The sequence below is a fragment of the Pseudorca crassidens genome, chromosome X (genome assembly GCF_039906515.1).
Source record: "Pseudorca crassidens isolate mPseCra1 chromosome X, mPseCra1.hap1, whole genome shotgun sequence".
NCBI classification, from domain to species: Eukaryota; Metazoa; Chordata; class Mammalia; order Artiodactyla; family Delphinidae; genus Pseudorca; species Pseudorca crassidens.
The window spans coordinates 19,653,998-19,726,086 of NC_090317.1; the positions used below are offsets into that span (position 1 = coordinate 19,653,998).

At 38.3% G+C, this 72,089-nt stretch overlaps 1 pseudogene; it reads right to left on the reverse strand.

The window, feature by feature from the left end:
* Positions 1-15,606: 15,606 nt before the first annotated feature.
* On the reverse strand, positions 15,607-50,331 carry LOC137216569 (olfactory receptor 13H1-like; annotated as a pseudogene).
* Between the last annotated feature and the right edge of the window lie 21,758 nt (positions 50,332-72,089).

Below are 72,089 nucleotides of genomic sequence, written 5' to 3' on the forward strand. Positions count from 1 at the left end.
TTAGGTATTTACCCAAGAGAAAATAAAACATATGTCTTCACAATGAATTGTATGTGAATGTTCATAACAGCTTTGTTGAAAATGGTCAAAACTGGAAACAACCCAAATTTCCATCAACAGCTGAACTGAAAAAATTGTGATATATCTATATAATGGAATCCTACTTAGCAATTCAAAGTAATAAGCTGCTTCTGTAGGCAATAACATGGATGAATCTCAAAAATATTATGTGAAAGAAGATGGACACAAAAGAGTACATAGTATATACTTCTGTTATATGAAACTCCAGAAATGATAAATCTATTCTAGATGATGAAGGCATATTCATGGTTGCCTGCGGCTTGGATTGGGGTGCTAGTTGACTGAGATCAGCACAAGGGAACTTCTGGGGGTAATGAAAATCTTTTATATTTTGGCTATGGTAGTTGTTACTTCCAGGGGGTATATAAACTTGTCAGAACTCTTTATAAAGTATACTCAAATGGGTGAATTTTATTGTATGTAAACTATATCTCAAAAAAATGATTTTTAAAAGAAGCTATGCTTTGCCAAGATGATCTGACAGGTCCTGAATCAATAGGTGTGGTCAGGAGCTTATTGCCATGAGGCTGAGGTAATGCCTGGAAGAGGCAGAACTCTCCATTTTGTATAAGACTAGTACAGGGGTCTGACGTACTTCTCCTATAAGTTATCTGTATATTATTGGAAGGACTTGGCCTTGGGCTTAGAGAAGCTATTCAAGTGCTTGACATAATAGTGGGCCCCAGGTCCCAGATTAATCATATTCACATGTAGTTTTGCCTTCAATTCTGAAAGTGCCTTCTGGTAAGTGGCAGACTTGTCTGGAATCTCAGGCAAGGAAGTGACAGATGGTGTAGGGCCATAGTGGGCAGAGCTAGAGAACTTACGCAGAAGTGCAAAGTAAGATGAAAAACAAAGGTTTTCTTAAGGTCCGAGGCACTTGGATCTCTATCTGTAAAGGCAATAGACCAGGGAATGGGTTATGAGCAATAACACGCTGACAATACTGGGTTTTTTTGCATGTTATCTTATGAGCATGTTAATTCAATTATCTCTATCCCTCCCAACATGGGATATTTAAAAGAGTTTCCATTTAAACTAGGATAACCTTGGATCTTGTCACCAGTGTAAAGGCCAGAGCATACCACCCAGAGTTCTATGTTATGAAATGCCCTTCCCACTGCCCTTGGCAGGTAAGAGTAAACGGTGAACCTTCTACTCTTACCCTGGGACCCTGGTTAGTAGGAGTTTCCAATGGTGGAGATGGTACATATGGGCAAAGTGGTTAGCTCTACTTTGGTACATATTCAGAGATTAGTGTGTCCAGGAGTCCTCTGGCATGGGTTCCTCTATTTCTCTAGTTTTGTGGACACATTTGTATTCATGCCCTGGGGCTTATTATTTTTTTAATTTTAATTGAGGTACAGTTGATTTACAATACTATATTATATTGTATACCTTATATAGTGATTCAGAATTTTTATAAATTGTACTCCATTTAAAGTTATTTTAAAATATTGCTATATTCCCTGTGTTGTACAGTATATCCTTGTAGTTTATTTATTTTATACATAGTAGTTTGTACCTCTTAATCCCCTATCCCTATCTTGCCCCTCCCCTCCCATCCTGAGGCTTATTATTTCTGAAAAAATAATACTATTCTGACTGATCCATCTAGTAGTTTCCCCTGAGATTCTCTGAGAACTCAGAATAAAGGGCCTATTCTTTTTAATCAACCAGTGGCACTATAAGCTGTCTCCTAACTGGTGGGGCTACTGAAAAAAAATTATTGCCTAAGAGAATCGAGCTTGCCAGACTCTTTTCATGTTCTGTCAGAATCGGGTCTCTAGAGTTCTTCCTAACCTGGGGTTGCACGTTGCTGGTGAAATTTCCCCTGAATCAAGAGCAACAGGGCAATGATGCTGGTTGAAAGCAAAGGTTCCCAGCTCTCTTCTCTTTGCCCCTGAATGCACCGTGTGGAACACTGGAGGGCACTCTTGTGCTATTAGAAGTTGAGAGCTGTGGGAATCATTAGATGCCGCAATAACCGTGTGGGATGCAGAGAATTTTGCTCAGCCTCCTGAAGGATTTATCAGAGGGTGCCACCAGGGCCTGGACTGGGTTTGGGGACATAAGGAAAAAGATTAAATACTGATTAGGAATTCAGGCAGTGGTGGCTTAACTTTTTAGGCAGACCTCACTGAGCCACGGGCATGAGAGGAGACATTAAAGAAGTCAATCAAAAGGAATATATACTTTCAACTATCATCTGCATGCAGATTCGCAAATGTATATTTCCAGATTTTTCTTCTACGCTTCATATATATATATATACACACATATATATATATATATATATACACATACACACACACACACACACACATACATACACACACAACATACATACACACAACTGGCTACTTGATATATAGCCAATTGAATATCCATCAGACACCTTAAACTCAAAGTTTCCAAAAGGGAACTAATATTTTCCTTACTCTCCTTGCCATCGACTCTCCTCACATTTTCATCCCACGTCAAAACCCCTTCTTTGCCTCCCAGACTTAATCATTTCCCAGTATTCCCCATCTCATTAAACAGCACCACCTTGTTCAAGTCATCAAACTGGTGGTATCATCTCTGACACATTCTTCCTTCTATCTTCTTTTTCATTCAGTTACCTCTTCCTGTTCATTCTATTTCCTAAATATCTCTTGAACTTACACAATTTTCCACATTCCTCATTCCGGGCTACCATCTCCTCTCACTTGGATTACTGCAGCGACCTTATAGACACTCTGCCCGCATCCTGTGTTGATTCCTCCCATTTATTCTCCACCCAGCAACCAGACTCTATCTAAAATCTAAATCTAACCATGGTACTTCTCTGCTTGAAAACATTTAATGGCTGTTCTTAGCCTTCAGGATGATGTGTAAATGCTTTAGCATAGGACTCCTTCATGTTTCTTTTGGACAATCTGTTCTGTGCTATGTACTATGTACTATGTTGGAGACATTGGGGATGAATTCATAAATGAAACGTATACGGTCTCTTCTTTCATGAAGCTTAATTATTAAAGTCATAATGTATTTGGAGCTTACAGTATAGTGCCACAGAAGACCATGCATGATCTGGTTCCTGCTCCAGCCTCTCATCTTGCCATTCCATCCTCTGCCCTATCTTGCCATCTCTTCCCTACCCCTTCAAACCCTATAGTGCAGCCAGGCAGGGCTACTTCCGGCTTGCCCATGCTTCTGTTTAATGCTTTCACTCCTCTGAACAGGCTGTTTTCGTTCTATGTGGAATACGTGCCACAACTTCTTCATCCAATAAAATCCTGTTCATCCCTCAAAGCTCATTTCAGATGTCATATCTTACAGGCAGCCCTCCCTGGTACCTTTATCCTCTAAGCCTGTGTTAGGTGTCACTATAATCCCATAGAATCTTGTGGTTATCTCCTTTACAGCATTTTACATACTGTATTATAATTGTTTGCTTCTTTGTCTCTCCCTTTTTGGTGAGAATCCATTTCACAGAAACCTTACCCCGGAGTAAAGTAGAGGGCCACATTAAGTTGCTTATGTTTGCCATCTCTCAATTTCTCTGTTGCCGGCTAGTGCTGACTCAAGGGCTTTAGCCCAACTGTAACCTGTGGCTCTTTGTTCAGTGTCTTTCATTTCAGCTATTTCTTCCAGCACTCTTCTTTAGAAGTGCCAGGGATAGACCAATAAAAAGCTGGGGAAGAGGTTCATCTGCCTGCCTTTCAACATTCCATGCTGGGGATACTTTACCCATACACTAGAAATTGAACAATGATGATGCAGGACTGAAAATGGCACTCCCTCATCTGACTTTCTAGACAAGCCCTGGGGCACCCAGTTATTCTCCAATCTGGATTTTCAGGTAGACATACAGTGACTTACTGTACTGAAAAGACTAAAGATGAAAGCAGACTTCACCGTTTCAATTACAGTGTCACACCCTTTGGTTTATGTAGGGTTCCAGTTATGTTTTAATATTTCTTGAACGATGGTCTACATGACCTCCTAGAATTGGGACAAAAGTTATGTTTGAATTATATACGCAAACTCCTGTGGATACCCTCATACCACCTTCTGTTTCAGTTGATTCCATCTAGTTCACCATGAGAGCAACCAATTTTATGTCTGCCATTAGAAGTAAATTGGTGTTTAGATAGTTGTATTTCTGGGGTCCAGCTACTCAAGCCAATGCATTCAGAAAATGCTGGTAAATTTTTGACAATTCTAGAGTGGAAGTGCTATGTAATATCATAGATATTAGTGGTTATTTAACCTCAGTACACAGGAGGGGCACATGATTCAGCCTGGAATGAGGATAGAGAGTCACACTCAGCACTCATTGCTCTAGTTCCTATAGCACACTGCTGTGTTTTTGCTTTTTTGCTTGTTACTTACTGTTTACATACATGCATGTAAACATGCACACACACAAACACACATGTGGATACCAGAAAAGCTAGAAGGGCCCATTTTACAGTGAAACACAACCACGAGGTTGTGTTTACTACTGTGCATAAATGCTTAAAATTCATTATCATGCACAGGTGCTTTGCACTGTACACTAGCAGGAGATGAAGTTAAATAACTCTACTGGAAAAGTGTTAGGCAGTGATAGTCTGGGCCAGATGTGCCTCAAGGGCAATGAAACACTGGGAGTCGGGGGCAAGTGGCATAAACCTTTGTAGGACTAGAGTGGAGATATTCCTTGCTGTAGCTTACCTGTCCCTACCCCTGAAATTAGCCTTGTGGATTGTTTTTTTTTTTTTTTTTTTTTTTCGGTACGCGGGCCTGTCATTGTTGTGGCCTCTCCCGTTGTGGAGCACAGGCTCCGGATGTGCAGGCTCAGTGGCCATGGCTTACGGGCCCAGCCGCTCCGCAGCATGTGGGATCTTCCTGGACCGGGGCACGAACCCGTGTCCCCTGCATCAGCAGGTGGACTCTCAACGACTGCGCCACCAGGGAAGCCCGTGGATTGTTTTTTGAGCTGTTGTTTACAAAAATGTGTTAAAATTATTTAATTAATTAATTATTTAAATACAGTTTACATTAATCTTAAACTCCATAAACATTCAGTCAGCTGCTCTTCAAATAATGAGGTGACTGGGTGCTCTTGTCCTAAATGTCCTTGAAATCCGTAGGCTAACAGAAGGTCTACCTGCTTTTACCTGAAATATATTCCTAATTTGTCGCTACAAACTCCTTGCTCCTTCTATCATAGCCAAGCAGACTCTTCACACTTGTTAAAGGTCTCCACCATGTGGAGAGCAGCCTTGTGAATATTTGAGGGTGAGATGAAGTTGGGACCAGTATTTGATAGACCACTTTTCTCTCTTCCTCTCACAACCCCATTTTGCTACATTCTGGGTAAAGTGGTTCCACACTACAATCAGGAAAACATAAACATGGAGAATGCCATTGAGCCTACTTCTAGCTTCGGCAGCAGAATATTCTAGAATACTTGATTGAAAACACTGTCAAAAGCACCTAATAAGGTCTTATCAGAGGTCTTAATAATTTAGGGCCTTAGGGCTGATGCTGAAGGGAAATTTTGGAAAATCCCTGATAGTTTGGATCTCTTTGCATGCACAAGCTATTTTGTACGCCTAACTCAGGTTATCACTTAAAGTTGAACCCTAGTTCTGGAAAAGTGATCCCTTGGAGCAACAACCTAGTAGATTTCTGAGGAAAGAACCCTAAATGTGTTACTTTGTTAAAGGAACCATATTGGATTTATTTAGAATGAAACAGTAAGCTATTTTGATTCTGTCTATACACCTATAACCCAAGGAAAGCTACTATGTGGCAGGATTTCTGTCATTCACAGGATGTAACTAGAGGCACAACCCCATACCAAAGGTTATTTGTAGGGCAGTCTCTGTGGACAGCCATCCAGTTTGGCAGATATCATTTCAGGGACAGCTGCCCATGATGCAATTAGAGGGGTCTTGGCTGCTATGATTTTGCTTTTGGAGGAGCTCCTTAAGTAATGAGACTCGAGGGGCTTCTTCCAATTCATACTTTTTCAGGTAGCTGATGTGAGGCATGACTGGGACAATATGAATATAACATATTCACATATGACATATAGAATGATATGATATTTATTTGTATATACAATATGGCAGCAACAATTAAACACATGATTTGAGAAGCCATCGTTATATGGTACGGTTTTATCTGCCAGCCAAATACAATCTGATTTCAGGGACAGCCTCTGCTATTGGTGTGAACCAGGTACCAGCTGACTCATTGGTGGACAAGAAGAGGGGAGGGTCCTCCAAACCATGTGACCTGAAGCACGTAGGGTACTTAAAGCACAATGGCTTATTTAGATATATTTGAGGAGTCACCTATCTATAATGTATGAATGTATGTATGTATAATGTATGTATGACTTCAGTGTAAAGAAGGCAGGAGTAGCTTGTGACATATGAAACTAGCCCTGGAGGGGACAGCAGAACCTGGCAAAAGGACTACATGAATATTGAAGCAATAACAAAGATACTAATAATATCAGAAACAATGAAAACAGAACTAGCCACCATTTATTGAACACTTACTATGTACCAGGAAGTATTCAAACCACCTACCTTCTATACATTTTTTCAGTATTTCATTTTAAATATTACAACTTTGGAAAATAGGTATGATCCTCATTTTATACAGTAAGAAACTAAGGCTCAGTGAAGCTAACTGTGCAAAATCATGCAGATATTAAGTGGCAGAGCTAGGTTTAGAGCCCAGGACTGTCTGACTCCAAAGTCCATGCTTTTTTCATTAGACTGCTCAAGTTTCAAGAATACACTATAAGCTTCAGATGCATTTAGTCCTAAGCTTTTTTTTTTCTCTTGGCTTCAGTCAGAGGAAGGATCGCTTATAGCTATCAGCTACAGAGTGGAGTAATGAAGGATCTTTAGGAAGAAATACGATTCAAATAAACTAAAATCCCATTTAGTCACCAAGTTTTCTCAAATCTATCCTCAACCAAATGTCTCTGTAGTTCTCTCTAATCCATTTCCTCCACTCTGTGCCCACTTTGGGTAGGTCCTCTCATCTATATTATTGAAAAAACTCCTTAAATGGCGCCTTTGCCTCCAATATCTCTTCCCAATCCATCCTCCGCAGATATTCCCTAGAGAGGTTTTCAAAACACAAATGTGATCGAATCATTCTCATGCTCAAAACTCTTCAATGGATCTCCATTGCCAAAGGAATGTGAGAACATCAACTCTTAGGTCCCTGATTAACTTTTTCAGCCTCAGTTACTATGCTTTCAGCCATAACAAACTCCTATAGTTTTTCAAGCACAGCATACTCTCTTGGGACATTGGAATTCATCCCTATCTCAATTTCACGTGAATTAATTAAACTCTTTTCCTACACATAGGCCTTATTCAGGCCATCTTTTACTACATGTAGACTGCTAAATATTGCCAAGACAAGATCTCACACCTTTGTGAATTTATGCTTCTACATATTTATGGCTTTTAAGCTCTCATTGACCCTCCATGTCATGATAATGTGATGTTTTCCTAGACTGCTCTCTTCTCCATTTCTCACAGTAGCTTACTGGAACCTCCATGAGCCTCTCCTTATCTTCTCTTTCATCATTTCTATCTTCACTCTCAGTACCTGACTTCTCTAATACTCCAAAAAATAGAAGTCATCAGGTTAGAATTCTTACACTTCCTGTCCCCTCCTCCTACAAACAGGTATATGTTTGATTCATCACTGACTCCTTCCCTCCTGCCTTGGTGGAAAAGAATCCTCATTATGCCTAAGAAAAATTCTTCTACCTGTGCTCTGGATTCCATTTCCTTTTATTTGCTGTAGAATAAAATAATTTACTTTGTTTTGTATTAACACCTCACTTCCCTTTTCTACTGACTCTTTTCCCTTATCCTGTAAGCATGTTCAAGTTTTTTTTTTCCCCACTATGCTATCCCTTCTCTGGCTATCACTTTTTATCACAGTTCAACCTCTTGAAATATGTAGTAATCACTAGCTATAGTCTTCACACGTCAGGAAAGGTCTGTATGAAAAAGAGAGATTCAGGGACTAATATGTGTGGATGATAGGTTTATGTTGAAGGGAGGAATAAAAATGGATGTTGGGAGGGGTAGAGAAAGGAGTAAAGGAAAACAGTAAAATGAAAGTGCAGCAAAAAAAGCTGGGGTAAACTGAAGGAAAAAGACAATGTGGAGTTGCTACATAAAACATCTACAGAGTGGGGAAAGAAGGACCATAGAGACATACACAAGAAAATAAATACCACAGATTTCCTGAAGATGGACTTCAAGACACAGAAGTACAAGGAATAAAGAAATGGGTAATAGAAATTTAGATTGATCAAAGAGGAATAATATCTGTTTGCTCCTTTCTCTCCTTTCAATTTTAACTCTTTCCTATATCCGAAACTATACTTTTTTCTGCCTCTAAGAAAGAAGCTCCCATCTGCCTTCTTGTCAGAGCTAACATATATATGGTTAACTGATTTCACTTCCTCTTGATTTTTCAGGATCTTGCTTTAGTAGTTATCCTCATGTTCCATGCTACCAATTTTACTATATAAATATAAATAAATAAATAAATAAATATATATATATATCTCCCAATTTGTACCAAACTCCATTCCTTATGCTTACAGTCATACAGAGGATTCTCCAATTTTAAGATCACTCATCCCTTAATCCTGCTAAATTCATGAGCTATCTCATTTCTTCCCTTCCCTTTATCACCAAACTTCACTAAAGAGTAGTCTACAATTGCTGCCTCTACTTTCTCACTTCCCCCCCACCGTCTAGCTTCTGCACCATCCTGTCTACTGAAATACCTATTTGAAGGTTTCCGATCACTTCCTAATTGCCAAATCTAATGCTTCTTAGAACACATTTTCATCTGTATCTCTGAAACATTCAGCATTGTTAATCAACCCCTTCCTTTAAATTCTATATTCCTTTGACTTCAGTAATATTTCAGTCTCTGGATTCTTCTTCTAACTCCCATACAATGCTTTTTCTCCTTAACCTCCCATCTTTCTCTTCCTACCCCTGTGGGTATTCTCCATGGAAACTCCTTCTGACCTTTTCTCTGACTTTAGGCATGGTGATTTCACTCACCCCTATAATTTTAACTATTCTTTCTATGTGGTAGAATTTCAATCTTTATGTTCAACAAACCTTCATATCCATGTTTTTGATGAATAACTTGATTTGCATGGCTTTCAAGCACCTTATGTTCACTTATATCCAAAGCTGAGCCCATTTCCCTTTGACCAAAGCCAGCAGCTCCCCTTCCTTCTTTCCTTTGTTAACAGCGTTGCTCTCTTCCTACTCATCCAAATAAAACATTTTGGATTTATCTTTGATTCACTCATTCACTCTTTTGGTAAAGATTTGAGAGTCTACTTTGTTACTCCTTTTTAAACTTCCAATGGCTTACTCTTTCCTATAGAATAAAAGATAAACTTCGTAGGTCAACAATATGCTCTACAGCATATGCCCACCTTACCTTTCCTGATTTATGACTCTTGCAGCCCATCCTTCGGCCAACAGGAACTAGCCATTCTGAAAATACACCCTATGACATGATATGCCCTATTTACACTTGTGTGCATTTTTTCCCTGCCGTTTGGAATATGATCATATCCCATACCATTAAATGCTATCCATGCTTCTAAACCCAGCTCAAATTCTTCAATGTTAAAGAAATATACTACATTTCTTCTTACCCATAGATAATTTATCTATTTACTTTATATCCATAGCATACTGTTGTTTGCTTATAGTACACATCCATTATTCACATGACATGGCTTTGTTTGATGTTCTTGTTATTGAAAAGGAGAAAGAGACTACAACAGAGAGGAAGATTTTTGGTAAAATATCACCATGCAAATGTTTGAAAGATAGGAGATCTGAATTGGAGGGCATGATCAAGGATGTCAATTAAGGAGTAGAAGAGCTTGGATTTGTAAATTAAGGATGTGGTGCCCTTTCTTCATTCTTCATAAAGTAGAGTTGTTTTGGAGTGGAGGGACATTTCAATTACATCTCAGAAAAGGGAAAAGGGCCAGAGATAATTGGAAATTGACCAGTGAAGCTGAATACTTAGAAAATTGTGTACAAAAATGTAACTTGAGAGATTATTTGGAAGCGTATGCTAACACTTTGCAATATGCTTACATAAAAGGGAAGTGATCCAGTAGGGTTGACCGGATTTACATGCAAGAGACAGTAGAGGTCCGACATATAAAATGAAAGATAGCACTTTTTCTGATCGTGCAAAGGTAATAGCCTAAATTAATTTCTTAAAAGCTTGGAAATTTGGCAGAGGTAAATGGAGGATGAGCAAATTCATATAAGTAAGAGAAGGCATTGAAAACGATGAGGAATGGTCAAGGGGAGAGAAGCCCAGCTTTCATTTCAAGCTGTCAGAAAGGATTGATACAGATGAAAAAATAATTTGGAGAATGCTCTCAAGGAAAGAAATGAAGCCAAATGCTTTGAAGAGAAAAATAGGTATTTTGAATTTTAGAACAAATTAATGTAAAGCACAGAAAAAAAAATAAAGAAATTAGAACAGAAATAGGGAAAATCAAAGAGCAAGTGATAAATGTCTGCAATAGACAGAAAGACTGGGTAATACAAGGAAGAAGCAAAGGCAAGCAAGTCTACTGGCATTTTCTCATGTGCATGAAGAGAAGAAGGTTGCCACGTGCTTGAGAGGTTATAGACAGGTAGGTTAAGGTGACTTTAAGTCAGTTATGAGAGTCCTTTATGGATTTATAATGCAGGAAAGGATATAGCCTAATATGGGGGTGTGAAAAAACAAGCAACAAACGAAAGAGTGACTCAGCAACAGACTTCACAGCTCAAGTGTGAGGAGCATCATGAACAAGTTGTTGATGAGAAAACATGAATCTGCTGCCTTATGGATGCAGCACAATGGAAAATCTACAAGCTTTGGGGTTAGAGATGGGTTTTAGTCCTACTTTACCTTAGGCAAATCTTTCCAGCTTCCAGATCCTTGAATTTCTCATCTGTAAAGTGACTTCACACTGTTGTGAAGCTCAAATGAAACAATATTTGTGAACATATCTTGAACAAAATTTAGATATTATTATTCTAGGACTTTTATTTGCATGGGCTGAGCAAGTATTTATTTGTGGGTTTCTTTCTTTCCTCCCCCATCTTTATTGAGATACAACTGACATGTAACCTTGTGTAAGTTTAAGGTGTACAGCATAGTGATTTTATATATGTATATATTACAAAATGATTATATCTGTGGTTTCTGTGGTATATGGGATAAGAAAGAAACAACCAATATGATAAAACAAGGCGGGTTAATGGCATTTGAGCAAAGAAAAAGAAACTGGGAGTCACTGACATTACTAAACACTATTTTTAGAAATCTTTTTATTAAGGCTCATGGTGGCACTGTTCATAATGCATGAGATGCAACACTACGTCTAAACGAGTGGCAGGTGATCAGTGAACTTCAGAGATCATATGAGAAGCCAGAGGATATTTATTATCTTTAAATAAACACATTTTGTTTGAACAAAATGCAATTTTATATGCCTTACAAAGCTATTCTGGGTCAGAGAAAGGGCTGTAATATATGAGTAAAACACACAACTAAGTGACTTTGAACCCTGCTCTCTTCATATTTCTCTGTGCTCACGGAATGTTAGGAAAGAAATGAATGATGTTGTGGATGAGATCACCCAACCCCAAGGCCCCTTATTATATTTGTGCTAAAGATCTTGCTTCTGAGAAAATGAATGTTGAATGTGAATGAAATTGCATGTAAAAACGAAAAAGGAAGGTTTACTCTAATGACCCAAGTTTCTTCCAAATCCGTATTGCTACAGCCTTAGTTTGGGTCTGCATGAGGTCTCAGATTATTGTTAACAGCCTCCTAATTGGCCCTATGTCCAATCTGCTATCTCTTCAATCAATTTTACACATTTGCTGTAAAATTGAGCTTTTAAAAACAATTCTGGGGCTTCCCTGGTGGCGCAGTGGTTGAGAGCCCGCCTGCCGGAGCAGGGGACACGGGTTCGTGCCCCGGTCCAGGAAGATCCCACATGCCGCGGAGCGGCTGGGCCCGTGAGCTGCTGAGCCTGCGCGTCCGGAGCCTGTGCTCCGCAACGGGAGAGGTCACAGCAGTGAGAGGCCTGCGTACCGCAAAACAAACAAACAAAAAACCCACAATTCTGAACATGCTACTGATCTGCCCAAAATTTTCAGTAGTTACCCACCACTTATAGCAGGGCTTAGAAAAATTTTTTCTGTAAAAGGTCAGACAGTAAATGTTTTAGGCTTCACAGGCCACGCACAGTCTTTGTCAATAGTCTTCTTAGTTGTTGTTGTTGTTGTTTTTTTACATCCATTAAAAATTTGAAAACCATTCTTAGCTCATGGGCTATACAAGCCAACAGCTGGCTTTGGCCTTTTAGGCTGTAGTTTGTTAACCTATAGAATAAATAAAGTGCAAGCTCCTTAATATAGCATAGCAATCTTCCCATAATTTGGCCTTCTGCTTTCTTTTCAAGTTTTATATTTTGCTAAAACACTTCCCACACCCTCTGCTGTGGGAATTGAATTGGCAGTACCTGGAAGTACAGCAAACTGGGTTTTATACCTCTGTACCTGTTCACATTGCATCCACTAAAATGGTCCTTCTTTATCCAACTGGCAAACTATTCCTCTCTCAAGACTCTACTAGAAGTGTCATCTCTTCTATTAAATATTTCCTGACTGCCAAGTTAGAACTGGTCTCTGTAACTTGTACAAATACGGATTGCAGTATCTGTAGCACTTCACTATGCTTATTTACTCCCCAACTCAAATGTGAGCCTCTCAAAGGCAAGAAAATGACTTACCTGGATTGTATTCCTAACATACGGTAGCCACTTTTTAAATCTTTATGGAATGAATGACCCCAGGCCTTCTGTTAGCAAGTCATTCAACACCAGCACTAACATAAAAAGCAGTCCTCTGAATTGTGCATGACCCATACATAGAAGCAAGTTACTACATTTTTAGTCTGTAGAAAAGCTCCCTGAGTCTCACTCTTACATCTTGTGGAGATTTCCTCATACACCCAGCAGGTCATGAGAGTGGTTACACAGATCCTCATGGCAGACTTTTTTTTTGATCATTAATGCCATCTTACAGTGCCTGTGCTTTTAGAATCCAAATGGGGACTCAAAACCTATCTTCCAATAAACATACTTTAAAAAATTCTCCTAAGGCCTTTAGTATTATTAGTGATAGAATGATGACCTAAATAGGTGTTGGTGAACTGCCCTTGGAATGTTGCTATCCTGTCTCAGTGGGGAAAACGTGCTCAGAGTTCCAAGCTGATGACTTATGAGTTAACTTTTGGACATAACTCATTCCTAAGTTTGAGGCTGTCTCTACTTAAAATATATCAAGCATAGGTCAGAGGAACTGGAATAGGAGTCAACCAGATTAAGAGTAAAGCCATAAAAGTGAGAGCCAAAGGGAAATATGATATTACTGTGTTTCTAAAATTAGAGAATGGTCTGGTGAGGCTCCTCATTGCACACCCTGGAGAAAATGATGCATAAATGAAATTGATTTTAGGAAACAAAGACTAGGAGTATTTGGAAGCTTTTAGAAAATAGCAATAATATCTACATTTATTGAACGCTTACTATGTGCTAGGAACTGCTCTAAGAACTTTAAATAGACTATCAATTTCATTTTCCAATGGCACAATAAGAAGGGTACTATTATTATCTTTATTTTATGGGTGGGGAACTTTATTTTATCTTTATTTTATGGGTGGGGAACACAGAGCAGTTATTTGCCAAAGATGCCATAGCTAATAAATAGTGGAGCTTAAATTTGAACCAAAGCTTTCTGAATCCATTGCCCACAATCCAAATAGCTTCAATTATATACATGGAACCACCAACAAAGTGCAGTGTGGAATATAATTACATTATATTATACCTTTATAATATATTTTATATAATTTATATATTTACTTTAAATTTATTTTATTTAATTTTTATTAAATATTTAATTTAATTTACTATTAATTAATTTATATAAATAATATATATTTATATATATTACACATAATATATCTAAATATATGTATACATGTATATATATAATTTGTCAGATAATATACCTTCAGAATAATCAACCTTTAGAAAGTGAAGAAAAAGGCTAAGGATAGAAAATATTGTGACCAGATAGTCATCTACCCAAGAGAAGGCTCTGGGAATAAAGGAAATTTTAGAAGCAAGACATAACTACCTTCTGAATGTGCTATGGCAGAAGGTTTCTGGAGTCAACCAACTTAAGATGAGAAAAAGAATCAACAAGTTACCATAATACAAAGTGTAAAATAAATGTTGCTTGACAACGATAGAAACTGCATATGGCATCTTATTAAATTGGGAAAAATGAGAAAAATAATCACAATCTTGGCCATGAACACTTTTGAGTAGAGCAGAAATGCTGAAGCTCGTGAATGTGTATGAGAAGTGGGAGTAGAAATGGCCAGAGGGTCACTAAAGCACACCATGGAAAAGAAGGCAGAGAAATAGAAGAAGGCAAAAGAATAACAATTTCAGTTTAGACATTTTTATAAGAAATTGGGGCTTCCCTGGTGGCGCAGTGGTTGAGAGTCCGCCTGCCAATGCAGGGGACATGGGTTTGTGCCCCGGTCCGGGAAGATCCCACATGCCGCGGAGCGGCTGGGCCCGTGAGCCATGGCCGCTGAGCCTGCGCGTCCGGAGCCTGTGCTCTGCAACGCGAGAGGCCGCAACAGTGAGAGGCCCGCGTACTGCAAAAAAAAAAAAAAAAAAGAAATTGATATGATGGAAATTTAATGTTTTCAGAAACAAATGTTGGTTGAGAAAATATTTATTAATATGTATAATTTGCAAACTATTTTAAAATAAGAAATTATAAGTATAAACTAGAATAATTTATTTAAAAACACTTTTTAAATGATAAAGTGTTTTACAAACAAAAGATATTTCTTGGCATGAGATATTATCACCTAAATGTGGGAAGTGAGAGGTCATTTGTCTATTAGGTTCAAAATTGGGTCAGACATCTATAAAATGTGATGTGAGGAGCAAATGCTATATTATGGTTGCATAACCACTGTCCTATATATGAATTCTATCTATCTTGTGTGGCAAATACAAAGATGTTTGGTTGCAAAAATCTTGTGGTTTATATCCCAGAAGAGAAACTTCTTCCTGATGGGCTACTATGGCTGTAGCAGTCACCTTTGCCTACCTACTACTATTATTCTCTTTGTGAACTATTTTGCACACATTCATGGCTTTAGCTCTTAATATGGCTTGACAAAATGTTAACATTCACGGTAGACTTGATGAGTGCCTAGTGATGACCACGGAAAGAATGCTCGCTAAGATTTTCGTTGTTGTTGTTTGTTTTTAAAAACATAAATTGAAATTTTATGGGCTGAGTTTCCATTTTTATTCTTGCACATTGGAGAGGCTTATAAAGAGAGCCATTAGGATTTTTCATTTCCTTTGGCTAACTTCCTAAGTGCACCGTTTACATCCTTATTTCTCAGAGTATAAATGAGGGCATTTAACATGGGGGTAACTGCTTCATAAAATATTGAGATGACTTTGTCTTCTTCCTGATATTCCTTTGACTGAGGTTTCAGGTACATTTAGATGACTGTCCCATAAAATACAGTGACCACAGTTACATGGGATCCACAAGTGGAGAAGGTGTTAAGTCTGGCCTCCGCAGAACGGATCTTCAGCATGGCAACAACAGTGCAAAAGTAGGAAATGAGGATGAAGGTGAATGGCAGAGGCAGTGTGAACACACTGATAACCAGACCCAGAATTAGACTGACAGGGGTGTCTGAGCAGACAAGCTTCAGCAGGGCCTGAATCTCACAGGTAAAATGGTTGATGATATTATGCCCACAATAACGAGCAGGGATTGCAATGATTGGTGTGACTGCTACTAAGAAGGCACTGGCCCAGGTTTCCAAGGCCAACTGTATGCAAACCCGGTTGTTCATAATGATGGTGTAACGCAGGGGATTGGAGATTGCAACAAACCTGCCATAAGCCATGATAGCAAGGAGACACTGTCATCCCCAGAAAGAGGGATGTGGTCATCTGGGCATAACAGCTGGTATAGGAAATGATGCAGAAGTCCCTGAAGCATTGGGCCAACATATATGGCTCCGAGCTAGTGGAGTAACAGATATCAAGGAAGGATAAATTACTGAGAAGAAAATACGTAGGGGTATGAAGTCGAGAATCCCATCTCACTACAACAACAATAGGTTGTTCCCAAACATTGTGACCAGCTGGAAAAACAGCAGTCCTAAGAAGAAGGCAGCCTGGATTTGAGGCTGTTGGGAAAATCCAACAAGGATGAATTCAGTCCCCTCAGAGGCATTGCCTCTCTTTAGACTGCCCATTTAATTGTCTCAAGTACTAGGAAAGAAGACAAAACATAATGTCACCCACATGAGGAAAATAAGAAGAGTAGCATCTCAATAGCCTGTTAAGAATTCCTGTTCTGCAGCTCTGATTATTGTGTGTCATTTGTTTTACTGGGTTAGACTCAGCTGTTCAAGTATCCAATGGTGGAAATATAGGTTTTCTCTTTGCTTTCCTGTCTTGTAGAACCGTATATCAGGAAAGGCTTATTAAGTTGTTTGGACTGTTAGATACTTATATTTGATTAAGTAAGACAATCATTAACAGTGGGTTAAACAGAATTATTACTCTCATAAAGGGGCGTAGCTAGATGATTGACTTTATTCTTGACCAAAAAAAAAAGAGGCAAATATGCTACATCTCCCCACCTAAAATGCTCGTTTATAGTCGAATTTATTTAAGCTGGTTCATTAATTAGCAAGTAATAATTTTTTTTTACAACTGGATCATTGAGCTTAAACTTGAAAATTATTACTTGGAATATTACTCAGCAAGTAATAAGTTTTAAGTTTAAGCTCAATGATCCAGTTGTGAATGCTTGAAATACTTCAAATACTTCTTTGCTTTTCAACCTTTTTTTTTTTTGGTTGTTGTTCTTATATGTCATATTAAAACCACCTATGCATGTTAAATTAGACAGTGTATATGTAGCTAAAGCTATCAGTCAATTCAATGGAAAAACATCACTAGCCAAAATGACATGAAATAAACCAAGCAACTGGTGGATTTATTGAAATCTCACTCTGTTTAATTGTTCTGACATCCGTTTTCAAATGACAGAAACTTACTATGTGCAGATCCTCCCATCTCCGTATAGTTCCAAACAAGAGCTTAAAGGGTGATGGGAAAATCTTATTAGATAAAAGGATTTCATGAAGACAACAGTTACCAGAAATTGTGAAGAGGGACAAGGCAAATTTTGGAATGCATGTTTCCAGAAGTGTTTAAAAATAAAAGAAAGGAAAAGACAGAGCCCTGTCAGTTTTATATGCTTTCAGTAGGGAGTAAAACAGATGACCCATTGAAGACTCCTTTGGCTTTAAGTGGCATGGACATATATACACTACCAAATATAAAATAGCTAGTGGGAAGCAGCCGCATAGCACAGGGAGATCAGCTCGGTGCTTTGTGACCACCTAGAGGGGTGGGATAGGGAGGGTGGGAGGGAGGGAGACGCAAGAGGGAAGAAATATGGGGATATATGTATATGTATAGCTGATTCACTTTGTTATAAAGCAGAAACTAACACATTGTAAAGCAATTATTCTCCAATAAAGATGTTAAAAAAAAGATTTCTTATTTAGACACAGAATCAAATCTCTCCTTATTGTATAGTTATATTAGTGCTGCATATAATTAGGTAATTCTTCATGCTTAATAGGCAGAATGTTGAAATACAGATCAAAAGCAAGGGAGTCAGCTGGATCAAAGTCTAAATTCTGGTTCAGCCTCTAACAAGCTGCATAATCTTGAGAAATTCAGTTTTCTCATACGTGAAATGGGAATGTCACCTAGCCTCTGGCAGGACTGTTCCAAGAATTAGATAAGATTATTTCTATAAAGAACCTAACACAGTGCCTGGCACAATTATACCACCCAAGAAACTTTAGCTCCCTTCCCACTTTCACACCCCACATAGACCTTTCCTTCAGCTTAGATTTCATCCTTGTAAACATGTGCCGAAATGTTATTTCATCCTACCTTTCCTTGTAAGGTTATCATGTTACCAGAAACAATACCATCTGAAGTTTTCAGTTTGAGTAACAACTAAAGAAAGGTTGACTGTGTAAGTCATTAAAATTTGTTCCTGATGGTAGGTGGGAAAAGACATATAAAGAGATGAAAATTATTCACTGACTTAGGGCTGGAGGACAGTAACAGAGAAGTGCACCTCATTCATAACAGAAGCATTTTGCAGTTGGCGACACCCCCACAAATGACTAATCTCCAAGAAGAAATTTGATTCCTTCAACTGCAAGGAAAAGAGGTTTAACACAGGCAGCTGTGGTGATAAATCTTCCTATCGGTTGTGGTTATGAGGTTGGAAAATCTTGAGTTAACTGTGCTGGTGAATCGTGCACATTTATTTCTACTTGTTAAATATCTTTTTCTTTTATTTACACAGAGTTGGCTTGTAATAAGGCTACCATGAAAGGTTGGTGTCTAAAAAACAATAAAAAAATTCATTTTCTAGCCTTATAATAATAATATAGTTGCCAGTTCACGACATGCAGTTTTTCTTTGCCTGTGCAAATATTAGAATGATATTTCTTCTAGAGGTGTCCAAAATTCTGTTACTTTGTTCCCAGCCACAGAAAAATAAATTGAGGAGATGTCCTTTCTGAATACATTGAGATATTTTTAAAGTATTGGTGTTTGCCAAAAGTGTATAGTCTACTTACAGACCAAAAATATTTAGGTAGTATTAAAAGAAGCCACACTTCAAATGCAAGAAGGAACTTTGGAAATTTGGATAATCTTGTGGTGGGTTTAAGAACTTATAACCTCAGACTTGAAGAACAGTTTCCACTTTGGGGATTTAGGAGATATCCCTGCTTTGTAATTAAGTGGCCTAATGCAAATAGGGAGAGAGAAAACGAATAAGGAGGAGGAGACATCTGCTATATTTAGCTCATTAAAATAATGTTCACTTTCCTCCTAACTTGGTTAATGAGCATTTCAGTGACTGTTCCCTATAGCAATGATTCTGGTCAGTAAATATGGTGGTGGTTGGGAACCAGGGCTGGTTTTCCTCAAGGAGAAGCTTTCTTCTGTTTGGGCAGTTCTTCATTTACTTTCTCTTCTGATAGCAAGTTAAATGTTCAGGTAGTGCTATTAAGAATTTATATTGAGGAAATTTGGGGATTAAAATGTACATCATAGTATGATTGTATAACTTAATTTTGTGTTTACTGGGTCTTCCAAAGATATGCTATGTTTGTCAATCCAATTCTCTCCCAAGTATGATTGTGAGTTCAACTTTTATTTAGTTTTGTTTTTAACTTGAGGGACTTTTGACCCTGTATAATGGAAGTAAGTCTGAGTGTACATTTTGGAAGCTGTGAGCTCCTTGATTTAGCGACCATATCTGAGTCATCTCCGTTTTCTTTGGAACTCTACCTTGCACAGAGGAAACTCTTGAAAGATTTTGCTGAAATAAAAGCTCTTGATGTCACTTTCACTAAGTGGATTTTTCCATTCAGGTATTTTTATATTGCATTTAATCATACTATCTGTTTTTGGCTATCTGACCCTGAACAATTTTTTTCCTGAAGTTTTTACTTGTCAATTTCTTGGTGCAAAAAAATGTATTGATTGATAGAGCAGTGCTCTGTAGAAAGACAACAGAAAAGGAGAACTTTCACCCAGATAGTCACTTCATATCAGGCTTTTGTGGGTCACTCCTTCCACAGAGGGTTGATGGTAAGGTTCTGCTTATGTGAGATACCCATTCCTCAAGAATTTTCTGTGTGATTCTATCCTAGGGACCTTCTCACACCCATATATAAAAAAATATATTAAACCTATGTGGAAATTCACAAAATGTGAAGGAGAATAAGATGATGAACATTTGTAGTAGCGTACAAATTGAAAGAAACTGCAGTTTCATCAGGGAAATAGTTCATGGAGGACATGGTTGATGCTTCCCTAATGAAGATTACAGAACTGGCATAGAGGCAAGCTACAGTAGGAATGGAAAGCTTCAGCTGTCCAGGCATTTGATGGAAGTCTCAGTCTGGTAAAAGCAAGGCATCTTATAAATTTGGTATTTGCCTTGCTGACAATTTCATTTCTCAGAAGGTTAAAGAAGCATTGAGGGGAAATGATGCTGTGGACTTAATTATGATGGAATGGACCAGAATCTTGGGAGAAAATAACCATATCATCTGGGAGTTCATAATAGAAAGAAAGTCTATAGCCAATATTTCCAAAAGGGAAGTTGGCTATGAGACCATAGATATCTTTTCTCTCAATCTTTTAATTTCAAATTTCTTAAAGGCTCTGATGATAGTTTGACCAGAGGCAGAGAATCATGAGATTTAAGGTGAAAATAGACCTTTTCCACTTCAAGAGCACAGCACACAACATGCAAACAGCCCAGACTCAGATCTCCTGGGTGTAGAGTACTTACGTAGCAATCTCATAAGGCCTAATTGACAGCAGCTTTCTTGCCTTGTAGTCAGATTCTACTAGACCCATCCCTATAGTGTCCTGATCTGTGTGGCCTAATCTGAAAGTTTACTAAGTACCTGGATTTTATTTATCTTGTGGATATTTTTCTCAGAGCTTTTTGGTGTGTCTATGAGAGAATTCAATATAGGCTTTATAGTCAGGCAGAATCATTCATTTGTCCATTCAACAAATATTTATTGAGTTCATACCATGTGTCCAGTTCTGTTAAAGTTGCTGAGGATACAACAATGAACCAGAAGAGACAAGGCTTACCTTCTTATTTGACTTATACTCTATTGGGATGATAGTGAGAACAAGAAGTAGCAAATAAAGCAATTGATATAGTAATAACGGTTATGAAAGAAACAGAGTGATATGAAAGAGAGTGCTGTAACAAGATTGTTATTATACAATAAATGTTAGCTTTCAAGGAAGGTAATGTTTGAGTTGAGATCAAAAGGACACAAAGGCTCTTGCCTTCCAAGATGGCCCACACTCTGTCTATGGAGCGTGTATCTCCCTGAATAAACCTTCTTTCACTTTACTACGTCTTGCTCTTGAATCCTTGCCTGCACAAAGCCAAGAACCCACACTGGGCGGCCATCCCAGGGACTCAGACATGACTTGGGATGTGACCATCCTCTGGCACCCCACTCTCTTTCCTGCAACATCTTTTCTGGCACCCAATGCGGGGCCTCCAAGGCCATAATCTCGATCCGCCTATTGGGCTATGGCTCCCCTCTGAAGGGTGGCTGGGCCTTATCCTGAGCCATGGAGATTCAAGTAGCCCGTTAAGTGGCAGCTGACGTCGCCTGCAGGATCTGGCAGAGACCAGTTCTCTGGCCGCGAAGAAGCGCACTGAGGCCAAGGCTTTTTCCTCTCAGTCTTTCTCATTCTCCTACTGCTCTATCTCTTTGGGCTTGAAAACATCCACCCAGACGACCACCAAACATCCAAATTAAGACTGCGCGGCAAGTAATTGACAACTTGGTTGGGTCTAAAGAACTCCTGCCAGGGGGCTTATCTGGTGGCGCAGTGGTTGAGAGTCCGCCTGCCGATGCAGGGGACACGGGTTCGTGCCCCGATCCGGGAAGATCCCACATGCCGCGGAGCGGCTGGGCCCGTGAGCCATGGCCGCTGAGCCTGCGCGTCCGGAGCCTGTGCTCCGCAACGGGAGAGGCCACGACAGTGAGAGGCCCGCGCACCGCGATGAGGAGTGGCCCCCGCTCGCCGCACCTAGAGAAAGCCCTCGCACAGAAACGAAGACCCAGCACAGCAAAAATAAAAAAATAAAATAAACAAAAGAACACAAAGGAACTATGTGAAAATTTAGGTGAAGAGAGTTCCAGGGAGAGGGAACAGCAAGTGCTAAGACTCTAGGGCAAGAACAGGTTTAACTGTTTGCTGAATAGATAGCAGATAAGTGTGGCTGAAGCATAGTGTAGGGTAACCAATCATCCTGGCTTGTCCCAAACTTGCTTGGTTTTACCACTTGAAAGTCTCACGTCCTAGGAAACCCTTCAAACCCTGTGTGGGACTTAGTATTACCGTAGAAACTCACTAATGACACTAACCTCACGGAGTATTTTTTTCCAAGTTAAGCATTCTGTAGTCCTTCCATCTCAACTTAGATGATATAGTTAGTTCTAAGACCTCTCAATCACAAACCCAGTACTACTCCTGAGAATATACTTGATTTTTTCCCCCGTGTACTCTTGAAGAGTGGCCCTTTGAACCAGACACCCTTCTGAAAACATGGGATGACCAATGTCCATTATGGAGAAACTACAGATTGTGGCAGCATTCTTCTAATAAGTCATCCTAGGATAGCCAGCTATTTTTAGTAGTATTATGCTTAGCAAGGAAGTAAGTCCACTAGCCCTGATTTTTCCACACAAACTACTCTCAAACCAGTTAGTCCACTTCCTGTAACTGTAAAGCTGATTTTCTTTCAACCTCAAGGCTCAACTTGACCATTTGCTAAGCAATGCTCATTCTTGTTCAGTTTAGCTCAGAATTCCCTTCCTTTTGAGGTCTTTTTGAATGCTAATTCTGGTATCTGAAACTTTACCTAAGCACTTCTTACTTTCTTTGTGTCATCAAAAATTTGACAAATGTGCCTTCTGGGTTTTTATCGAGATCATTTGATTAAAATGTTGGACAAAACATGGCCCTGGGCATGTCACTGGAGACCTTCCAACATAGCATTAATTCATTAATCAATACGTTAGGAAAATTTTGTTTAAGCAGATACTAAATTTTAAAACTTCAGGTATACTCTGTTGCTCATGATTTGGGATATGGCATGTAATCATGAAGCGAAAATATTGCCTGAAGATAAAGCCCCTTTTATTCGTCCTTGCAGATTACTGGGAATAATGGATGATAAGATTGGAAATGAGGCTGGAACAGCTGGAGAACAGTCGGCAAATCTAGCATGGAGAAAAAGAGCCCTTAAAGCTGATTCAGAGGTCTTACAATTTGGGAAAGACCAGAAGAGGAGGGGGCTTGAGTATAAATGAAGAGTTAAATGTCTTAGACAGTTACTGAATTCTTTTTTTGTAATGATGCTACAGTCATAGAAAATATATAAATGACTGGGTGTGATTGTGTTCCAATGAAACTTCAATTACAAAAACACATGGTGAGCCAGGTTTGACTGGCAGGGTGTAGTTTGCCAACATCAGCTTAGATGATCCAGAATCACCCTTATAGAAATATCCTCATACACAGTCCAGGAATATACAGTTTTCCCCGACCTTCCTTCTCTATGTTAATCTCTTTTATTACTAAGCTTCAACACTGTAGGTTGGGATTTCTTTAACTCCCTTTTATCTTGGCTTCCTTTCAGGATTATTTCTTCCAACTTTTTTCTTTTATGATCTAGAACAGGGGTTGGCTAAGTTTTTCTGTCATCAGGAATATTTTAGATTTTGGAGGCCATAGGTCTCTGTTGCAACTGCTCACCTCTATCATTGTAGCACAAAAGTAGCTACAGGGATTATGAAAAAGAATGGGCATGGTTGTACTGTAATAAAACTTTACCTACAAAAACAGGCAGTGGGCCGGTTTGGGCTCTCATGCTGCAGTTTTGCCAACTGCTGGTCTAGAAGGGATGGTGATTATTCTTGAAATCCTATCCAATAGCCTAGCTGCTACCTTGCATTTGCTTTTTGCATTATACTAATTGGAGATTACCTGTGCCCTACAGGTCACTGCAAATAGTAGTCCCTCAGGCATCTGGAGGTCTTGTGTCCTGTGGCTAACAGCACTAATTTGTGGTCGTCTGTGCCCTCTGAATCCCTCATAGAACTAAGGCCTGGAAACATGCCGTTGATCTCACAGTCCCCAGGCTCAGAATCCTCTGAGAAGGCTGCTTTTAAACCTACCAGTTTTCATATCCCCTGTCCCTGGAGTGAAATGTCTGCCAATCTAATTATGAGGTGATAGCAATTAGCAGGAATTAGCACCCCTCATGTAAAAGTTCAGATTCCTTTCACTGAAACTAATTCATATCCAGAGCATTGGCAGCCCTTTACCAAAGCAGTCTAATCTCCTTTTGCACCAGAGGTTATGAGCATCCTTGGATGACTGAAGCCACTGTTGGCAACGGGCAGTTGGGTAGAGCAAATGACTGAGAAGAGAAACTAGAGCAGGGCAAGGGGGTCCCTGTAAGACGACGAGTCCAAATGACTGTTCCATCTAAAAGAGAGTGGAAGTCTAGTAAGCATATCCATTGCTTATGTAAAACCACGTTTCCTACTTGACTCTAGAATGAGTGCCAGGTTTTCAAATGCATAGAATTCTTATTTTACTGAAATTCTAGAGTAATTGAAAAATGGAATTCTATGTCTGCCAAATCTCAAGTCAAGGAACAGCTTACTCTAGATGTCCTGTGGCCAGATTTCTTGTCCTGGTTGTGCCGGAACACCCGGGACTTTCATTTCTCCTGTGTAAAGAAAGTGACTCTCACTGGACAATTACTCTTTTTAATCAACATTTTTTTCCAATCAAAAGAGAAAACATGAAAGCCACAGAAAACTCTAGGTAGTTGAACTAAAACCACAGAGAATTGTACTGTTCAGTCATGGTCATTAACAGCATTTGTGGTCTTTCCCTATTCCTATGCCTATTTTCACAGTCATTATGTCAGACTATAACCTGTTTCCCACTCAAGCATTTTCCCGTGGCAGTAGACAGTAGTTCAGGACTCTTCTTGCTCTTTGATTTCAGGTATGTTTGGTTTCTTATGGTCCATGTAAAATAGACCATCGAAAATCATGGTGAATAATATTTGATTTTTTAACCAATAAAGAAGTCAATATAAAGTTTTTCATAGAAAATAAATGTAAGAATAGTAAAAATAAATTCTTTATAAACTTAGAAAGAATTATTACAATCCTTCATTTACCCTTGTTGGCCCTTGATTGGATTGTACCCTAAAGAACGGTCCAGTGTGGTAAATTAAAGAACCAATTATACCATTCCTTTCTCCTCCAGGAGAAGCATATGGTCCCTAAGGCCAGAAGTCAGATTTTATGAAAATTACTGGAGATGAACAGATATAATGTTTTTTAAAAAAACAGAAAACTCCTCTGGATTAAGGAGTTTAGAGTATAACTTTTAGCACCCTGTAAAAAAATGAAGCAATATTGATGCCATATGGAAAAGAATGAAGATGGCTGACTTTGAGAATGAATTATGGCAGGCCATTGTAAAGAAATAATACTCCAATAAAGATGTAAAAAAATTATACTAGGTTTTGCAGACATGGATAAAAAACCAGTATCTAGAGACCAATAAAGCAACATTGGAAATTTGGATGTTGGCCAAATATTGGATGAGCACCTCCTCATACAAGGTATTGGCCCTTGGCACATAGCACCCCAGGAAACCCAAAACGTTGTTGCCTGCAGGGACTCACAGCTGACTTGCGCAGGGGAGGGGTGACCCTTGGACACAAGTAACTATAAGGTGAGGGGCAAAGTGGTAGGTATCCTTGCAGAGAGGCATCTGAGGTGTTATAGGAACTTCTTTCTTCTGTTGACCTGGAGCAGTGTCCCAGTGGATCATTCCACACGAGGAAAGAATCCTTGGGCTGAGCAGTGTCATGTATGAACACAGAACATGCAGTAGCAGTAGGTTTTTCCTTTCCATTTCGTAGAGACCTGAAGTGAATTCCAAATGTAACTCAAAGGCAGCAGCACCTTTAGTAAATGAGGAGAGGAACTCTCCAAAGTCCATTTATTAAAACGGCCAGGGAAGGAGTGGAATCGCACCTGCCAGGGGACACAGTATCAAAGGTTTTAAAGTTGCAAAGGGAAATCAGTTCAAACCCTCCAGGATTAGGTCCCAGAGATGCAATTAGAAGGCTGTTCACATGAAAGAGTTCAGGAGTATTTACAAGAACAGGCCCAAGAGAAAGAGCTTATTTCTAGATTATTAACGCTAAAGTTGCTTTCCTCCTTAATTAATTCTCTATCTTTGGAAACATAAAAGATTTCATTGCCTCTTGGCAACTTTTGGTTCTAAATGGCCTGGGAATCCAACATGTGGGTCTAAGTGGTACCGAATGCCAGGATGAAAGGCCAGCAAATCTGTGGTAGTCACCTGGATGATTCTAAATATCTGGATGGATGATAAAACACGTATTAATTTGGTGCCAACATCACTACCTTGGGGCAGCCTACCTTGACTCCTCAGGAAGAAATCTGGTTCCTTTTCTTATGTTCACACTCACGCCTCTATATTTTTATTATCTGTGCACTCGTGTGTCTCCAACTCTGGGTCTAATTTTGGGAGGAGAGACACTGTGTCCTTCCTGCCCACCGTTGTTTCCTTTCCACCATATGTAGCACAGGGTGTGGAATGTTACTACACACCCACAGATATTAGATAAATGAAAGAACACTTGGGCAACCTGTGGTGGGCCGTCACTAATGGAATGTTCTGTGGTGAAGGCAGTAGGGAAAGGGCTCTGTCAAGGGTCGGCCAATACCTGGAGATTTGTCTAAGTGGGCGGTGGCACAAAGGCTAGAGCTGTACCAATGTGCAAGGTTTCTTCCTCATGTCAGTTGATGAAGGTCAGGAATGGGGCTGGGAAGCCGGTGTGATATTCTGATATGATTTTCGTATCCAAATGAGGACTTTGGAGCCCATCTGATACAGTGCCCACATTTTATTTTATTATTAAAAAAAATTTTTTTGCCTGTATTGGGTCTTCGTTGCTGCGCGTAGGCTTTCTCTAGCTGTGGGGAGCAGGGGTTACTCTTTGTTGTGGTGCACGGGCTTCTCATTGCGGTGGCTTCTCATGTTGTGGAGCACGCGCTCTAGGCGCGCAGGCTTCAGTAGTTGTGGTACACGGGGCCAGTAGTTGTGGCTCGTGGGCTCTAGAGTGCAGGCTCAGTTGTTGTGGTGCACGGGCTTAGCTGCTCCGCAGCATGTGGGATCTTCCAGGACCAGGGATTGAACCTGCGTCCCCTGCATCAGCAGGTGGATTCTTAACCACTGAACCACCAGGGAAGTCCCTGCCCACATTTTAAAGATGGAGAAATTGCAGCCCAGAAAGGAATAGAGTCTGCCCCTAAGGCACTAGCTAGCAGAGGAGACTTTCATACCTGTATCTCCAGATGTCCTGGTCAGTGCTCTTCTCTCTGTAATCAGCTGCCTCTCCTAAGAGCTCTGAAACTCAACAGTTTCAATGGCAGCTCCACAAAGGAAGTAGCTACGTGGTCTTAGGAGATGGTTTCCCCCTTTGCCGATGTCAATTTCCCGATTGGGAAATTGGCCTTATAACATGTGACTCCTAGGGCCATTGTGAGCTGGCCTTAGAGGAAAGAGTGTGTGTGATGGTCCTGGCAGAGTGCCTCTTACGTAGTTGGTTCTCAACTCTTAATTCCCTTCTCTTCACCCCTTGCACACGAGGTCTTCCAAGACAAGCAAAGGTGAAGAGTGTCCTTAGTGGTTCCAAGGGTCAGCTTTGCTGGGGGTTTGACTGCTCTGACCCATCTCATCCCTCAGGAAGCAAATTCAGAACTGAACCTGGCATGGATGTGGTCTTGCTCTAAAGAGACCCTCCCTGCTCACTCCTACATCCCCCAAAGAAACACAGCCTTCAAAACACAGACTTTCCAATTTTCCCAGTAAAATGAATGAAAGACGCTTTTGGGGGATGAAGTGATTTCTTTTTAGCTTCATTTGTTTACTTTTCCATAAGCTCCCAAGATGGCTTACATGTTAGCTGTTAATCACACCATCTGTTCAAACAGTACTTCACTAAATGATTCGATTCATACTTTTTCTTCTAAAATAATCTTTTAAAAGACAGTGTTTATGTCTGTTATCCTTCACTTGGCAATGTAGCATGAGCTATTTTAATGTTGCTATCATTGTAAACACATATTGAATTCTCCATTTCTTAACTGCGCAGAAAATAGGACAACTTCTCTGCGTTTGTTCCACTTGACTCTAGGCTTAGGGATGAAAGAGTGCTATTAGACAGAGATGTTATATTTCTAAAAAGAGAAAAAAAAGATGAAGACACAAAGTTCCAGCCAATATTTCTTCTGAAAGCTTGAATTTAGTGACAATGAGTAGGTTCCAGCCACTTGAGACTTTTCAGGCCAAGAAGCTGTGAACAGAGTGTCCTTAGTGGTTGGGAAGGGTCAGCTATATTGCAATCCTGGCTGGTCAGACTCATCTCATCTCTTAGGAGGCCAAGTTGCCACTGAGGGACACCTGGAAGAAGGGCCTCAGTCCCACCCAACAAAAGCTTGGGTGATGCAAGGCCTGAGGAGGAGGTAAATGGGCTGTTGATGCTTCTGAATAAGAGAGAGTCCCTTGAATTAGTAGAGTGAGAAGGATACAAGCGTAGAGGTAGACTTCTTATTGTTGCAAGCTGTTCTGTGGATCTCTGGAGGCCCCACATTCATGTGAGCCTCTGCAGAAGTTCATACAGCAAAGGATATGTCCTGGTGCTGGCTCATATGGATGTCATTGTCTCTTGCTTTCTAAGACCTGCAACCACATGGAAAGAGTGCTACATTGTAGTCATGTACAAAGTATAAGACATGTACAAAATAGGCAAATATAGATTTGTGTGTGGGGGCACTGATAAAGAAGGGATTCACTTTCCAGGCCTAGAGATAAAAGTTAAATGAAGAAGGCTCATATTAAAGGATACAGTTTTGTTGGGCTTTCAGGGTTGGATAGCTTACTAGTTCAGTATACAAACATTTTACAGAGACCACATCAATCCTATGCACAGAACTGTAGAAGAATAAAGTGTTTATGGGAATGGTAATCAGTTTGTGTGGTTGGATTAGCAAGTCAGGACACCCATGTGAGCTGGGTCCAGATCTCAGAAAGTCTTAAATGTCACACTGATGAATCTAGCTTTTTGCCTCCATGTGACTAAATATCATTGAGGATTTTTAAACAAGAGAGTGACATGCTCTGACATGTCTTGGAAAGATGGGTGACACTATAGTGTGGAGCCTAGTTGCAGTGGATTGTTGAGGAGACCATGTCTGAAGTCATTGCAATAGTCAAAGCAAGAAATGATGAGTGCTGGAATTAAGAGAGAGACAGTGGATGAAAGACTAGGGATGAACTTGAGATTTATCACAGAAGTAGAATAGGCAAAGCTTCAAAGATGATTGGATTGTGTAGTGAGGGAGGAGGAAGATTATAGGATGTCTCTCAGATGGATGGTGGCACCATTAAATGACATCCAGAAAACAAGAGGAAGGGGAGATTTTAGGGGAAATATGAAGCTTTCTGATTTGGAATGGTTCCATGTGGGTTGTCTGTGGAGCTTTGAGGTAGATACATGTCCATTTTTCGAGAACACATGTAACTGGAGCTCAGAAGAGATGTCTGAGCTATAGATAGAGCTTTGGCAGTTATTACTCTAGATAATGATTTGTGACAGTGTTCATGAGTTTGAACTTGCTCTTACTAATATCTTCTGCTCTAGTTGTCTAGTAGAAGTCATGTTTCACCCATGCCATGGTATATCCTCTCCCTTTATGGTTTGGGGTAGAGAATGAAATCAATATAAAGCAATAATCTCCAAGTATACGATGAATAATAAGAAATTGGTATGTAGGCAGTAAAGGAATGAACAGTACAGTTAGGATTGAAATGTTGTAAATATCCATGTACCATACATATATGGAGAGGTATAATTAGTTAGGCATGTTGAGTATTGAAACATTGTGGGGTAAGGCTTAGTTATTTTCAAATGGACGTGACAAACTGGAAGGGACCATGTATCAGTCAGAATCAGTTTCAGCTTCAAGAGACAGAAAACTTAATATATAGTGGTTAAAAAAGATGGATGATTTTTTGTACCTCACATAATAGATAACTGAAGATGAGAAGTCCAGAAAAGCTCTGGTAGTTCTACAATATTTATGGACTTGCATTCCTTCCAGCTAAACATTCTTCCCTCATTCTCATAGAGCAAGAAGCTTGGTAGAACTCTAGATATCACATTTACATTCTAAACATCAGGATAGAGGAAGAGGAAAATAAGGAGGACTCATTTTCTCCTTTTTAGGGCTTTCTAAAAATATACCACAACATTTTTACTTATATTTCATTGATAAGAATTTTGTCACCTAGATTCAGGGGAAGTTGGGAGTTGTAGTTTTTTGTTTGTTTGTTTGTTTTTTAGCTAAATATGTTGCTACCTAAATAAAATTTGGTGATCTATTACCAAAGAAGATTGGGAGAATGGATAATGGGGTAGATAACTAGCAATCCCTGCCATAGGACATAATCTCAATTTGGACCCGTTTGGTATAAAGAAGACCTAAAAGAAAGTACCATGCGGCATGCGGGACCCTCCTGGACCGGGGCACGAACCCGTGTCCCCTGCATCGGCAGGTGGACTCTCAACCACTGCGCCACCAGGGAAGCCTTAAAAATGATATCTTTAAAAGCATTCCATGTCAATACATAAAGAGATTCCTAATTCTTTTCATGTCTGCATAGTAGTCCGTTGTATAGGTTTACCAAATTTGCTTAATAGCCTTTTATTAATGGACATTTGATTATTTTTAACCTTTTGCTATTATGAGCAGTGCTTCAGTAAACTGGCTTAGAACACTCTTTGAAATGAATCTAGTTATGAACAGCTCATTACTTTGCTTTCATTTCTTTTCATTTCAACATAGACTGGTAAAAATTTTACCACTACCAGCACCATTTTATGTACTGGTCTTTGACAAACACTTTTCCACTACATCCTTGAAGTCATTCAGGCTTGTGAAATGGGCCGTTTGCTTTTGGCTGTCAGGTACCTCCTTTATAAAGTAGAATCCATCCAAAAACTTGGTCTATCTCACTAAGCGGGTACTGAGTTTATGTTTCCAGCTGATTTTTTCATACTGTTTTCCCCATGGTGAAATGTTCTTCCCATTTGGTTTTGCCTATTGTTATTTGTAACCAAACATAGAAATTTGATATGGCTAGACATGGGCTAATTAAGGATGCTAGATGTATCAACAAAAGGACAAGAATTTGAATACTACTCAGGCATTTGGGTGGATCTGGCACAGGGAGACAAGAACATCCTCAGGTGTTGGGATATATTAGCATCTCTTTTGTACATCTTGGCTTCACCTGTATATTATTTTACCTGTCATTATGACAATCAGCTGTGTGGATTCCAACATACTTCATGCAGGTGCAACCTGACAATACCTCATACCCTCTTTGTACGCCTCTCAACTCCTGGGCTGGGATTTACCAGTGAACACTACTATAAGACCGTCACTGATGCCTATATATCTACAATCTGAAAGCATGAATGACTGATGAATGAACCTTTTATCCATTGGGAGATAGGAGATGGTGGCTAAATTCATCCATCTTGTTTTCACCCATGAATAGGATTGAGTTTATACAACTTCTTGAAAAATCCAATGAGATTAAGCAAACAGTCTCACTTAGCTGAGGTCAGCTCAGTAACACATCCTTGAATTGGCTTTCCCTGTTTCTTTGATTCATTATCCATTCCCTCATTCTTGTTCTCTGGAATTGTACTCCCAATACAACAACTGCACATAAATACTGTGCCTCAAATCAGGGTAGTGGTATGAGATAAGACCTTGTATATAAGGTATGATTTAGGCAAGCATGGCCAAAACAAACAATAGAGGATACAGATCAGCAGTCAGAATCAGGGATTTAGTGGTAATGAAATCTTATCCAGACATGTATATGGGACCTGGTGATCAGAAATTCATTGTGTATGGGTACTGGGTACTGTATTCAGTAGACTATGCATGTAATCATCACTCAGGAATTTTGATATCATAAAGTTGTACTCCAGGTCAGGTAGGATTCTAGTTTCTGGAAGGATGGAGGGAACACTACTTGCAAGAGTAAGACTACTCATGAGTCCTAGAGGACCGAGAGTGCTAGATATTTGACCATGACCCAAAGATTTAATTGGAAAAAAGGTAATGGAGGTCAACTGGTGCACTGGGTCAGGTATGGAATAGAAGCTGTATGTCCTGATATTGAATCACAAAAGTATTTAGAGTTTCCTGCATAACCCTTGCCTAAGTTCAAGCTTGAAATTGGAGTGGGACTTTGTATGTAGGCAGGAGGGCAAAGTAAAACTCGCTATGTGGAAAGAAGTGTTTCAAAGACTGGGAATGACACAGAAATTGACAGGAAAGTCAACATTTCTACACTTGATGACCCTGGTAGGTGGAGTGAAACAAGTAATATACTCCTAATACAGACCCCATGCTTCTTGGTTTAGCATTTCACTCTATGACACATTAATTTCTTCACCTATTTGATGAGAAAGCTTGAACGTGCCACCAAAATGAGTGACGATCAGGAGTTCACCTTCAACAATTTACTTTAAGACGCACTGTTAAATGTACAATAGAAACTACACTGGATTATTAGTCAGGATACCTGACTGTAAATTGTGCCCTTAGTGAGTCATCTGACTTCTCTGATTCTCTTTTCTATTCTGAATAAAAGCCTACTATTTTTGCCTTCTCTACCTCATAGATTTGCTATGAGTATGAAATATGATAATATATGTGAAAACAATGTGTAAATGTTATGCAAATGCTAGTTATTATTATAAGAAATTATCTTTAGTGCTTAGGAGAATAAAGCTCTTTATATGATTTGCCTTAAATTTTGCATATGATACAAATGCAGTAACGTTGGCTTCAGGGTGGTTGAATTTCTTATTTATGATGTTAGGTTCCTGGGCCACTGCTCTGTCCTTTCCAGTCTAATGCCAAAAATATAGCTTACAAACCCCTGTCTATGCAGCAAATGTCTCATTATCCTCTGCGGAAGTCTCAGTTTAGATGTCATTTTGTAAACAACATCATTAAAGATTAAGAAAAGCATCACTGAGTCATTGTCATGTAAGCTATAGAGTTCTGAATGATATCTAAGGCAGAAATGTGTTCTCTGTGAAAAACTTTTTCTTTATTCTCAGTGTTATAGGAAAACATAAGAATTATAAAACAAAATGTCTAAATGTTTAACGATTTCTGTGTGACGTTATGCATGTAAATTTTCTCTCCACTATCCCCATTCAAGTGTTACTTGATATCCACATTACCATATCAGTGTTTTCTAGATGGAATTATCTGCACTCTTGATACTCAAATGTGTGGTCTATACACTAGCAGTGTTAGAATCACCTGGGAGCTTGCTAGAAATCCAGAATTTCAGATTCTAACCCTGACCTGTTGAATCAGAATCTGCATTTCATCAAAATTCTCCAGGTGATTCATAAAGTTTGAAAACCAGGGGTCTACACTAACCTGTTCTTTTGAGTCAACTCACTTCAATCTTCTTAACTTTTTAGGCTCTGTTCCTGTGCCCCACTCTGCTTTGCTTTGGGATCCTTACATCAATCCCTGACTCTAGCCCTATGGACTTGCCTTTCTTTATAGTATATGTGTTCTCTCAAGTGTCTGAAATTCCACTTTTTCTTATGCACATTGGTTTGACTCACCAACTTGTCCCAGTTGCTTTTAGTATATAAATATATACTACATATATTGAAGCTCTACTTCCTTACAACCTAATTCCACACCCTTACCCATTCAACTCAGCCAGTACTGAATAGGCCAGGCCAACTCCTTAGGAAGGAAGGGAGTTGGAGAAAGTTAGTTTAGCAGTACCATAGAAGTTGCCTAGATTAGATAGTGTATGCACATCTGAGTCTTGTTAAAAGTTCTTATTCCTCTAGTCTTAGTTTTTCAGTAGTCATCTGGTCCTTTTCGTGGTATAAGCTTCTGGAAGATAAACAGATTTCTACCTTTACTTCCTGGACTCTCATTTCTGTATGTAGGCAGGGACGTACTAGGGTAGGCAAAACAAAGCAATGGCTGATCCAAAAGTTATTCTCATCTGGCTCTGGAAATTACAAACTTGTTGTAGCAAACATATCAAGATAAATGGCATACCAGGGAGAATGTGGAGAGCGTGCCTTCCTGCCACATCTTTTTATTCCATCAGGTGAACAGCATGGCTACCTAGCTGCTTCAGAGCTAGTGTGTGAAATTTGTTGCTGTTAGTGAGTTAGCAACACAATTGTTTGTGGCAATCTCTTCTTTGGGAAGGGACAGTTTATAAGCAAGAGTATACTGTGTAGTTTGTATATAAGAGACCAGTTCTCTTCCATATGTGGTACCACAGAGACTGGACTGTCCACTCTACCCCAAGATCTAGCACCTGCTTTTTCTAACGATTATAATCAGTGAGAAATAAATTCATAAACTGGAGAACTATCAAGATCCATTTTCTTAAAGATGAAACTGTCATGGAAAAGAGTCCTTTAAAAACAACTGACTCCCATTTGATTGGGTCTGAGATAGGTTCATCTTTTATTCAATTCTTCTTTGTGGACAATTGTGAAAGAGCAAAAGACTGGTGACTCATTGACAGAGATGCAGGACAAGATATCTAAGGCCATCAGACCATTATCCTTCCTTTGACCACCTTCATTAGGGCATCTTTCACATCCTTGTTCCTCAGAATGTAAATGAGTGGGTTCTGCATGGGTTTTACTGCCCATACTGATTGCTCTCCCATAGTAAATTATGACCACAGTCAAGTGGGAGCCACAGGTAGAAAAGGCCTTGTGTCTGGCCTCTACAGAGTGGATCTTCAGGACAGCCACAGCAATACGGAAATAAGAGAGCACAGTGAACCCAAAAGGCAGGAACAGTACTACTACACCACTAGCAAACATTAGGATCTCCTTTACTAGTATATGAGAGCAAGTGGGTTTGAAGATTACTTGGAGCTCACATGTAAAATGGTTAACTACATTGTGGCCACGAAATTGGATTGGTGTGACTAGGACAGGAATCACAGCCATTAAGAAAGCACTGGCCCAATCTCCTGCCACCATCCAGATACAAACATTGTTGTGCAGGCATTCTGAGATGGCAATAAACCTGTCATGGCCATAACAGTAAGAAGGAAACACTCTATCACTCCCAAGTAAAGAGAGATCGTCATTTGGAAAAAGTAGTCACTATAGGATATAGTGGGAAAGTCCTTCCAGCAGTTCACCAGAACCATGGGTGTGGAGCTTGTAGACTAGCAGATATCTAAGAAGGATAATTGGCTGAGAAAGAAGTACATGGGGGGTGTGAAGATGGGAATCAATCCGGATAATGACAATGATGAGAATATACCCACCAAGGTGACAGATTAGATGAACAACATCGCCCAGAAGAAGGAGCTGAGATGCAGGCTGTCTGGAGAGCCCCATCAGAATGAATTCCATCACATTTGGATTATTTTCTTCAGTTGGGTAAATCATCATCCTTTCTATGAAGAGAAAAAGGAGGAAAGTATGACAAACATGGTGTAATCCTAAGAAGGCACTGGAAAAAGGGCAAGGCTGAATGATGAGGAAGAACTTCACTTCACCAGAGGGAGAAAAAAAAAACAGTTTATGCCACTCTATAATCCTTTGGATCTTCTCATAGCTGTGGTTAGGTCAATGAGGCCTTGTTTTTAGCTCCTCATCCTCTCACTCAGCATTCAAACCTGAAGACGCAGAACCACACCCTCCTTATAATTTGTATTACAAGGGGGTATTTTGTATAGAGATTTGTTTGGGGTGGCTATCCTTGATTTCATGTCTGTAATGAGTGTTTTCATGGTGAAGTGCAGCTCTTCAAAGGAACTTCTATACTTGCTAAGGCGTTTACTTGGCCCAGAATGATGATAGAAGCCATCAGACACAAGGGCAGGCATCTCAAACCCTAAACAGAACATTTCCCTTGTCCTTGCCTAGGTAACAAAATCAAAATTATTTTGCTTACAGTCAGATTTCAGGTCTTGAACATCTCTTGTCTTTTTTTTAACATTTTTATTGGAGTATAATTGCTTTACAATGGTGTGTTGGTTTCTGCTGTATAACAAAGTGAATCAGCTATACGTATACCTATATCGCTATATCTCCTCTCTCTTGCGTCTCCCTCCCTCCCACCCTCCCTATCCCACCCCTCTAGGTGGTCACATAGCACTGAGCTGATCTCCCTGTGCTATGCAGCTGCTTCCCACTAGCTATCTATTTTACATTTGGTAGTGTATATATGTCCATGCCACTGTCTCACTTCGTCCCATCTCACCCTTCCCCCTCCCCAAGTCCTCAAGTCCATTCTCTACGTCTGCGTCTTTATTCCTGTCCTGCCCCTAGGTTCATCAGAACCATTTTTTAATTTTTAGATTCCATATATATGTGTTAGCATATGGTGTTTGTCTTTTTCTTTCTGACTTGCTTCACTCTGTATGACAGACTCTAGGTCCATCCACCTCACTACAAATAACTCAGTTTTGTTTCTTTTTATGGCTACATCTCTTGTCTTTAGAGAAAAATTTCTTAGGTACAAGAGGGTAAAAGATACAGTAGAAATTAAAGATCTGATAATAGAATTCAAGGAACTTGAAAAAGGACTTGATCATAAACAGAAGTCGAGAATGTGCCAAGGGCAGCTCTGTGCCAATTTTGGGTTTTGCTTTTTGTGAAATTGCATGCAACTCTTATACAGGATAATTGTATTCTCCTGTAGCTGAGTTATAACTGAAAGAACCAGAGTAAATCATAGGAAAGAATACTGAAGTAAGGGCATTTTAGTTTTGATTTGACTATTTACTTGCTGTGTGACCCAACTGAGCTGCAGTTTCATTACCTATAGAATGAGGAAAAATATATGCCTTTCCTATGTCACAGAAATATTAAGTCCCAACAAGATAATGGATTGGGGAATGCTGTGAAAATTATAAATGTATGAAAACATAAGTGATTATTGTTTCTGGAAGAAGGAATACAACCAAGATATCCCCTTATCCAACCTTCTTGTCTCTTTTCAAGGTGTAAGGGAGCCTAGGAATTCAGTAGTTGCATTTATAAACACCTTAGGTATAGGAAGCTTTTTCCTACTGAGGATAACTGACTCAACTCCCACATATCAGTCAGGGGCCATACATAAGTAAAAAGTAACTTCAAAAATTTTAATGGTTTTGTTTGTGAAGAAAAGAAGATGATTTTAAAATATTCAATCTAACTTTTTCTTTGTGAACTTAAATACACTTATTTTAAAATTTATTTATTTATTGAAATATAGTTGATTTACAGTATTATATTAGTTGCAGGTGTACAACATAGTGATTCAATATTTTTATAGCTTATACTCCATTTAAAGTTACTAGAAAACAATGGTTATATTTCCCTGTGCTGTACAACATATCCTTCTTGCTTATCTATTTTATACACAGTAGTTTGTATCTCTTAATCCCGTACCATTATCTTGCTCCTCTCTCCTTCCCTCTCTCCACTGGTAATCACCAGTTTGTTCTCTATATCTGTGAGTCTGCTTCTCTTTTGTTATATACATTCATTTTATATTTTAGATTCCACATATCAGTGATAACATAGAGTATTTGTCTTTCTCTGTCTGACTTATTTCACTAAGCCTAATATCCTCTAGGTCCATCCAAGTTGTTGCAAATTGCAGAATTTCATTCTTTTTGTTGGATGATTAATATTCCATTGTGTGTATATACCACGTCTTTATCTATTCATCTGTTGATGTACACTTAAGTTGCTTCCATTATTTACAGTCTTGGATACTGTAAATAATGCTGGTATGAACACTGGGGTGCATGTATCTTCTCAGATTAGTGTTTTCATAAAAACACCTATTTTTTTTAAAAGAGGAAGCTTAATCCTCCTTTATATAACACTTGATGCACAAAAAACGTAATTTCTTTTTTAACATCTTTATTGGAGTATAATTGCTTTACAATGGTGTGTTAGTTTCTGCTTTATAACAAAGTGAATCAGTTATACATATACATATGTTCCCATATCTCTTCCCTCTTGCGTCTCCCTCCCTCCCACCCTCCCTATCCCACCTCTCCAGGTGGTCACAAAGCACCGAGCTGATCTCCCTGTGCTATGTGGCTGCTTCCCACTAGCTATCTATTTTACGTCTGGTAGTGTATATATGTCCATGCCACTCTCTCACTTTGTCCCAGCTTACCCTTCCCCCTCCCCATATCCTCAAGTCCATTCTCTAGTAGGTCTGTGTCTTTATTCCCATCTTACCCCTAAGTTCTTCATGACATTTTTTTTCTTAGATTCCATATATATGTGTTAGCATATGGTATTTGTCTTTCTCTTTCTGACTCACTTCACTCTGTATGACAGACTCTAGGTCCATCCACCTCACTACAAATAACTCAATTTCGTTTCTTTTTATGGTTGAGTAATATTCCATTGTATATATGTGCCACATCTTCTTTATCCATTCATCCGATGATGGACACTTAGGTTTCTTCCATCTCCTGGCTATTGTAAATAGAGCTGCAATGAACATTTTGGTACATGACTCTTTTTGAATTATGGTTTTCTCAGGGTATATGCCCAGTAGTGGGATTGCTGGGTCATATGGTAGTTCTATTTGTAGTAAAAAACATAATTTAAAATACACAATAATCTAAGTTGTTTGCATAGCTAGAAATGTGGTTTTCTAACTCTCCTAAATACTGATATCTATATTTACATTTATGTATATTATTAAAAGTAAGGCCAATTTATTCAATAACTTGATGAAACTAAGGATATTAAACATAAAACTAATGTAGGGTTTGTAGTTCAGGGTAAAGACTGAGAGATAGGAAGTCAGAGATGAAAATAAGGAATGGAGAAAAGAAGGCAGAGAGAAGAGAGAAGATCAATATCAAGAATGAGGTATAGAAGAGAATAATTTTGTTGTGGTATAAGAGGGTAGAACTAGAACTGGAAGACAGTTAAAAGAGAGGCAGATTTCAGCTGAGTAGGAGGACAGATTTTCTGTCTACATCAGCGATCCCCAACCGTTTTGGCACCAGGGACCGGTTTCGTGGAAGGCAGTTTTTCCACGGACTGGTGGGTGGGGGATGGTTTCGAGATGATTCAAGTGCATTACATTTATTGTGCACTTTATTTCTATTATTACTATATTGTAATATATAATGAAATAATTATACAACTCACCATAATGCAGAATCAGTGGAAGCCCTGAGCTTGTTTTCCTGCAACTAGATGGTCCCGTCAGGGGGTGATGGGAGACAGTGACACCCGAAGTGTGTTGCTTATGTTCAGTCTTCTCCGTGATCTCGTTTTGGTTGCTGTCACTACAGAAAACCCTGCTTCACAAAGATAGGATGTTGGAAATGGAAGCAGGCTTTTCAGTGCTTTCGTGGCAATCTCAGGATATTCCGCCCTGACTTTAATCCAGAACATATGGAGATTTGAAGTTGTCTCAGACATACTTTTAAGGTCACAGTCATTTGCGATCTCAAGCAGTTGATTCTCTTCTAGTGTGGACAAAGTCGATTCACCTGGCTTATTCACAAATGGGTCATGGATCCATTCCTTCCCAGTTCGGGGGTCTTTTGTGGTTGTAAAGTAATGCTCAAACTCTTGAAAGCTGAGATAGGTGGTCATGCACCAGCTGGGAGAAAGAAGGCCCTGGCACAGTCGCTTCCAAAATCTCTGCTAATGTTTGAAACATGTCAAAAATCCCAATGTTCATATTCATCGCCCCCATAATTACAGTTTGGCTTTGAATGCAGCCACTTTATCTGCAGACTTGAACACAGTTGTAGTTCTTCCCTGAAGTGACAGATTGAGTTCGTTGAGCAGGTTGAATATGTCACACAAGTAAGCAAGTTTTGCGACCCATTCTGTGTCACTGAAATGTGCTGCCAGTGGTGACTGTTTTTCTAAAAGAAATCTGTGCAGTGGCTCTTGTAACTCAAAAACTCTGGCCAGTCATCTACCTTCAGAAAGCCATCTCACTTCTGCGAATAAGAGATGACATGTGTGCTCTGCGTCCATCTCCTCACAGAGCTGCACAAACAGATGTGAGTTAAGGGCATGTACTTTAATGTGGCTGATAATTTTAATCACATCCTGCAAAATGTTGTTAAGTTCAGTTGACATTTTTCAGGTAGCCAGCATTTTTCTCTGGATGACACAGTGCATAGACCCACATTCAGAAGTGACCTCTTTGACCTGAGTAGTGAAACCAGAAAGCTGTCCAGTCATGGCAGCCATTCTGTCCGTGCATATACCGACAGAAATGACTAATTCAGTTTTCTTGATATGTAATCATTCAAAGACTTGAATAGTTCTGTAGCTGTGGTGTTGGTTGGCAACAAAAGTGCACATAACATATCCTCATGCACATCCTCCTGAAAAATATATTGCACAAAAACAAGCATTGTTGCCTTGTTGTCAACATCAGTAGACTTGTCAACCTGGATTGCATACCACAGTGACTCATTAATCTTCTCTAACAAGCGTGCCTCAGTATCCTCTGCTATTTCATCAATTTGTCTAGTTATAGTGCTAGCCAAAAGAGAAACACATGCCACCTTTTGAACTGCATCCTCTCCTAAAAGTTCACGACAAATGTCTTTATCAGCAGGCAGGATCAACTCTTCACCAATAGTAAAGGACTTCTTAGCTTTAGCAATGCGGTTAGCCACTAAGAATGGTGCTCTCAGTGCAGACACATGTGATAAAGTGGTGGCCTTCAATAATTCTTCTGTTCTTTGTGTTCATGTTTTTTCTTTTGAAAAACTCCAGAGGCTTGTCTTTTAATGCAGGGTGCTTGGTCTCCATGTGGTGAAGCAGTTTTGAAGGCTTCATGGCTTCGTTGGATAGCCGGTCACTGCATATTATACAAGGTGGGCTTGGAGAATGTGAATCACCTGTTGCAATGAACCCATAATTTAAATAGGACTCTTGGTATTTTCTTTTCAATGCAGCTTTCTTTTTGTTGGCAGTCTTAGAGTCTTCCACTGTCTCTTCATTGTCTCATCATTCTCTTTTCAAAGAAGCTCTCCAGCGACGTTTGTTTTTTATTCATTTTGGCTAGGGTTAGCTTGTGGGCTTAGCAAAACTGTGACAAGTGCACAGTGTGGGAAAGAGGTGAGGACGGAAGTGGTAAATAAAATAATGGGTGGGCCACCACGTGGAGTGAAATTAAGTGTCAGATTCTGACTTAAAGCCTGCCACCAGATGCAGCTGTACAATTGAAGTACATCAACTCACTTGCCACTAGAAAGCCTGCCACCAGATGCAGCTTAATTGTCACTTGCCACTCACTGATAGGGTTTTGATATGAGTCTGCAAGCAATTGATTTATTATGTTCTCTGTGCAGTCAAACCTCTCTGCTAATGATAATCTGTATTTGCAGCTGCTCCCCAGCGCTAGCATCACTGCCTCAGCTCCACCTCAGGTCATCAGGCATTAGATTCTCATAAGGAGCGTGCAACCTAGATCCCTCGCATGTGAAGTTCACAGTAGGGTTTGCGCTCCTATGAGAATCTAATGCCGCCGCTGATCTGACAAGAGGGGGAGTTCAGGTGCTAATGAGAGTGATGGGGAGCGGCTGTAAATACAGATGAAGCTTCGCTTGCTCACCCACCGCTCACCTCCTGCTGTGCAGCCCGGTTCATAACAGGCCACAGACCAGTACAAGTCCATGGCCTGGGGGTTGGGGACCCCTGGTCTAGATAACTAGCGTTATCTAATATGATGGAATAAGCAGTTTCATGAATTAGTGAGCTCACTCCTTCACTGATGCAACACTCAATTTCAGCCTGGTTATCAGTACAGTAGGGGGATCTCCCATATTAGACCATAGCCTGAACTAGGCCAAGTCTATACAACTGTGAGAATCTATAATGCCATAATTATGAGAGAGAAGAAATGGAAGAAAGAAGCAAGGGCATAGAGAAGGCAGGAAAGAGAAGAGACAGATCTAGGAGAGGGACAGATCCAGGGAGTTAAATTAGGGGAATATGGAGGAAGAGAGTAAGCAAAGAGAGACGGAAAGAGAGAGAAAGAACCATGCCCTCAAAGGGCTGCAGGGCACTAGTTAAGTAACTTCCTCTCCTCACCAAGCTTCTAACTAGGGTTATCTTTATTACTTAGCTCCATTTCCACCCTTCCTGTTAATGCTGCTTTTATCTTTAAAACACTTTATTGAGGTATAATCGCTATACAAAAAACTGTACATATTTAATATATACAGCTTGATGAGTTTGGAATAAGTATATACCTGTGATGCCATCACCACAATCTAAGCCATAAATATATCTATCACCTCCAAGAGTTTTTTCCTTCCCTCTTTATTATTATTATTATCAGTTAGTATTTGTGATAAGAACACAAGTTCTACCCTCTCAGTAAAGTTTTAAGTATAAAATACACTGTAGGTTCTATGCTGTACAGTAGATCTCTAGGAATGATGATCCAGCAATCTCAGTTCTGGGTATATATCCAAAGGAATTTAAATCGGTATCTTGAAGAGATAGCTGCACTCCCATTTTCATTGCATCATTATTCACAATAGTCAAAACATGAAAGGAACCTAAATGTCCACTGGTGGATAAATGGATAAAGAAAATGTCATATGTACACATGATGGAATATTATTCAGCCTTGATAAAGAAGGAAATCCTGCCACTTGCGACAACATGGATGAACTTGGAGGGCATTATGCTAAGTGAAATGAGCCAGACTAGGAAGACGAATACTAGGTGACACTGCTTATATGAGGAATCTAAAATAGTCAAACTCATTGAAGCAGAGAGTAGAATGGTGGTTGCCAGGGATGGGGGCAGGGAAGGAGAAATGAGAAGGTATTAGTCAAAGGGTACGAAATTCCAGCTATACAAGATTAGTAAGTCAACTCAGAGCTTCGATTTCCATCACACAACTGTACCTACTAGAAAGTGACCCAATGGACTACTAAGGACCAAATCCAGTGTTATTTCTCTGTCTTTAATTTCATCTAACACTTCTTACCATTCCCACCTCTTGACATTTTTTCTTCCTTTGTCTTCTAAGATCCATTTCTCTCAATTCACCTCTCACCTCTCTGATTATCCTTTTACCATGTTAGCTTCTTCTTTCTAACTTCTAAATGTATGTATTTCTAAAGTTTCTGTAGCATTCAAGATAAGCTAGCTTGCTCTATAGCAACAAACAACCCTCAGATTTTGAGTGGCTTGAAACAAAGTTTACTTCTTGCTCATGCTACTTTTTCATCTGTGGTGGGTCTCTGCTCATTGAAGTCACCCAGGGACCCAGACTTACTGAGGAGTCTTCTTTATGTATGCTTTAATGATTGCTGAGGCAGGAAAAAAGAGGCATATTGAATTGTGCATTGCCTCTTTAACCTTCTGCCTGGAAGTCACTTTTACTCATGTTTAGTTGGCTAAACAATCATATGGCAATGATGTCATGTATCTGGAAGGAAATAAGAACTGGATTACTTGTGAAAGACTCTAATGACTACCATATATTCCTTCCTAATTTCTGTAACTTTATTCTGTCCGTGGATAGTCATGTCTAGTTTTATGACTTCATCTAACTCTTGGTACTCATGACTCCAAAAACTTATAGCTAGAGGCCAGATAGCTTTGTTTTTAGCCCAAGAGTCACATGTCCATTTGGCTTCTGAAGCCCCAGACTATTAGAAAGTAAAATTTAAAAAATTAAAATGTACTTGTCACCATCCTATTTAAAACTGTCATTGTTTCTTCCCTACTTGTACTAATAGCATCTGAATTTTCCCAATAAAGCAGTGAGAAACTTAGTCATCATCCCTCTTTCCTTAAGTTTCCCATATCGGCCACTAACATATCACCAAACTGCACTATCTCTTTAATGTGGCTTTTCTGCTCCATCCCTGATAGAGATTCCCTTGTCAAAGTCTTTTCTGTACCTTTTGCACGGACTCTGTCAATAGGTTCCAAAATAGTTTTTTATCCTTTTCATCTGTCCTGGACATTTTTGCCAGAGTAATCTTATAGTTTGATTATATCACTCCCTTATCCAAAACGCTTGTTTCATTCTCTACTGCCTATGAAATCAAGTCATAACTTCTTAGTCTGACATTCAGTACCTTTCATTATCCTTCATTATTTGTCCTCAACCTAACTTTCTGTCAGTTATGTTCACTGATCCTTGGTTTTCCCTTTGTTTATTTGCTCCCTATGATGTATGTACTCAATGTCCTACACCAAAACTCTCTGCCCAGGACTAAGAGGGTTCCTGGAATGGAGGACTTCAAGTGCCCAAACCTGGGGAATCCAGGCAAACTAGGATGAGTTGGCCTCCATAGATTTTCCATACTCACCATTCCCCAGACGTGCCACTTTCTATGACTTTGGTCACACAGCTCTGACCAGAATGGCTAACCATCCTATTCTCTCCATTAAAATTCTAGACATTTATTGATCAATCTCTTCCAAGAATCCTTTCTCCCAATTCAGAATTAATATTTTCCTCTAGTGTTCTCTCACAGTATTTTTGGTTTTTTCTTCCTCTGTTATAGTACATATCACTCTTTTCAATAAATTGTAGCTAATTGAGTATATATAGTACATGTTTATCTCCCTCTCTATGTTGTAAGCTTTCTGAGGGCAGAAACCACGTATCATTTATTTCCTTACCTGGTATAATGCTTTGTCCACAATAGGGGTCAATAAATACTTGTTTGACAGAAATTAGGGAGCAAAAAGAAAGATGAGAGCAAGGAAAGAAAGAAATGTGAGCACAGAGGGGGTACGGAGGGAGGAAGAGGGAGGAAGAAAGGGGAGATAGGAAAATCTCATACACTTCGAGCTCTTTTTTCCTGAGGTGATAGCAGATCCGTTCCTTTCCTACTGGTATGCCACCCAAACATTTTTCCTACTAACCATCCCCAAATAATCTATAATCTAGTTTAGTAATTGGTTTTCATTACTTCAGTAAGATTACCTAGTCCTATTTACTGTTTACCTCTTCTGGAAACATCAATTACTTACTGTTCTCTACCAGCCAACATTATACAACTGTCTATTCCCAATTTCCAGAGGCTCTTACCTCCATATCACTTTTAGCTTGTTACTATTAATCCACCCATGGTAAGCATCCTTCACCCCACCCTCTCTAACCCTAAAGCTTTAACCAGTACTAACACAAGAAAGTTTGGGTTACATCACTTCTGCCACTACCATCAGTTCCAACCCACTCATAACTTATTTCTGGGCCATGTGATACTAGGATACTCTCCTTTAAGATTACATTTGCAGAGTGAAATATTGGTGGTAAAACACTAAGGATAGAGAATTTGTTCTTACATTTTAATATCCTTAGCCTCTGTGTGCTTAATTCGGGGAAGTAAGTGGGAGGCAAGGAGGAGTGTACACTGAGAAACCATTGGTTATAGACACTTTTTTTTGGCCTTGATCCACCTCATGGTTCCTCTCTACTGAGCTAAACTCTCCTTCTATTTAAGTAACTTAAATTTAACAAATGAATTTTGAGCATCTGTAATGTACATTCTGTGCTACCTGTTGTGTTCTTGTAGGACTCTGCATATACTTCTATTAGAGCACTCTGTGTATTAAACTGCAGCTGTTTGTTCAGAGTTTGGTTTCCTCGCGAGACAGAGAGAGTATGTCTTTTAAAGTGTATCTAGTGCTTAGTACAGTGTCAAGGACAAAAAGGGTGCTCAATAAATGTTGGAAAGATAAATATGTAGATTCTTTAAAAGAAACAGAGATAAGTGTAAGACATGGTCCCTGCTCTGGAAGTGGTCACCACCTAGCAGGTAGAAGAGGGGAGGACCTCTGAATACAAATAACTTTAAACAAGTCAGACAAACAAGTCTTGCCACTCTATTATAGAACCCAGTGAACAACTGAGAGATGTATTTTGACCAGGGGATCTTGAGTTCACTTGACAGATTTATATTTGGTTCCAAATTTCCTGTATTGTCTTCAATAGAGGCTTTTATTTTGTCTTGGAATTTCATGATTTGATGACCAGCTTCATTTTTCTGCTAGCTAATTTTTTTTCTCACCATGAAAAGGGACTAATATTAAAAATCAAAGTAGAGTTGTTTTTGTTGGGAGAAGAGGAAAAATGAGACGATAGAGGAATGGTAACTGAATTTTCTGAATCTGAAACTGATATGGATGTTCTGACAATTGCTAGGCAACTTTCAGGAATATCATGATGGAGTATTAGAAGTTGGAGTTATCCTAGATAATTGAGTTATGAGGGACAATGTGGTGTTTAAGGGTGTGGGCTCTGCAGACAGACATGGGTTTGAATCTTGCCCTTGCTACTTCATGTGACCTTGACCAAACCATCTAACTTCTCTGAGTTTTAGTTTTGTCATTTATAAAATAATTTCTACTCTAGAGTGATGTTATGGATATTAAATGAGATGGTTGATAAAACATTATCCTTGGTATACAGTAAGTACTTGATAAATTTATTTCTATTCTATTAATATTACAGGGGCCTGAATATGATGCTCAGGTGATATAGGCATTGACTAGAAGTTGGACAAAATGGCTTTTTAAGTTATTCCAGGCCTGAGACTCTGAGTTTATAATTCTTTGGCCGAGGGGAAAATAAACTTTACTTACCATTGCCTGTGCTGATCAGATAACCTCAAAGCCCAGACACACTGCATAATTCTCCGACAGCAATAACTCAGCTGGCAGTTCCCAGGCAGAGATGTAGGAGAAAGTCCAATATCCGGGAAGCGCTAGGATCTACAACTTCCTGTGGTCTGCCTAGTGAAATCTGACCAGATAAGAACAGTTAATAAGAAGCTCTCGAGATATAAAAGCTCCCCTTTTATCTCTGAATGTGAATATTATTGATGTTAAATACCTGAATGGATGAGGTTAATTTGAATAGTCTTCTATTGTTGCAAGAAATATGGAAAACTGTTCAGGGAAACTTGAAAAACTCTTCTTCATACTTGTGGCATGAACTGAAAGAAATTATTTTCTTATTCTGAAAAAATGATGGCTCCACTGCCTGTGTGAGGTAGAAGCTTTTAAGGACTGGACCCAGAGACACCGGATTGTGGTATCTAAGAAGAGATCAAGTCTCATATTCTGGACCTGCCTTCTGTAACACTTTGCAAGTCATGCCAGATTCCTATCAAGGCCGAACAATTTACCTTGAGGTCCCCAGATATTTCCAACTGCCATTAATGTCTTGAATAAGAAAGCATTGCATTGCAATGAAAACATTTAATGGCTATAAATTCAATTTCCAAGAAGCTTTTCTCTTTTGGATACTCAAGGGGCAGGGTCCCTGGGCAATGACTTATTATTTCCCTTACCTGCTCTGCAATGATTACAGAGACTATCCAGGAAAATATTTTGATAACTTGATTCTCCTAGTAATCCCTCCCCCTTTTCATTTCTTGAAACAATTTTCTGAGTGTGATCACATACCCTCTTTTCTCCTTCCATCATACAGGGGTGGATTTACTATAAAATATCAGATGTTGCTTTCATGTCTCAAACTCCTTTTGTGAGCAAACCCAGGCTATGGGCCTGATAAATGTTTAGCAAGAAAGCAGCATAGCATAGTATTTGAGTGAGAGCTCTGTTGTCAGGCAAACCTGAGTTGAATTTCCAGATCTGCCACCTACTAATTGTGTGACTTCTCTGCATCTCAGTTTCTTCATCTGAAAAATAAATTGAATACAGTAATACTTATCTAATAGGGTTGTTTTGGGGATAAAATATAACAATGCACAGCAGTGCCTGATTAAAGTGTTCAGTAAATGGTAGCTACTATTATCGAGAAGCAGATCTCTTCATCAAGTTCGCAAGATGAGAGGATGTAGCTAAAGTGGTAAATGTGTATGCAAGTACTTTATGAAGTATTAGGTCATTCTGAGGGTATACCATCAATTATTCTGTTGAGTTGGCATATCCTAAGATTAGACGTATTTATGAAGGGCTGCAACGGTAGTCCCTTAATACCCCTTCAACTTCTGGGACTATAGCTATATCAGGGTATGCTTAGACAGTAGCAATCGGGAAACTAAAATCCTAGGTCATTAAAGCAAACAGGTAGAAAAATAGCCTTTAGTTATGGTACCACAAGACAGGATAAGCAGTGGGGTATAATATCTTGTGCCTATCTTACTGTTTCACTTCTCTGGCAAAAGGTTGACAGCTCCATATTTGGCTTTTCCAAAAAACATAATAAACCCGATGAGGTGGTTGAAATGCATTTATAATTCTTGCTTTGGGGGATATGGCTTGGACAAGTTGGAAAGCAAAGTTGAAGTATTCTATGAAGAACTCCCATTCTTTTAGGAGTTGGAGACACATCTGAGACCTGCACCTGAAGGGAGAAAAAGGGAGGCTGGAAGACAGTGGGTTAGCTTCTCATACACCTGGGACTGGACTTGAAGTGCTAAGAGTATGGAATTGCTCATTTTTGTTGTTGGAGTATCAGTTGCCTACTATAAAGGTGTTTGCTGAGACAGTGAGATCTAGGTCTGAAGACACCTGCATAAACTTGAAATAGAACTTTAGGCAATCCATTAGCCTCTCTGAGACTTTTTCTTTTTCTTCCTTTAAAATTGAAGTGAGATTTACATATAGTGAGATACACTAAATGTAAAACTGAGGAATTATGAAAAATGTACATACCTATGTAACCACAACCTCAGTAAAGATATAGAATATTTCTACCACCCCCCCAAATTCTTTCGTGTTCCCTTCCAGTCAATCACTGCTGCCACTGGCAGCCACTATTTTGTTTTATATTCCCCCATATTAGTTTTGCCAGTTCTTGAATGTCATATGCATGGAAGCATATAGAATGCACATTTTTGTATGTAGCTTCTTTTACTTAATGTAATGTTTTTGAGATTTATCCATGTTGTTTCATGTATTAATTGCTTATGATTTCTTTTTTTTAATTTCTTACTATTGAGGAATAGACCATTGTATGAATATATCACAATTGTTTTATCTATTCCCCTATTGATAGAATTTGAGTTGTTTCTGATTTGGAGCTATATTGAATAATGCTGCTATAAACATTCATGTACAAGTCATTTTGTCGACATTTGTTTTCACTTCTCCTGGGTAAATACCTAGGAGTCTAATGGCTGTGTCAGAGTAGATATAGGTTTAATTTTAAAGACGTTTTCAGATGTTTTTTGAAATTGTTTATAAAATTTTCCATGGCCACCAGCAATATATGAGTTCCAGTTGCTTCATATCCTTGCCAATATTGGTGTTGTTGGTATTGTTAATTTTAACCATCTGGTGGTATGTGGTAGTATCTCATTGGGTTTCTAAAAAAAACTATTTTGAAATAACTTTATATTTAGAAAAATTATAATGATAGTACAAGAGAGTTCCCATACACTTTTCACCCTAACATCACCCTCCTATTGTGGTTTCAATTTACACTTCACTAATGACAAATAATGCTGAGTACATTTCATATGACTATTGGTGATTTAGAATCTTTCTTTGTGAAGTATGTGCTCAAGTCCTTTGCTTATTTTTATTGAGTTGTCTTTTTGTTATTGATTTTTAGGAGTTTCTTATATATCTCAAATGTAGTATTCTGTCAAATGTGAACATTGTGAGTATTTTCTCACAGTCAGTGGTTTGCCTTTTCCCTTCCTTAATGGTATTTTTGAAGAAGTTTTAAATTTTGATGAAGTTCAATGTATCCATTTATAAATGATTAGTGCTTTTTGTGATCTGTCCAGGAAATCTTTACCACTGCCAATGTCATAGAGATATTCTATATTTTCTTCTAGAAGCTTTACAGTTTTAACATTTACTTTGGTCTATGATCTATCTTCAATTAATTTTTTAGTATGGTGTGAGGTAAGAGTAGAGGTTCACTTTTTCCCCATATGGCATCTGTATTAGTTTTCTAGGACTGTCATAACAAATTACCACTATCTGGGTGGCTTAAAATAATAAAATTTGTTGTTTCACATTTCCAGAAGCCAGAAATCCAGAATCAAGGTGTCAACAGGTCTCTAGGGAAGAGTCCTTCTGTACCTCTTCCAGCTTTTGGTGGCTCCAGGCCATCCTTGGCTTGTGATAGCATAACTGCAAACTCTGCCTCCATCTTCACATGGCCTTCTTCGCTATGTCTCTTGTTCTCTCCTCTTCTTGTAAGAACATCAGGCATTGGATTTAGGGCCCATTCTAAATCCAGTATCATCATCCTGAGATCCTTAACTAATTACATCTGCAAAGAAACTTTCTCCAAATAACATCACATTCTGAGGTTCTGAGTGAAGATAATTTTTTTGTGGGGGAGAGATACTAATCAACCCACTGCAATTTCCAATTGTTCCTCCACCATTTCTTGGAAAGACTATCTTTTTACCACCAAATTACCTTGTAATCTTTGTCAAAATTCAATAGCTCTTGTAGGTGAGGCTCCAGTTCTGTACTCCGTTTTCTAATCTGTTGTTCTATTTGCTCATGCTTAAAGCAGTACTTAGCTCTAGAGTAAGTCCTAAAATCAGGTAGTGTGAGTCATCCAACTTTGTTTTCTTTTTCAAAATTGTTTGGCTATTCTAGATTCTTCGTTTTTGATATATATATATTAGAAAAAATTGTTAACTTCTACAAAAACTCCTTTTGGGATTTTGACTAGATTGTGTGGAACATATAGAGGAGTGTGGGGAGAATTAACATCTCATAGAAATGAAATTGATTTTTGTATATTGACCCTGTAGTTGGTAAACTTTATAAATTCACTTATTTTTTCTACTAGCTTTCTATATCCACAAATAGTTTAGAATTTTCTACATACAAGATTGTGCTATTTGCAAATAAGGACAGTTTTCCAGTTCGATGGCCTTTATTTTATTTTCTTGCCATATTTTGCTAGCAAGAACCTCTAGTACTATATTGAATATAAAGTGGTGAGAGTTAACACCTTTAACTGCTTCCTAAACTCAGCTGGAAATAATTCAGTATTTCACCTGATGGTGGTAACTGTAAAGGTTTTGTTGCTGTTGTTGTTTATTTATTTATTTATTTATTGTGTTATTTTATTTTATTATTATTATTTGTAACATCTTTGTTAGAGTATAATTGCTTTACACTGGTGTGTCAGTTTCTGCTTTATAACAAACTGAATCAGTTATACATATACATATGTCCCCATATCCCTTCCCTCTTGCGTCTCCCTCCCACCCTCCCTATCCCACCCCTCTAGGTGGTCACAGAGCACCGACCTGATCTCCCTGTGCTATGTGGCTGCTTCCCACTAGCTATCTATTTTACGTTTGGTAGTGTATATATGTCCATGCCACTCTCTCACTTTGTCCCAGCTTACCCTTCCCCCTCCCCGTATCCTCAAGTCCATTCTTTAGTAGGTCTGCATCTTTATTCCCGTCTTGCCCCTAGGTTCTTCTGACCATTTTTTTTTAGATTCCATATATATATTAGCATACAGTATTTGTTTTTCTCTTTCTGACTTACTTCACTCTGTATGACACTCTTAAGTCCATCCACCTCACTACAAATAACTCAGTTTCGTTTCTTTTTATGGCTGAGTAATATTCCATTGTATATATGTGCCACATCTTCTTTATCCATTCATCTGTCGATGGACACTTAGGATGCTTCCATGTCCTGGCTATTGTAAATAGAGCAGCAATGAACATTGTGGTACATGACTCTTTTTGAATTATGGTTTTCTCAGGGTATATGCCCAGTAGTGGGATTCCTGGGTCATATGGCAGTTCTATTTTTACTTTTTTAAGGAACCTCCATACTATTCTTCATAGTGGCTGTATGAATTTACATTCCCACCAACAGTGCATGAGAGTTCCCTTTTCTCCACAGCCTCTCCAGCATTTGTTGTTTGTAGATTTTTTAATGATGGCCATTCTCACTGGTGTGAGATGATATCGCATCATAGCTTTGATTTGCACTTCTCTAATGATTAATGATTTATTCTTTTGGATATTAAATCTAACTTGCATCCCTGTGCTAAACATACATAGTCATTATGTAGTACCCTCTTAATATATTAAACTGTATTCAAATTGCTAAATATTTTTGAGGATCTTTGCATCTGTGTCCTGGGGGAAGATTTGTCTGTTGTTTTTCTTTGCAGTGTCATTGTCTGACTTTATTATCAGTGTAATAATCATAAAAATATTTTGGAAATATTTTGTACTCTTTATTTTCTGAGAGCTTGTATTGCATTGATTGCTTTTCCCCCTTAAAAGTTTGGTTGAATTTACCAGCAAAGTAATCTGATCCTGGAAATTTCTTTTTTTCAGCTTTATTGAGATATAATTAAAATTTAGCATTGTTTAAGGTTAAGGTGTACATGTGTTAATTTCATACACATATATGTTTATCACCATAGGATTAGCTAATATCTCCATCAGGTCACATAATTAACATTATTTTTGTGGTTCAGGAGTTTTCTTTTTTGGAAAGTTTTAAACTACCAGTTCAATTGTTTTAATTGATATAAAGTTATTCAGGTATCAACTTCTTCTTGGGTTAATTTTGGTAATTTGTGCCTTTGAGAAACATGTACATTTCATCTAAGTTGTCAAATTTATTTGTGTGAATGTTCATAATATTTTGCTTTTTCTCTTTTATCATTTAGGAACACAATACTGTCTCTTCTCTTATTCTTGGCTGTTATTTCTGTATTCTTTCATTTTTCTTGGTCAGTCTAGATAGATATTTATCAATTTTGTTGATACTTTTTAAAATTAGCTTTTGGTTTACAAGTTTATCTCTAAGTACTGCTTTAATTTCTCCCACAATTCTATTTAAAATATATTCTTATTTCATTTGTGTTTTCTTCTATGAACCATTGCTTATTTAGAACTATGTCCTTTAATTTTCAAATATTTGGGGCTTTCCTAGGTATGTTATCATTACTGACATATAGTTTAATTCTGTTGTTGCCAGAGAACACAGTATATCATTTCAGCCTTTTAAATTTTATTGTTTTGTACCACAGCATATACCCAATTCCAGTGAGAAGAATGTGCATTATGCATTTATATGGATTAGCTTTCCATAAATATCAATTAGGTTAAGGTGCTTTATAGTATACTGTACAGAGCTTCTCTTTCTTTGCTAATTTTTTTTTGTCCAGTGGTTTTTATAAATTCCTGAGAAAGGGCTGTTAAAATCTCTAACAAGGACTGTGAAAGTGTACATTTCTCCCTTTGATTTTGTCAAATTTTACTTCAGATATTTTAAAATTCCATTGTTAGGCACATATATATTTATGATTGCACTTTCTTCCTGATTAGTTGAGCCTTTTATCATTATGAAATACCTCTATTTCTTGTAACCTTTCTTATCTTGAAAGAAATTTTATCTGCTATCATTATAGCCACTCCAGTATTCTGATTTTTATTGTTTGTATATATATTTTACAACTATTTATTTTCAACGTATCTTTGTCTATATATTTTTTAACATCTTTACTGGAGTATAATTGCTTACAATGGTGTGTTAGTTTCTGCTTTATAACAAAGTGAATCAGCTATACATATACATATATCCCCATATCTCCTCCCTCTTGCGTCTCCCTCCCACCCTCCTTTTCCCACCCCTCTAGGTGGTCACAAAGCACCGAGCTGATCTCCATGTGCTATGTGGCTGCTTCCCACTAGCTATCTATTTTACATTTGGTAGTGCATATATGTCCGTGCCACTGTCTTGCTTCGTCCCAGCTTAACCTTCCCACTCCCCGTGTCCTCAAGTCCATTCTTTACATCTGAGTCTTTATTCCTGTCCTGCCCCTAAGTACTTCAGAACCTTGCATACAGTATTTGTTTTTCTCTTTCTGACTTACTTCACTCTGTAGGACAGACTCTAGGTCCATCCACTTCTCTACAAATAACTCAATTTCGTTTCTTTTTATGGCTGAGTAATATTCCATTGTATATATGTGCCACACCTTCTTTATCCATTCATCTGTCGATGGACACTTAGGTTGCTTCCACGTCTTGGCTATTGTAAATAGAGCTTCAGTGAACATTATGGTACATGTCTCTTTTTGAATTATGGTTTTCTCAGGGTATATGCCCAGTAGTGGGATTGCTGGGTCATATGGTAGTTCTATTTGTAGTTTTTTAAGGAACCTCCATACTGTTGTCCATAGTGGCTGTATCAATTTACATTCTCACCAACAGTGCAAGAGTGTTCCCTTTTCTCCACACCCTCTCCAGCATTTATTGTTTGTAGATTTTTTGATGATGGCCTATCTGACTGCTGTGAGGTGGTACCTCATTGTAGTCTTGATTTTTTTTAAAATCACTTGATTCATTTTATATTTATAGGAAGTAATTTGAGGTACATACAATTTTATTTTACAAATATCACAAATCAGGACATTGAGTCTCAGAGAAATAGACCATACTAAGTCATCCAGCTACTACTACAAGAACCACATTTGAGATTTCAGGAAAGGGAGGGATCACGATGGCAGAATAGGAAGTCCCTGAGCTCACCACCCTCCACCAACACACCAAAACTAAAACTAAATATACAGAAACTCTTTTCTTTGGGGGGGGATTTATTGTTTTTTTACATCAGTATGTCTTACTTTATTTATACTTGGCAGTTGTCCAAATAATGTCCTTTATAGCAAAAAAGGGGAAAGATTCTGGTCCATGGTCCAATCAAAAATTACGTCTTGTGCTTAGTTTTTATGTCCCTTTACTCTTTTTATTTTTTTACATCTTTATTGGAGTATAATTGCTTTACAGTGGTGTGTTAGTTTCTGCTTTATAACAAAGTGAATCAGTTATACATATACATATGTTCCCATATCTCTTCCCTCTTGCATCTCCCTCCCTCCCACCCTCCCTATCCCACCTCTCCAGGTGGTCACAAAGCACCGAGCTGATCTCCCTGTGCTATGTCCCTGCTTCCCACTAGCTATCTGTTTTACGTTTGGTAGTGTGTATATGTCCATGCCACTCTCTTACTTTGTCACAGCTTACCCTTCCCCCCCCCATATCCTCAAGTCCATTCTCCAGTAGGTCTGTGTCTTTATTCCTGTCTTACCCCTAAGTTCTTCATGACATTTTTTTCCTTAAATTCCATATATATGTGTTAGCATATGGTATTTGTCTTTCTCTTTCTGACTTACTTCACTCTGTATGACAGACTCTAGGTCCATCCACCTCATTACAAATAGCTCAATTTCGTTTCTTTTTATGGCTGAGTAATATTCCATAGTATATATGTGCCATATTTTCTTTATCCATTCATCCAGTGATGGACACTTACGTTGTTTCCATCTCCTGGCTATTGTAAATAGAGCTGCAATGAACATTGTGGTACATGACTCTTTCTGAATTATGGTTTTCTCAGGGTATATGCCCAGTAGTGGGATTGCTGGGTCATATGGTAGTTCTATTTTTAGTTTTTTAAGGAACCGCCATACTGTTGTCCATAGTGGCTGTACCAATTCGCATTCCCAAGAGCAGTGCAAGAGTGTTCCCTTTTCTCCACACCCTCTCCAGCATGTATTGCTTCTAAATTTTTTGATGATGGCCATTCTGACCGGTGTGAGATGACATCTCACTGTAGTTTTGATTTGCATTTCTCTAATGATTAATGATGTTGAGCATTCTTTCATGTGTTTGTTGGCACTCTGTATATCTTCTTCGTAGAAATGTCTATTTAGGTCTTCTGCCCATTGTTGGATTAGGTTGTTTGTTTTTCTGTTATTGAGCTGCATGAGCTGCTTGTAAATTTTGGAGATTATTCCTTTGTCAGTTGCTTCATTTGCAACTATTTTCTCCCATTCTGCGGGTTGTCTTTTGGTCTTGTTTATGGTTTCCTTTGCTGTGCAAAAGCTTTGAAGTTTCATTAGGTCCCATTTGTTTATTTTTGTTTTTATTTCCATTTCTCTTGGAAGTGGGTCAAAGAGGAGCTTGCTGTGATTTATGTCATAGTGTGTTCTGCCTGTGTTCTCCTCTAAGAGTTTTAGAGTATCTGGCCTTACATTTAGATCTTTAATCCATTTTGAGTTTATTTTGGTGTTTGGTGTGAGGGAGTACTCTAATTTCATTCTTTTACATGTAGCTGTCCAGTTTTCCCAGCTCCACTTATTGAAGAGGTTGTCCTTTCTCCACTGTACATTCCTGCCTCATTTATCAAAGATAAGGTGACCATATGTGCGTGGGTTTATCTCTGGGCATTCTGTCCTGTTCCATTGATCTATATTTCTGCTTTTGTCCTAGTACCATACGGTCTTGATTACTGTAGCTTTGTGGTATAGTCTGAAGTCAGGCAGCTGATTCCTCCAGCTCCGTTTTTCGTTCTCAAGATTGCTTTGGCTATTTGGGGTCTTTTGTGTTTCCATACAAACTGTGAAATTTTTTGTTCTAGTTCTGTGAAAAATGCCGGTGGTAGTTTGATAGGGATTGCACTGAATCTGTAGATTGCTTTGGGTAGTAGAGTCATTTTCACAATGTTGATTCTTCCAATCCAAGAACATGGTATATCTCTCCATCTATTTGTATCATCTTTACTTTCTTTCATCAGTGTCTTATAATTTTCTGCATACACGGCTTTTGTCTCCTTAGGTAGGTTTATTCCTAGATATTTTATTCTTTTTGTTGCAGTGGTAAATGGGAGTGTTTTCTTGATTTCACTTTCAGGTTTTTCATCATTAGTGTATAGGAATGCCAGAGAGTTCTGTGCATTAATTTTGTATCCTGCTACTTTACCAAATTCATTGATTAGCTCTAGTAGTTTTCTGGTAGCACTTTAGGATTCTCTATGTATAGCATCATGTCATCGGCAAACAGTGACAACTTTACTTCTTCTTTTCCAATTTGGATTCCTTTTATTTCCTTTTCTTCTCTGATTGCTGTGGCTAAAACTTCCAAAACTATGTTGAATAAGAGTGGTGAGAGTTGGCAACCTTGTCTTGTTCCTGATCTTAGTGGAAGTGCTTTCAGTTTTTCACCATTGAGGACGATATTGGCTGTGGGTTTGTCATATATGGCCTTTATTATGTTGAGGAAAGTTCCCTCTATGCTTACTTTCTGTAGGGTTGTTATCATAAATGGGTGTTGAATTTTGTCGAAAGCTTTCTCTGCATCTATTGAGGTGGTATGGTTTTTCTCCTTCAATTTGTTAATATGGTGTATCACATTGATTGATTTGCATATAGTGAAGAATCCTTGCTTTCCTGGAATAAACCCCACTTGATCATGGTGTATGATCCTTTAAATGTGCTGTTGGAATCTGTTTGCCAGTATTTTGTTGAGGATTTCTGCATCTATGTTCATCAGCGATATTGGCCTGTAGTTTTCTTTCTTTGTGACATCCTTGTCTGGTTTTGGTATCAGGGTGATGGTGGGATTGTAGAATGAGTTTGGGAGTGTTCCTCTGTCTGCTATATTTTGGAAGAGTTTGAGAAGGATAGGTATTAGCTCTTCTCTAAATGTTTGATAGAATTCGCCTGTGAAGCCATCTGGTCTTGGGCTTTTATTTGTTGGAAGATTTTTAATCACAGTTTCAATCAGTGCTTGTGATTGGTCTGTTCATATTTTCTATTTCTTTGTGATTCAGTCTTGGCAGGTTGTGCATTTCTAAGAATTTGTCCATTTCTTCCAGGTTGTCCATTTTATTGGCATAGAGTTGCTTGTAGTAATCTCTCATGATCTTTTGTATTTCTGCAGTGTCAGTTGTTACTTCTCCTTTTTCATTTCTAATTCTATTGATTTGAGTCTTCTCACTTTTTTTCTTCATGAGTCTGGCTAATAGGTTATCAATTTTGTTTATCTTCTCAAAGAACCAGCTTTTAGTTTTATTGATCTTTGCTATCGTTTCCTTCATTTCTTTTTCAATTATTTCTGATCTGATATTTATGATTTCTTTCGTTCTGCTAACGTTGTGGTTTTTTTGTTCTTTCTCTAATTGCTTTATGTGCAAGGTTAAGTTGTTTTCTCGAGATGTTTCCTGTTTCTTAAGGTAGGATTGTATTGCTATAAACTTCCCTCTTAGAACCGCTTTTGCTGCATCCCATAGGTTTTGGGTCGTCGTGTCTCCATTGTCATTTGTTTCTAGGTACTTTTTGATTTCCTCTTTGATTTCTTCAGTGATCACTTTGTTATTAAGTAGTGTATTGTTTAGCATCCATGTGTTTGATTTTTTACAGATCTTTTCCTGTAATTGATATCTAGTCTCATAGCGTTGTGGTCGGAAAAGATACTTGATACAATTTCAATTTTCTTAAATTTACCAAGGCTTGATTTGTGACCCAAGATATGATCTATCCTGGAGAATGTTCCATGAGCACTTCAGAAAAATGTGTATTCTGTTGTTTTTGGATGGAATGTCCTATAAATATCAATTAAGTCCATCTTGTTTAATGTACAATTTAAAGCTTGTGTTTCCTTATTTATTTTCATTTTGGATGATCTGTCCATTGGTGAAAGTGGGGTGTTAAAGTCCCCCACTGTGAATGTGTTACTGTCGATTTCCTGTTTTATGGCTGTTAGTATTTTCCTTATTTATTGAGGTGCTCCTATGTTGGGTTCATAAATACTTACAATTGTTATATCTTCTTCTTGGATCAATCCCTTGGTCATTATGTAGTGTCCTTCTTTTTCTATTGTAATAGTCTTTATGTTAAAGTCTATTTTGTCTGATATGAGAATTGCTACTCCAGCTTTCTTTTGGTTTCCATTTGCATGGAATATCTTTTTCCGTCCCCTCACTTTCAGTCTGTATGTGTCTCTAGGTCTGAAGTGGGTCTCTTGTAGACAGCATGTATATGGGTCTTGTTTTTGTATCCATTCAGCCAGTCTGTGTCTTTTGGTGGGAGCATTTCATCCATTTACATTTAAGGTAATTATCGATGTGTATGTTCATATTCCCATTTTCTTAATTGTTTTGGTGTTGTTATTATAGGTCTTTTCCTTCTCTTTGTTTCTTGCCTAGAGAAGATCCTTTAGCATTTGTTGTAAAGCTGGTTTGGTGGTGCTGAACTCTCAGCTTTTGCTTGTCTCTAAAGGTTTTAATTTTTCCGTCAAATCTGAATGAGATCCTTGCTTTGTAGAGTAATCTTGGTTGTAGGTTTTTCTCCTTCATCACTTTAAATATGTCCTGCCAGTCCCTTCTGGCTTGCAGAGTTTCTGCTGAAAAATCAGCTGTTAATCTCATGGGATTCCCCTGTGTGTAATTTGTTGTTTTTCCCTTGCTGATTTTAATATATTTTCTTTGTATTTAATATTTGACAGTTTGATTAATATGTGTCTTGGCGTGTTTCTCCTTGGATTATCCTGTATGGGAGTCTCTGTGCTTCCTGGAGTTGATTAGCTATTTCCTTTCCCATATTAGGGAAGTTTCATGTATAATCTCCTCAAATATTTTCTCAGTCCCTTTCTTTTTCTCTTCTTCTTCTGGATCCCCTATAATTCGAATGTTGGTGTGTTTAATGTTGTTCCAGAGGTCTCTGAGACTGTCCTCAGTTCTTTTCATTCGTTTTTCTTTATTCTGCTCTGCAGTATTTATTTCCACTATTTCATCTTCCCGGTCACTTATCCGTTCTTCTGCCTCAGTTATTCTGTTATTTATCCCTTCTAGACTATTTGTAATTTCATTTATTGTGATGTTCATCGTTGTTTGTTTCATCTTTAGTTCTTCTCGGTCCTTGTTAAATGTTTCTTGCATTTTGTCTATTCTATTTCCAAGATTTTGGATCATCTTTACTCTCATTATTCTGAATTCTTTTTCAGGTAGACTGCCTATTTCCTCTTCATGTGTTAGGTCTGGTGGGTTTTTATCTTGCTCCTTCATCTGCTGTGTGTTTTTCTGTCTTCTCATTTTGCTTATCTTACTGTGTTTAGGGTCTCCTTTTTGCAGGCTGCAGGTTCGTAGATCACGTTGTTTTTGGTGTCTGTCCCCAGTGGCTAAAGTTGGTTTAGTGGGTTGTGTAGGCTTCCTGGTGGAGGGGACTAGTGCCTGTGTTCTGGTGGATGAGCCTGGATCTTTTCTTTCTGGTGGGCAGGGCTATGTCTGGTGGTGTGTTTTGGGGTGTCTGTGGCCTTATTATGATTTTAGGCAGCCTCTCTGGTAATGGTTGTGTTTGTGTTCCTGTCTTGCTAGTTGTTTGGCATAGGGTGTCCAGCACTGTAGCTTGCTGGTCGTTGAGTGAAGCTGCGTGTTGGTGTTGAGATGGAGATCTCTGGGAGATTATTGCTGTTTGATATTATGTGGAGCTGGGAGGTCTCTTGTGGACCAGTGTCCTGAAGTTGGCTCTCCCACCTCAGAGGTATAGCACTGAGTGCTGGCTGCAGCACCAAGAGCCTTTCATCCACATGGCTCAGAATGAAAGGAAGAAAAATAGAAAGAAAGAAAGAGGATAAAAGAAAATATAGTAAGGTAAAATAAAATAAAGTTGTTAAAATAAAAAATTATAAAGAAAAAAGTTTTTTTAAAGAGTATAAAAATACAAAAACGAAAACAAAAAAATGGATGGATAGAACCCTACGACAAATGGTGAAAGCAAAGCTATACAGAGAAAATCTCACACAGAAGCATACACATACACACTCAGAAAAAGAGGAAAAGGGGAAAAAATATTAAATCTTGCTCTCAAAGTCCACCTCCTCAATTTGGGATGATTCGTTGTCTATTCAGGTATTCCACAGGTGCAGGGTGCATCAAGTTGATTGTGGAGATTTAATCCGCTGCTCCTGACGCTGCAGGGAGCGATTTCCCTTTTGCTTCTTTGTTCGCACAGCTCCTTGGGCTTAGCTTTGGATTTGGCCCCGCCTCTGCGTGTAGGTTGCCGGAGGGCTTCTGTTCTTCGCTCAGACAGAACAGGGTTAAAGGAGCCGCTGATTTGGGGGCTCTGGCTCACTGAGGCCGGGGGGAGCGAGGGGGACGGAGTGCGGGGCCAGCCTGCAGCGGCAGAGGCCGGCGTGACGTTGTAGCAGCCTGAGGTGCGCTGTGCATTCTTCTGGGGAAATTGTCCTGGATCCCGGGACCCTGGCAGTGGCAGGTTGCACAGGCTCCCGGGAGGGAACATGTGGATGGTGACCTGTGCTTTCACACAGGCTTCTTGGTGGCGGCAGCAGCAGTCTTAGCGTCTCTTGCCTGTCTCTGTGGTCCGCGCTGTTAGCTGCGGCTCATGCCCGTCTCTGGAGCTCCTTTAAGCAGCACTCTTAATCCCCTCTCCTCGCGCACCAGGAAACAAAGAGGGAAGAAGAAGTCTCTTACCTCTTCGGCAGCTCCAGACTTTTTCCCGGCCTCCCTCCCGGCTAGCCGTGGCGCACTAACCCCTTCAGGCTGTGTTCTCGCCGCCAGTCCTCTCCCTGCGCTCTGACCGAAGCCCGAGCCTCAGCTCCCAGGCCCGCTCTCCCCGCTGGATGAGCAGACAAGCTTCTTCGGCTGGTTAGTGCTGGTCGGCACCGAACCTCTGTGCGGGAGTCTCTCCGCTTTGCCCTCCGCACCCCTGTGGCTGCGCTCTCCTCCGCGGCCCCAAAGCTTCCAACCTCCGCCACCCGCAATCTGCACCTGTGAGGGGGTTTCTAGTGTGTGGAAACGTTTGTTCCTTCACAGCTCCCTCCCACTGGTGCAGGTCCCGTCCCTATTCTTTTGTCTCTATTTATTCTTTTTTCTTTTCCCCTACCCAGGTACGTGGGGAGTTTCTTGCCTTTTGGGAGGTCTGAGGTCTTCTGCCAGCGTTCAGTAGATGTTCTGTAGGAGTTGTTCCACGTGTAGATGTATTTCTGATGTGTCTGTGGAGAGGAAGGTGATCTCTGCGTCTTACTCTTCCGCCATCTTCCTGGAAGGCCTCTACAGCAACTCTTGATGAGAATGACCTTAAGACTAGCAGAATGGCTTCTCCTTGCACATTTTGTTTCCTTCTCAGGTCATGGGCAATGTTTCTTTGAAGGCTTCTTACTCTCTTCCCCTTGCTATTGTTGGAGGGTCTCCTGCAGAGGCAGGGTGTGGCTGTGGTCACCGTGAGGAAAAGGACACTGGCAGCAGAAGTTCTGGGAACTACTCCTTGGCGTGAGCCCTCCCAGAGTCCACCATTAGCCCCACCAAAAACCAAAATAAAACAAAAAAACTGTAGTCTTGATTTGCATTTCTCTAATGATTAGTGATGTTGAGCATCCTTTCATGTGTTTGTTGGCAATCTGTATATCTTCTTTGGAGAAATGTCTATTTAGGTCTTCTGCCCATTTTTGGATTGGATTTTTTGTTTTTTTTGATATTGAACTGCATGAGCTGATTATAAATTTTGGAGATCAATCCTTTGTCAGTTGCTTCGTTTCCAAATGTTTTCTCCCATTGTGAGTGTTGTCTTTTTGTCTTGTTTATGGTTTCCTTTGCTGTGTAAAAGCTCTTAAGTTTCATTAGGTCCCATTTATTTATGTTTGTTTTTATATCCACTTCTCTAGGAGGTTGATCAAAAATGATCTTGCTGTGATTCATGTCATAGAGTGTTCTGCCTATGTTTTCCTCTAAGAGTTTTATAGTGTCTAGCCTTACATTTAGGTCTTTAATCCATTTTGAGTTTATTTTTGTATGTGGTGTTACGGAGTGTTCTAATTTCAATCTTTTACATGTTGCTGTCCAGTTTTACCAGCAGCACTTATTGAAGAGGGTATCTGTTCTCCATTGTATATTCTTGCCTCCTTTTTCAGAAATAAGGTGACCGTATATGCACGTGTTTATCTCTGGGCTTTCTATCCTATCGATCTGTATTTCTGCTTTTGTGCCAGTACCATACTGCCTTGATTTTTATAGCTTCATAGTATAGTCTGAAGTCCAGGAGCCTGATTCCTCCAGCTCCATTTTTCTTTCTCAAGATTGTTTTGGCTATTCGGAGTCTTCTGTGTTTCCATATGAATTGTAAAATTTTTTATTCTAATTCTGTGAAGAATGCCATTGGTAGTTTGATAGGGATTGTATTGAATCTGTAGATTGCTTTGGGTAGTAGAGTAATTTTCACAATGTTGATTCTTCCAATCCAAGCACATGGTATATCTCTCCATTTGTTTGTATCATCTTTAATTTCTTTCATTAGTGTCTTTTAGTTTTCTGCATACAGGTCTTATGTCTCCTTAGGTAGGTTTATTCCTAGGTATTTCATTCTTTTATTTACAGTGGTAAATGGGAGTGTTTCCTTAATTTCTCTTTCAGATTTTTCATCATTAGTGTATAGGAACGCAAGAGATTTTTGTGCATTAATTTTGTATCCTGCTACTTTACCAAATTCATTGATTAGCTCTAGTAGGTTTATGGTAGCATCTTTAGGATTTTCTGTGTATAGTATCATGTCATCTGCAAAAAGTGACAGGTTTACTTCTTTTCCAATTTGGATTCCTTTTATTTCTTTTTCTTCTCTGATTGCCATGGCAAGGACTTCCAAAACTATGTTGAATAAAAGTGGTGAGAATGGACATCCTTGTCTTGTTCCTGATCTTAGAGGAAATGCTTTCAGTTTTTCACCATTGAGGATGATGTTTGCTGTAGGTTTGTCGTATATGGCTTTTATTGTCTTGAGATAGGTTCCCTCTGTGCCCACTTTCTGGACAATTTTTATCATAAATCAGTGTTGAATTTTGTCAAAAGGTTTTCCTGCATCTCTTGAGATGATCATGCTCTTTTATTCATGCATTTGTCAATATGGTGTATCACATTGATTTGAGTATATTGAAGAATCCTTGCATCCCTGGGATAAATCCCACTTGATCATGATGTATGATCCTTTTAATGTGTTGTTGGATTCTGTTTGCTAGTATTTTGTTGAGGATTTTTGCGTCTATGTTCATGTGATATTGGCCTGTAATTTTCTTTTGTGTGTGTGTGTGTTACGTGGGCCTCTCACTGTTGTGGCCTCTCTTGTTGTGGAGCACAGGCTCCGGACTCACAGGCTTAGCTGCCATGGTTCACGGGCCCAGCCGCTCCGCGGCATGTAGGATCTTTCCAGACCGGGGCACAAACCTGTGTCCCCTGCAATAGCAGGCAGACTGTCAACCACTTTGCCACCAGGGAAGCCCTGTAATTTTCTTTTTTTGTGATTTTTTTCTGGTTTTGGTATCAGGGTGATGGTGGCCTTATGGAATGAATTTGGGAGTGCTCCACCCTCTGCAATTTTTTCAAGAGTTTGAGAAGGATGGGTGTTAGCTCTTCTCTAAATATTTGATAGAAATAGCCTGTGAAGCCATCTGGTCCTGGACTTTTGTTTGTTGGAAGAGTTTTAATCACGGTTTCAATTTCATTACTTGTGATTTGTCTGTTCATATTTTCTGTTTCTTCCTTGTTCAGTGTTGGAAGGTTTAGGTTTCTAAGAATTTGTCCATTTAGTCTAGGTTGTCCATTTTATTGGCATATAATTGCTTGTAGTATTCTCCTCTGATCCTTTGTATTTCTCTGGTGTCTGTTGTAACTTCTCCTTTTTCATTTCTAATTTTATGGACTTGAGTCTTCTCCCTTTTTTTCTTGATGAGTGTGGCTAAAGTTTTATGTATTTTGTTTATCTTCTCAAAGAACAAACTTTCAGTTTCATTGATCTTTGCTATTGTTTTCTTTGTTTCTATTTCTGATCTGATTTTTATGATTTCTTTCCTTCTACTAACTTTGGATTTTTTTTGTTTTTCTTCCTCTAGTTGCTTTAGGTGTAAGGTTAGGTAGTTTGAGATTTTTGTTGTTTCATGAGGTAAGATTGTATTGCTCTAAACTATCCTCTTAGAACTTCTTTTGCTTTGTCCCATGGGCTTTGGATCTTCATGGTTTTGTTGTCATTTGTTTCTAGGTATTTTTTGATTTCCCCTTTGATTTCTTCAGTGATCCATTGGTTATTTAGTAACATATTGTTTATCCTCCATGTGTTTGTGTTTTTTTAGGTTTTTTTTCCCCTGTATTTGATTTCTAATCTCATAGTGTTGTGGTTGGAAAAGATGGTTGATATGATTTCAGTTTTCTTAAATTTTCCAAGGCTTGATTTGTGGCCCAAGATGTGATCTATCCTGGAGAATGTTCCATGTTCACTTGAGAAGAAAGTGTATTCTTCTGCTTATGGATGGAATATCCCATAAATATCAATTAAGTCTATCTGGCTAACTTCTTACAGTAAATTATAGATAATTGGTTTTATATCTTTCTTCTTTATAATATAAACATTTGAAGTTATAAATGTCCCCCAAAGCACTACTTTTGCTCCATCTCATGAATTTTTATGTTCTGTCTTCATGTTCACTTAGTTTGAAGTATTCTATAATTTTTCTGTGATTTTTCCCTTAATCCATGGGTTACTCAGTCATGTGCTGTTTAAATTCCAAAAATGTGGGAGTTTCTCAGATATTCTATTATTGTTGATTTCTAACTAATTTTCATTATGGCCAAAAAAGAAATCCTGTTAGATTTAAATATGTGAAATTTATTAAGACATTTTATGGTCCAGCACTGATCTATCTTAAAATTCTGTGTATACCTCAAAGTATGTTTTTTCTGAAATTATTGCATGCAGTGTTTTATAAATGTGTTCAGTCAACATGGTTGATAATGTTCTAAAAATTTTCTTTATCTTTACTTTTTTCCCAGATGGGATAATTTGTATCACTCTGTCTCCAACTTTGTTAACCATTTTTTTTACCAGCTCCAAGCCATTGATTTTTCATTTCAAAGAGTATACTTTTCAGTCCTAGAATTTCCATTTGATTCTTTTTCATCGTTTTAGTTTTTGCCTTGGGATGCCAATTTGCCCAGTTATCTTGACCACCTTTTCTTTTAAGTCTTTGAACAAATTTTGACAGCTTTTAATAATCCTTCTTTGCTTATTCAACATCTGAGTCATTATGGTATCTATTCCTATTTACTTATTTCTTACAACTTTGTGTTACATTTTTCTCTTTATTCACACTTTTAGTAATATTTGATTGTATAATGGATAACACTGATGATATTTTAAGAGATTTTTGATTCTCTTATCTTCTTCCTAAAGATATTTTGATTTATTTTCTAGCTGACAGTTAAATTATAGCCAGATCATCTTGAACTTTTAGAGCCTTCACTTAATACTTTGTTAGTGAGTCTGATTCAGTTTTACCCTTAGTCTTAGGTTAAATCCTTGGACATAGTCTTTATTCCTGAGGCATACTCTTTTGGAAGTTTCTATAGAAAGCCTAAGATATTTATGAAGATCCTGTAACTTTATTGAATTCCGCCTCCAAACTCTGTTGCCCTTATGGTGAGCAATGGCTAAAATCTCTGTTCCAATTTTCTGCCATATTTCTGTTGCTTTTTGTTTTCTTATTTTTTTTCTGTACATGTGCAATTCAAAGGTCATCTATGTATTTAATGGGAGTTAGTACGTAAAAATTGGGGCTCACCTTTGTGTGATGCTCCTCTTTTTGGGACTTCTTAATTCAAATTTTAGCCGCTCTGGAAAGCCCCAAATCCATCCTCTGGTACCCCAAGCCAATATGATTTGAGATTTCTGCTTGTGCTTTAGCTACCTCACACCAAATTTCCTGGGTGATGTCTTCAGAGTAAAAGCCATATAAATATGGATTGCACCTAGTGTGATTGTGTTCTTTTGACAGTTTGAATACTCTGCAGATTATGCTTCCAAATAGTTCATGTCTAATATTCTCTCCAGATTTTTTTTTAATCTGTGAGACAGTTGGTCCAAAACAAGCCACTCTGCCATTACCAGACTCCAAATTTGTTCTCTTTTAAAAAATGTTCAAAAGAGAAAAAAAAATTTGCATGACATATCACAGGCTGAATTGTGCTGATACATTTACAAGTGAAACTGAATATGTCATACAGTTATCTGTTGTTCTTTCTATAATATATATCAATTTCTGGGGAGGGGTTTGTGTAACCATGGGAACAATCACTTCTCCTCTCAGTAACCAGTTTATTAAATGGAAAGTGATATCTATCTTGATTTCACTTCATAGAAAATGCCAGTTTTCTGGTTCATTATCTGTTCTCATCTTGGTCTATCTGCAGCATTTGAAAGAGTTGGTCATTCTCTCCCTCTTGAGAACCTTTGTTTTTTTGTTTTCTGGGACAATACACCCCTGTAATTTGCTTTACAACTCACTGGCCTCTCTACGTCTATATCTTTTGCAGGTTCTTTTTCTCCATGACCTCTGAATGTTGGAGTTCCTCAGGTCAGAGTTCTTGGATTTTTGTCTTCTCCTGCTACTTTCTCTTGACAATCTCATTCATACCATGGCTCTAAATATACTCTGTATTTTGAAAATTTCCATATTTATATTTCTAGTTTACCTCTCTCCTCTGAACTCCAGATTCATATGTTTAACTGTTTAGTGATATTGTCTCTGTTTTGCTTAATACACATCTCAAAATTAACATGTGTAAAACTGAAATCTTGCTCTCTCCTTGCACTTTTCATCTCCAAAATATTTCCTGATAACCTCCATCTCTATTATCCCCCATATCTAGTTGTTTAGAGCATAATCATTTATGTCATCCTTAACTCTTTCCTTCACACCCCTGATCCACCATCTTTGAATTCTGATGACCCTTCCTTCAAATATTTCCAAAATCCTATCACTTCTCACTACTTTGATTACCACCTTGTTCTGAGCCAACATCATCTTTTACCTGGGTTATTGCAATATCCTTCTACATAGTCTCAAAGCTTCTGTCCTTGCCCCCATTAAAGTCATGTTTTTCATTTAACAGTCAGAGTTACTCTTTAAAAATGTAAGTCAGATCAGGACTCTCCACTACCCAAACTCTTTCAAAGATTTAGAAATAATTATAAAATTATGTTTATTGGCTTCTAAGGTATAAAGATATAATTTGTATGACAATATTACAAATAAGGGGGGAAGGAACTGAGTTATATAAGAACAAAGTTTATGTATACTGTTGAAATTCAAGTGTTATTTATCCAAACTAGATTGCTATATATTAAGATGTTAATTATAATTCCAAAAGCAACCATTAAGTACATAACTAAAAATATATATTAAAAGAAACAATTGAATTAAAATGAAATACTAGAAAATGTATATTAACACAAAAGAAAATAATAATGGAGGAATAGAGTAACAAATGAGATATAAGACATACGGAAAAGTAAAAGCAAAATGGCAGGTCTAAATCCTACCATATCAATAATTACATTAAATGTAAATGGACTAAACTCTCCAACCAAAAGGTAGAAACTGGCCAATGGGATTTAGAAAATATCAAAACATGATCCAACTGTATACTATCTACAAGAAACTCACTTTAGATTCAAAGACACAAATGTATTGAAAATAAAAGTTTAGAAAACATGCAAGCAGCACCAAAAATAGAGCTGGTGGAGCTAAACTAATATTAGACATAATAGACCTTAAGACAAACATTGTTACTACAGACAAAGGAGAACATTTTGTAATGATTAAAGTGTCAATCCATCAAGGAGACACCATAGTTATATGCTATATGCATCTAACAACATATGCATCTAACAACTGAGTCACAATGTACATAAAGTAAAATATGACAGAATTTAAGTGAGAAATAGACAATTCAACAATAATAGTTAGAGACTTCCATACCCCATTTTCAATCATTGATAGAATAACTAAACAGAAGACAAGAAAATAAAAGGCTTTAACAACACTGTAAACCAACTGGATCTATCCAATTCTGTTGACTCCACTCGACATCAACAGAATTAACATTCCTCTCAAGTGCACATAAAACATTTCCAGGATAGATCAAAAACTAAGAAATGCAATAATTCTCAATAAATGGAAAATAATTTAAACCATACAAGTATGTTTATGACCACAGTGGAATAAAATTAGAAATTAAAAACAAGAATTAGAGTAATTCCCAAATATATGAAAATTAAACAAATACTCTAAGTAATCAATAGGTCATAAAAGAAATGAAAAGGTAAGTTAGGAAGTTCTTTGAAATGAGTGAAAACACATAAAATACCGAAATTCATGAGGTACAGTTAAATCAGTGCTTAGAAAGTTTTAGCTATAGAGAAATATTTCAATAACCTAAGCTTTTATGTAAAGAAACTAGAAAGTGAAGATAAAACTAAACTCAAAACAAGCATTGAGAAACAAATAATAAAGATTAGAATGGAAATAAATAGAGAAGAGAAAAATCATATAGAAATACATCAAAACTAAACATTTATTCTTTGGAGAGATTAAAAAAATGATAAACTTTTAGCTTGATTGACCAAGAAAAAGAGAAAGAAAACTCAAATTTATAAAATCAAAAATGAAATTTGGGACATCACTACCAAACTTAGAGACATGAGAATAATTATAAGGGAATACTGTTAATCATTGTATGCCAATAAGTTTGATAAGCCAAATTCAATGAACAAATTCCAAAAAATACAAAATGCCTCAAGAAGGAATAGACGATCTAAATAGGCCTATTATAAGTAAAGTGATTGAATTAATAATCAAACATCTTTCCGCAAAGAAAAGTTCTAACCAGTATAGATTCACTGGAGAATTCTTCCAAGCATTTGAAGAATAATTGACACCAGTCCTTCACAAACTCTTCCAAAAATAGAAGAGAAGGGAAAACTTACCAAGTTATTCAATAGGGCTGATATTATCCTTATACCAAAACCAGACACACATCACAAGAAAACTACAAACTAGTATCCCTTTTGAATATAGATCCCAAATCCTTAACTAAACACTAGCAAAGCAAATCCAGCATCATATAAAAAGAATTATTTGCCATAACTAAGTGATATTTATCCCAGAAATGCAAGGTTGACTTAACATATCAATGCAATACACTATATTAATTCATTAAAGGACAAAAGCCACATCATCATCTAAACAGATACAGTTAAATAATTTTACAAAATCTAATACCTTTTCATAATAAAAAAGCTTTGAGGGGACTTCCCTGGTGGCACAGTGGTTGGGAATATGCCTGCCAATGCAGGTGACACAGGTTCGTGCCCTGGTCCAGGAAGATCCCATATGCCGCAGAGCAGCTAAGCCTGTGTGTCACAACTACTGAGCCTGCACTCTAGAGCCAACGAACCACAACTACTGAAGCCCATGAGCCTAGAGCCCGTGCTCCACAACAAGAGAAGCCACCACAATGAGAACCCCGTGCACCATAACGAAGAGTAGCCCCCACTCGTTGCAACTAGAGAAAGCAAGCATGCAGCAATGATGACCCAACTCAGCCAAAAAAATAAAAATTAAATTAAAAGCATTGGGCAACTAGGAACAGAAGGAATGTTACTCAACCTGATAAAGGCCATAGATGAAAACCGTACAACTGACATTGTAATTAATGGTGAAAGACTGCAAGTTTTCCCCCTAAGATCCTGGAAGAAGACCAGGATTTCTACTTTTGCCACTTCTATTCCACATTGTTCTGCATTTTTTGCCAGGGCAATTAGGCAAAAATAAATAAATAAATATAAATAAAAATAAAAAATCATCCATATTGGAAAAGAAGTACTGTTAGCTCTATTCACAAGTGTCATTATCTTGTATATAGGAAATCCTAAGGAACCCACAGAAAAAATTATTAGAACTAATAAGCTCTTTCAACAAAAATATACTGAATCAATGGTATTTCTATAAACTAGCAATGAATGATCAAAAATGAAATTAAGAAAGTAATTCCAATTACCATAACATAAAAAAGGATAAAATACTTAGGAATAAATTTAACAAAAGAAGTGCAAGACTTGTCCAATGAAAACGACAAAAAACTGTTGAAAGAAAGTAAAGACGACCTAACTAAATGGGAAAATTTCCTATTTTCATGACTAGGAAGACTTAATATTGGAAAATAGGAAGAGGGCAATACTCCCCCAATTGATCTATAGGTTCAACCCAATCTCTATCTAAATCCCAGCTGGAATTTGGTAGAAATTGGCCCATCAACCCTAAAATTCATATGGAAATGCAAGGGGCCCACAGTAGCGAAATCAATTTTGAAAACTAACAAAGTTGGAAGATTCACAAAACAAGCACATGAAAAGATGCACATCATTAGTTATTAAGAAAATGCAAATAAAAATCACAGTGAGATACTAGTTTTAGCCCACTAAGATGGCTATAAAAATCTAATTGTACACTAACAAGACTTAGCTAGCATGTGGAGAAATTGGAAACTATATATTGCTATGGTGTGGATTCCCCTATTTCTCTAGTTTTGCAGACATATGTATTCACATCCTGAAGATTATTATTTCTGAAAACATAGGGACAAGCACCTGATGAATAGATAAACAAAATGTGATATATCCAATACAATGGAATATCATTCAGCCATAAAATGTTACTCAACATAGATGAACCTTGAAAACATTATGCTAAAAAGGTACATATTGTATGCTTTCCTTTATATCATATTATATTATTTACATCATATTCAACAAAACTTCATTTATTGCAGGAATAAATGAACACTTTTCTGTGTGCTCCTTTCCATATGATGAAAATGGTAGACTTCACAGTTCTGCTTTCATGAGCTATAGAAACTCAAGGGTCATTCTGCAGATAATTTTATTTTCTTATTACTTTGTACTGGTGTTGTTGACATACTCAAAAGCCAATGATATATTCTTAGCCTTCTTCAAATTTTAAATTCTTTCTTTTAAACACAGGAAAAGTTGTTACTATGGCTCTCAAGTGCATTTTCTTCACTTTGCTGCTGCCAGTACACAGCACGAAGCTCTCTTCTCAGTGCTGTTGATTTTTAAGGGGTCAGTTCAACCTTTTAAGATGTCGCCTTGTGATTTTGGCACACCTTATTGAGGAGATGGTGTGCAGGGAGGCAGAGTTGCCCATTATCAGCTGCAAGCCAAAAGTGCTGTTTGGCAGAGATAAGAAATTTAAACAAGTTTCCCAAGGCATAGGTAGTTCCAAAGTATTGCCTGTTTATTATAATTCTAACCTGTTTACTTAGTAATACAAGGAAGGTTTTAAGAAAACAGCTCTCACAATAAACATT